Consider the following 70,660-nt stretch of genomic DNA (forward strand, 5'->3'; position numbering starts at 1 on the left):
GAATAGGCGAACTTAGGATTTTTTAGCCTTTCTCTTCAAAAGGCTAGCAGACTGGCAAACAAGTGAATTCATGCGAACTCACTGCCAGACTAGCAGTCTCTCCCTTCATCCCTAATAAGCCTTCTTACCTCCACTGCGCCTTTCGAGTTTCTAGTTTCCCCTTTCTTTCCTATCTGAGACTTAAGTTTTCTTTGTCACTCTCAGTCTTAGTTCTCTTCTTCCCCAACGGACCAATGGCCTCCAATGCTCCGCCCTCCGATCCAATCATCGACAACCTCCGATGATCGAGTCACCATCACCGACGTCCAACCAGGCGACCATCTGTCTCACTCTCTGTTCTCTCTCTCAGATTCTTCTTCTTCCCCAACGTCCTCCTCTTCTCTCTTAGTCTCAGTTACTCATCTCTCTCAATCTCTCATCCAATCTCAATCTTAGTTTTGTTCACTTTTCTTTACTCTCAATTTGCTAAAGGAAGGTTTATTCTTCTTCTTCTTTTTTTTTTTAATTTTTAGTGCATAAAAAACCAAAAAACTGAACTACGGTTAACCGATTGCATCGTTTCGATTTCAGTTCAGTTAGATTTAAAAACCAAACATGTCGGTTCAATCTAAAAAATTATCCCACAGTTCGGTTAACCGAACCGTAAGCACCTTTAGTTGAAACTAGTCGGCTCCATTCTCATTAAGCCTATTAAGCCTATCAATGATCTTTGGAAATTTGCAACCCAATCCGACATCTAATCTTATTATATCGAATTTGTATAATGCATTTATGTAATCATATTGAATTTGGATTTAACTCCACCTGATTTGATTAAAATCCAAATCCAATTATATTATAATATTTATTAATTTTAATATAATTATATTTAAAATTATAAAAATTAAAAAATTAAAATAAAATCGATAAAATCCAAATCCAATCCGATTACAATCCTAACCAGCGGAGCCCAGGCAAAGGCCAAGGGAGCCTTGGTCACGCAGCCCCATGCCCCCAAATTACCTACTTATATCACTACTATATGTCAAAGCTCTTAGCCCCATCCTCGCTCCTCCCCTAGTTGAGTATGGGGTCGAAGGTAATTTGGGCATGCTTCATTTTGACAAATGGGAGATAAAAGCATTTACACATTTTACTCAAAAAAAAAAAACATTCATTTTCAAAAGGACGAAAGTGCCCATTTTTATTATTATTAATTTTTGAAGACACCATTTTTTATTATTATAATGGGATATGCCCTACAATTTATCCAGATGGAGTGTACCCAAATAGGTTCATCACACGACTAAATGACGAAAATAACCCTCACACACGAATATTCGCTCTTGTTTTGGGTGTAAGCACGGGTTTAGCACCTCAACTCAGCGGCCCATTACCGTTACGTGAAAATTTGGAAATCCTCTCTCCATTCCATATTTTCATTCCATTCCTATTCGCCTCCCTATCTATCTATTCCCAGAAGTCCAGAACATGTAAAACGCTTATGCGCATAACTTCAAACGCAATCCAACGCTACTTCTTCCTTCTTCTTCTGCTTCACCTTTAGAATGCTCGCTCTCTTTTCTTCGACCAATCTAGAACAGAAGATCTGAATCACAGAGGAAAGGAAACGCCTTCTTTAAAATATTGTTTTATTCGTCAGTCGGCGTTCGAGGTAGAAAGCCTTTCCCTCTCCCTCATTGTGAGACAGAAGAGTAAAGATTCTAGTAGGTTGCCTGCCATTCTTTGCTCAAATTTCCTCCAAATTCTCTTTTGTTTCTTACGCTTTTCTAGAATCACTGGGTACCCATTAATTTTTGTAGCGAATCTCAAGTGGGTTTTATGCCCAAAGTGCATAATTTCTGAATAGCAGTTGTTTCTGTCAGAGAGAAAGAGAGAGAGAGAGAGAGATGAAGAGTCTTTATGCATGTGTGTACTACGTAGTGCTGGGTGTTAGGGTTCTGCAGTTAAACCTGTTAGGTTTATGTTTTGATCTCTTCTGGCTTATGCAAGAAGCCAGAAGGCGTCTATGAATTACAGATGTGGATCTCCGGATGTGGTTGCAGTTCTAGGTCGAATTTTGATGTGTAACGAGTTGTTTTCTTTTTTTTCTTTTTTGTTTTTTGGGTTTCATGTAGCTCTTCTTGTGATGACCCGTGCATCTCATTTGATTTTTTTGGGTTCCATATTTGGAAATCTTTGTTTGTTCACCATGAATTTGCTTTTACTAGGTTTTCAACATTTTCTTGGTAAGAACTAGGTCTTTCAACATGGATCAGGAAATTTATGGCACGGCTATGTATTATGCTGTTATTTGTGGTTGGAAATCCTGTTCCACAATAGAAATGTCTTGGTTATTCTGATTTTGATTTTAGCTACATCCACTTTCTTTATATTCTTTTTTCCTTTCCTTACCTTTGAAAATACCTGTTTATACAGTGGATTCTGTTAATGATGCGAGATTGAATATTCCCTATAATGGAATTGCTTTAAGAACACGTTATTTTTTGGTAGAGTGTTAATGAAGCTGATTGTTGATGTGCACGTGTCATTGGATGATTCTGCTTTTATAATGACTTGAGCATTCAATAATTTCAAATGAAAATGCAGGATTCGTGTTCCTTTATATGCTCTTTTCTGCATAAATTCATTGTTTGATGTGATGGATTTTAGGAAATATGTTTTAAATATCTCAATCCATAATTTCAATAAAAGTGCATTTCGCAGATTGATTGGCTTTGTAAAGAATATTTTGTAGAAAGAGGGGCACTTTCAAAATCAATAAGGTTGGTTTTACGAAGTCTGATTAATTTCTTTCTTGCCTTGCTAATCTGATATGATAGGTTAAAAATCCAGATAGTTAGTCCTGCTAAGTTTATGTTCAATATCACTCCCACTAATCTCTAGTAGTTTTCTTTTGTATTTTTTCCACCATTTATAATTTTGTATACTCTACTAGTGTGAGATTTGTGTTCGAGATTACATGCTTTAGACAGTAGTTTATTTTGCAAATATGAACTCTTCCTTCAAAACTGTCCATGTTGTACAAATTCTCTTCCTATAAATTTCTGTAGTAACATGCAATTGGCACTAATTCTTTGTCCATACTACAGCTTCTATCTGACCCCCATTTTTTCTGTATTGTATCTGGCTTCTTAGAAATCCATACAAAATTGGCCCTTTATTTAGTTGCTTTCTTTTGTCTAAACAGCATGCACTGGACATGCCACTGTTTATTGAACTCACATTTCTGGTAGCTATTTCTTTTAATCATACAAGGTTCTTTAAAAGAAACCTATTATTAAACAACATTATTCTTTTCCTTTCTTCATTACTTCATAGCTCCTTGGATTCCCATATAACATCAGATCAATTGGCAGTATTAGTGATGATTAAACTTATAGTGCAATTACTGCAGTGGTTTGTTTGGATTCTACCTGTGTCAACAATACTGGTCACTTCTCAAGGTTTAAACATATATTAACTTTGGTAGTAATCTATATTGGCCAGAAACAGCTAGGTATGGTGTTGGACACAGAATTTGCACTAAAATTTCAAGTATCTGACATAATATGGCATCTTTGTATAGGTATCTTGTATCATAGGTCGTAATTGGATGCTGGGGATTTTATTTCTTTTCCACTGGCCGATTGATTACTAATGTCACAAATAAGGATAGGTTAATAACAATGACAATACTCTTGTATTCCTTATTTATATTCCTAGTTTATTATATATTGATTTCCCCTTTCTCTCTTTCTTTTCTTAACTATAAGTTCTTGCTAAATTTTAGATTTAGCATACTCTTATTTTTTGCATGCCCTAAATTTATTTATTTCTTACGAATCTCTACAAGCATTTCATATGCATTGCCCTCATGTTTTTTTCCACAAGTGTGGCTGATATCTGTAACTAAGCGAAGCTTTCTGAACTTTTCTTTTTCCTGTACATTAATTGAAGTGTCAAACCTTAAATTTTCACCAATTCATATGGTATTTTTTCCCCTTTCTGCTGGTTAGAGTTTTACCTCTCCCCTATATTCTTGACTGAAGGTTTGGATTTCTTTTTTTTTTTTTTCATTTCTTTGAGTGATGTCAAGGCTTTTATTAGGTGAAAAGCAAACAGTATTAGAAAAGGCCAGATTTTGGTTAAGATGGTATTTTGTATTTTAAGTTTTTGATTACCGTATACTATATTACTAATGCCATATTTTATCCTGCTATTTAAAATGTTGATTTTCTTTGCCAATTCCAGGGGCCATTGCTTGTTGCAATGGTAAAATCTTAGGCTGACAAGTGTGAAATTGAGTTCAAGTCTGAGAGCGGCCCCTTTGTGTAAAAATATGCCAAACTTTAGTCTGAGTCCACTTCTGGGATCAATATGAGTGATGGCCCTTCTTATTTCCTTTGCTAATCTCCTCCCACTCCCAGTTCTGATATCAGATATTTTTAGTTCTCTCAGACTTGCAGTATCTTTTTGTTTGATGCTACCATTGCATTTTTCTTTTTCCTACTGTCCACCAACACATAACATTAAATAGTACCCATTGTTTCCTTGCATTTTTTGTTATCTTTTACCTTCTTGATGTACTTTTTTTTTTTAATAAATAAGATGAGCTTTTATTAGACTTTAAGATAAGACTTTACAAGCATCCCTTAGAGAGGCACGAGATGCTACCTCTCTATAAAATGCAAGGAGCAAAGAAAATTACAATGGAGCCCAAAACAATACATCCCTATTCACCCCTTGCTTAGCCAAAGCATCAGCCATCTCATTTGCAGATCTCCTCACCCATTGTATCCTGAGATTCATATTCCTAGTAAGCCACTTAAACTTCTTCATTTCATTTCTGTAGCACCAGGTTATAGAGTCCAGGTCCTTTAGACAGCCCACCACCACTTTTGAATCCCCTTCTATCACCAAATTTGCTAACTGTAACTCATTGGCAATCTGCACCCCTTGTAATGCTTCCAGCAACTCTGCTTTGAGAGAGTCACCCAAGCCCACGGGGCTGGAAAACAAGGCTATAAGTTTACCTTCTAAATCTCTCAATACCCCTCCTATACCCGAGGGGCCTGGATTTCCTTGGCTGCTCCCGTCGAAATTCAGTTTAACGAAGCCTTCCATTGGAGGTGACCATTGCATCTCTACACGTTCCTTTCTTGAAGAGATTTTTGCAATTACTTCCCATTCCTCCAAACATCACCAATGGGGAGAATTGGGAGAACAACTCCAAGTCCTCACCCAATGGGCCACCCTGACCATTGCACAATCCCTAACAGCTTCTTTGTGTCTCTCTTTACCTGAGAAGATCCTAGCATTCCTTTCTTCCCATATAGTCCACACCACAGCTGCTCTAACACATCTACACATTATTCTTCCCCTTTCTTTGGGCCACAAAAACAAAGAAGGGTTGAATAGCATATTGACCTCTGATGGTGAAGTCCACCTGCACCCAAACAAAGAGAACAATGAAATCCAAATCTCTCCAATAAAAGGACAAGAGATCAGTAGGTGATAGCAACTCTCTTTATTGGATTTGTAGTATGCACCAATTAGGAGAGAGACAAGAATTAGGCATTTTATTTTGTAACATATCTAGAGTATTAATCTTCCCATGCACTACTTCCCAACAAAAAGCTCTTACTTTGTAAGGAATGGGTCTACACCAGAATTCTTTAAAGGGAAAGGATGGAGGGTCTGAAGAGATGCACAAAGTCTTAAACAGAGGCATAAGAGAACAAACCCTTAGGATGGGGCCCAAATATGCTTATCAGGTTTGTCAGGGTCTAAATTGACATTTTGATGTATTTGTAAAATTTCCGAACAAGCTGAAACTTCACTGTCTCTTAGGCCTCTCCGAAAGCCAAAGTCTCAATTGGGGCCCACAGGGAGTAAAGGAGGAACGATACATTTAGACATGTTCATTTTTATACAGGGATACCAAATATAAGGTAGAAAAGAGATCCTTCAGCAGACTACAGCCAACCCAAGTATCCTCTCAAAATTTAACAGAAGCCCCAAAGCAAACATCATACCTGACAAACCAAAGTAGAAAAGGCAAAGTGCGATGAATGGCTTTCCACTGAGAGACCAATGTGGCCCTGTTAGATACTCCTGCTTCTTGTTTCGGTCTAGGTAATAGAAATTAGTGCCTCATCACATAAAACTTTGGATATTTGAGATAATAGGGTTCAATTTCTTTGTAGAGAAAACATGGCATATGAATTTAATAAGGTGGTGTTTGAAAACCTAGATACTTGCCACCCATGTCTAAAAATAATTGCACAAGTGGTTATCCCCCTTTTAATGTGTTTGGTTATACCCTAAAAGGTTTAGTTATATCTGAATTTTTCTCTGATCAACAAGTGATTGAATCACCACTTATCATATTTTAGCTGTGCATATTAGTGCTTCCTTTACTCCTAGCCTTCTAAAGATTTCATAATGACAAGAATACCTTGTACATATGTTCAAAAAGAATAAATTGCAATTGTCACTCTGGTGAAAGTTCCAGCATGATAGTCTAATCAGACTTCAGAATTCAGATGTAAAAGCTCTTATCTAAATAAGATCTAACCTGACATTAGAGTTGTCATAGTTTATACTTTCAAATGCCTCCTAACTGGGTTATTATTTGCATACTTGTTCAGCTACTGATGATATTTATAGAGTATTAGGCTAAGGCTGCATTTGGCATTCCTTATTTTAAGGACTTAATCTCTTTTTTGCAATTAAAATGCCCTTATGAACACTGAATTTTTAACTGCAAAAAGGAGATAAATCCTTAAAATAAGGAATGCCAAATGCAGCCTAAATGAAGAAGTGGCTTTGAATACAAGATTAAAAGATGTTTAACTCTATTAATCTCTTAAAGCAGAAATCTGGTAGGGAAATATGGATGTAGGCCTTGTCATATATTTTTCCTTCTTAATAAGGAGAATTTAAAAGGGGATGTGCAAGCTGGATATCTTTCCTACAGAGAAAAAACTTTCCCACACCTGTATTTGATCATTGACTTGGCTTTTCTCCATCATTTAATATCAGGTGAACATCCTTATCAAAATGTACCTGGGGTTTTTGGAATTATTATTCCTTTTCAATAAAAAAGCTGGAATTCTGTGTTTGCATGAGGTTGCTTTGCCACTACTCTGGGGGCTTTTAAGTCTCTTTCCATCTTCTCATATGTTGTGTTTGGATCAGTGTTGCATAGACTCTTCTAAATGGATGATGCATCTGCGACTGACATGCATCAAATTCTGACACTATGGATTCTTGACATGTGTAACATTGAAAAGCTAATTTTCAGGATGAACACTATTTTTCATATTAAATGTTACTTAGTAACAAAGGCAAACATTTTAGACCCGTTTTTTTGTGGGTATACTATGTTAGATTAAAAAAAATGCGATTTGAATAGCCCTTAGTGCATGAGCAAAATAACCATTTTTGAGAGTGTTTGGAAAAACTAATAGTAGTGCACTACAACTAACAACGATTCAAAACTTAGGCTTTAACACTAGCATGCTCTAGCTTGAGAGTTCAGAAAGGATGCACTACTTCACGACTCTTTAGCCAGTTGTTTGGCTGCACTACTGTGCAAAGGCTTTAACACTAGACAATTAATATGTTCCTTGTTTGATCTATTTTCTTGCAAGGTGTCAATACGGCCATTTTGAAGCATGGCATGCTAGCACTCAACTTAGGTTAGGAGCTTTTTTCACATTGTTATTTTTTAGCCTTTTTTTGCAGTCTTATCCTGTGGAATTTGAATTTTGATAAAACAAGGAATTTTCATGGGCATTTTGTCCATGTTTCTCCAAGTTACGTGAAGCCTGTCTATGTATCATTAGCTCTTCTCTGATTTCATTAGTAAAAGTTATTGGTTCTGACTAAAGAAAGAAATGTTTTCCAAAAGTTTTTGTAAGAAAAGTTTTATTCATTGCTAAGATGTCGCTTTATGTCATGCAAGTTATACAAGGAGAAAATATAGGGAAATCTAGAATTAGTACATGAAAAAAATTTATGGGAAAGAGGTTGCTAGCTTTGGCCAGGTCAAAACAGATCTAAGTCTGTCTTGGATCCCTCCCCCCATTGGTTTTATAAAGTTGAACTTTGATGGCAGTAGTAGAGGAAAGCCTGGGCAATTTGGCATTGGGGGAGTTTTCAGGTATGAGAATGGGATTGTCTCAGCCATTTCTCAGGCCCAATTGGTGTAGGTGACTCCCTCAGGGCTCTGAGATCTTTGCGGTCCTCGGAAGGTGTTCAAAGGGCAAGAGAAATGAACATTAAGGAGGCTTATAGTTGAGGGGATTTGGAGGTGGTGGTAGGGTGAAAGAAGATTAGACTTGGTTATGAAGCTACAGTAATGAAGAGAAAAAATTCAAGTGGCTGGCTAAGGACATGTAAATAAAGTACAGTTGAGTGAAGATGTCTGCTAACTCGTTTGCTGATGGGTTAGCCAAGGAGAAGGGGTGATTAGGGAATCTCTATTCTGGGCTCAGTTGTAATCCTGGTTCTTTTCTTTTGGGGGGCTCTAGACTCTATTGGGGGAGCTAAGATAGTTTACCTCCCCTACTTTGTAATTAATTGTTCTATTTGCTTAGTGAGAGTTTTGTTATTTGATCAAAAGAAAAATATAGAACACATTTTCTTTTTAGCCTATCCATGTACATAGAATGGAACCAGTCAAAGAGGTTGGATTTGGTTGGGTTCTTTTGAGATACTAAAGCAACAAGAATAATGTGATATGAACTTACTGATAAAAAGTGAGATACCATGTTTGATCAGGAATGCTTACCATAGGTCAAGTAGCATTTTTTATTGTCTGTTGTATTGCTTAGGAGAACACTTCCAAGGTAAACATCTTATTGACATCTGATTGTGTTTGCTGATAAGAGGAGAAAGAGCATTAAATATAGTAGCAGTTCCAATGCTTAAATAAAATGTGATGCTCTGTATTCTTCATCTTGAATCGATTTTCTAGAACAACAACAAAAGAATTCATAGCACTACTGTTATTGTAAAAGTGGTGGCATTGGCATAACCTAATTTGCATAAGAGAAGTGGACATAGTAGAGTAGTGACAATGGTATGTTGTGCAAGGCATAAAAGCATCCAGGAATCACTAGTATAAATGAAGGCAGTCTCCAGAACAATAGAAAAAGGTTCCATAGAATATGCTCTAACGGCTCAAGGTTCCCTTTATTACATAGATGGCTTTGAGGAGCTTACCGACATGAATGTTCATGTTCATGATCTTCTATGGTTCCATGTATTTATATCAGAGGCAGAGTGTTGTTATGCATATGGAAGTTTTATAGACATGGGTTTTGGATGGAAAGAAGTTGGTAAAATAAAGTGAAAAAAAGCACGAAATTGTTTGTGGATCTGGACCTTAGATTCTAAATATTAATTTGAGTGGAAGATCTTCGTTAAGATTTTAAGTTGCTCCATTTCTTCCTTTCCATCTTTGCTTTTTCTTTGATAGGCCCCTTTGCCCTTTAATTGAAATTCAAACAACCACAATTTGATTTTCTACAAAAAATGGAAATGTTTATATCTTCCACTCCAATCAAAGCATCTGTTTATCCACATGAGCTAAATAGATTATATTATAGAAGGTAAAATGTTACTAAATTAATAATGAAGTTATTTATTAGTTCTTTTGAGTTGAGAGTTAGAATCCTCTTATTTCCTATCCAGAATAATTTCCTTAACAATAAGTTGTTTTTCAATATTTATTCTTTCCTATATTCTAAACTGAGCAATGGCATATTTGATGTTTCAGATTGTATACTCCATCATACAAGCCATCATTCTCCAATGAGAATCAATTGATTCTGTTATAGGAACCTTGTCATGTCCGGATTAATTGAAGGTCTCCCTGATGCAGTTGTTCTCCAGTGCCTTGCTCGGGTGCCTTATTACCTCCATCCTAAGTTGAAGCTTGTCTGCCGTTCATGGAGAGCCGCTCTTAGCAGACCTGAACTCTTGAAGGCCCGGCATGAGGTTGGGGCATTGGAGGAGCTTTTGTGTATTTCTGCATTTGAGCCAGAAAATTTGTGGCAGCTATATGATCCCCTCCGAGACCTCTGGATGACCATTCCTGTATTACCCTCAGAAATAAGGCATCTTGCACACTTCGGCGTTGTCTCTGTTGGGGGAAAACTGTTTGTGCTTGGTGGGGGAAGTGATGCTGTTGACCCATTGACAGGTGATCAGGATGGCATCTTTGCAACCGATGAGGTTTGGTCTTATGACCCCATTCTCCACCACTGGACCCGGAGAGCTTCTATGCTGGTCCCCCGTGCCATGTTTGCATGTTGTGTGCTGGAAGGAAAGATTGTAGTTGCGGGTGGTTTCACCAATTTCCGTAAGTCGATCTCCAAGGCTGAAATCTATGACCCAGAGAAGGACACTTGGGTCCCTATGCCTGATCTCCGTCTTACTCACAATTCAGCTTGCACCGGGATGGTGATCAGCGGTAAGGTGCACGTTTTACACAAGGGGCTATCAACAGTGCAGGTTTATGAGAATTCTGAGTGCAGGTGGGCAGTCGAGGATTATGGATGGCTCCAAGGTCCAATGGCTGTGGTCCGTGGGGAGCTGTATGTATTAAGTCACGGAGTTATTTTCAAGCAGTATAAGGAGCAAAGGTTGAGGAAGGTGGTGGCATCAGCAATAGACTTCCAAAGTAGATTTGGATTTGCAATGATTGGATTGAGGGATGAGCTCTACATCGTTGGTGGGGTGATTGGACCAGGCCGTTGGAATGTGGACATCAAGCCGCTATCTGATGTGGATGCTCTAATGGTTGGGACTGAGAGGGCAACTTGGCGCAGGGTGACGCCCATGACACAATGTCATGGTTCTATACTCGGCTGTACGGTGCTGAGGATTTAGGTCTAAACTTGTCATATTGACGTACTGCAACTAATGTTATGCTCTTCTGGTTCTGGGTTTTAGTCCTTACGGTTGGAAGATGGAGATGTAGTGGACTTTGAAGTTTGAACGTCAGCAACGGTTCTTTAGCTTTTCTTGGTGTTGAATGGTGTATAAGAATTGAGAGAAATTGATATTCAATGAAGCTACAGACCTTCATCCTACAAGTTCACTAGATTGGAGTCACTTAACTTGGTAGATTTTTCACGTTCTTTTTTTCCTGTTGCATATTCCAAATTTTCGATCTCCCTACGAACTATATCAGTTGTTATTTGTGGCTTTGTGCATTATTATATATACATAGTTCTCTAGCCTCTCTGTGGCGCTTAGTTGAAGAAAATAATGGTAGCCAGCAGGTAGGGTCTATGCTTGTGTTTAACGTTTTGGTAGGGAGGTCTATCACCTGAGAGAGCGAATATGGGATTGCCTTGAGAACACGGAACTAGTTTACAAGGCTCATTGAATAATGAATACGGGTCAAAAATTCGGATGAACCCCACTATGAGCTCCTGAGATCAAAACTCTACTGAAAGGTGAGAGTTACTGGTGATATATCAGCGCAGGAAGAATCCATCAAAACATTCAGATCACAGCATTTGGCAAATAGCCGTGCATCAACAGCCTTTTTCTGAGGCGTTTTATGAAAAAACGGTGCTGCATCAGCATGCTGTCTTCTCAGAAAACTTTTGTTCAGTACTATTGCTGTTGCTGTCACATAGGCATTTTTCAATGGTCTGAGAACGTTTTACAGAAAAAATGGCTGACCAAGCATCAGGTGTTTTCCCAAAAAACGTATTTCAGATGTGATGCCATTTTTTGAAGAAACAGCCTTGATGCCAAACAAATCAACTACATTTGCCATTTCAGAGATCGCACCGATCAATTGAAATCTAGTCCACAATGCTTCTTAGAAGCCAACTGCAAGGACTGATGACTCGTTTCTATGTTATCTAGATGCGCAAACAAGCTGATCACAGTTAAAACTGTTGCTCTCAATTTCCTCAAATGTGACAAGGAAAGAAGTTTTTGCCTTCCGATGTGCCCAATTCAAGACTCCATCCATAACTACGATGGACTAGCACATTGATCAACTTCACAGGAGTATCCTATTTGCAATGTTGTAAATGTTTAGTAAGGTTTTCTCTCATGGTCTCCCCCTGGGGGTCAACCTGTTGGCAGATTTCAGCTCCATAGCCTGGGTCGTGGTGATCAGATAAAAGAACATCTGGTAGTAGTGTATCTCGACTGTCTATAACAATATTGTGGAGTAGACAACAGACCAAGATGATACTGGGTAGTTTCTGCTTGTCAGGTCTCCACATAACCTTGTGAAGTATTCTCCAAGTACCCTTCAACTGTGAGAATGCCCTTTCTGCTAGCAACCTTGCAGCCTTGTGCTTTGCATTAAAATCAACCATGGAGCTTGACAGACCATTGCTTTCATATGGGGTGATGAGCCAAGGGAGAAGAGGATAGGCAGAACCTCCTACTATGAACTCTCTAATTTCAGCTCCATCAGATAACGTCCTTACATGTCCATTCAATCGGTACATACTCTCACAGAGCTTGAAGAACCCTGAGCACTTTAAGAGCCGTGAAAGGGGCATTCCACCAGGCCAACCAGTCATAATGTCAAGAAATCTCATCTCATCATCTACAATTCCCTGTATGAACATACTATAATTATTTGCTTGGTCGCACCAATCTTCTGAGGTTTCAACTGCTGGAAGTGTCATGACTATGTGGGTTGCATCAATAGCACCACAACAGTTTGGCAATCCAAATGCTGCTAAAAACTTGGACTTGATCTCCTCCATTCTGTTGGAATCTGGCCATTTGAGATGGTGCTTAGCTCGCTCCTCCATGGCCTCAATGAATCTCCAGGTCACTTGAGACACTGTGGACTGCCCAACCCCAAAGGCCCACCCTACTGAGACTTGAGAGTCTCCAGAGGCCAACCTCCTTAGGGCAATTGCAACTTGCTTTTCAACACTAAGAAGCCTTCCCTCAATGTTGATGAGACCTGATGGGGGCCTTGAGACAAGATCTTGTCGCACAAGGGAACAGATGTAACCAAATGTCTTCCTTGATACCCTGAAGAAATATTTGAATCCTTCTATTTCATCATTGGGTGCCGAACCTGCATTTATTGAGTGAAGGATCATAACAATTATGTACTTAGATATTTATCAAAAAAAAAAAACAATAATGTACTTTGACAACTCAATACTCACTTGTTTCTCAGGTTGGTTTAGTGTCAAGTGTTCCTTGGTAGAAACCAACAAATCAGTATGACTTACTAAACAAGAGTACAAAACATTCTTATTTAGAGAAGTGAAATAGCTAGGATGGAAAATTGAAGTTTCTTCCTGGAGGAATTCAAAGGATGACTGCATTTTCTTTTAACTCCAATTTCATCCTACTAGAGATATGGGATACTCCTGGTCCATGAACTAGAAAGTAAGAGAAAAACCAAAATAATTAGAATTCTGTTCTTCCAACTAGGATGTAGTGGTCCATTCACTGTACCTCTCATTTCATGTTCCTTTACACTAAACAAGCTCTCCTTCTCTGTAAGCTTCTACTGCTGTAGAACAAACCCCAAACCAAAGAAATAAATGAAAAAGATAGGTCCTACAACTAATTTCATTCTGCGCAATACACGCATGTATTATTGTGTAAATTTTTTGATAGGGTCAGGAAGTTTTACTGGATAAAGGATTAGCTAAACTTGATATCTGTTTTACAGGCTGTGAGACCAATCGTTTTGTTCCACATCACACATAAATGCAAGTGAGGGATTGGTATTGTGGGCCATATGCACCTTATGGTTGGTGTGGAGCAAAATGATTGATCCCACAGCCTGCAAAACAGCTATCAAGTTCAGCTAATATGCTCTCATTTTACTAAGTTCAGACAAAGATATACATTTTATGTGGATGAATCTCCTATACTCCACTTGGTGGGAAAATAAGAAGACAATTTTTTGCTTGCACTACAGTTTTGGTGCGGTTAAGCTACACAGAATGAGGGAGTGCTTAAATCACAGCTCCTTGGAGCCAATGGTGACTGATTCTCCTTTCTTAAAGTAAAAAGAATAATTCTATTACTACAATAAGTGTTGAGAAGGGAAAAAGCTCCTCATGCAAAGATAGAATTGCCTATTGAATATGCCCCATATACATCATTTACAATATAAGGGTCAAAAATAATGTTCTTCCGGTCATTAAATAATAACATTATTTGGGTTCAAAAATAATTGGAACTGGTGCTCTTTGTGCTCACTTCTTCTTAATCTCTTCAGTTTCTTTTCTAGTGGCTCCCACCTCCACATGCATGTTACAGCAACTGACTAAAACATTCATACAAAAAAAAATTTTAAATAGCAGGAATAGCTTGAAGATAGGGAAAATTGGTAATCATTGTAGGTGTAAAAGTTTATATATTCCCATCTAATGGATTGATGGAAATGATTGTACAACTTGCCATGCCACTTACCTCCTGACATTCTCTGTAACATCTTATTTATGCATTATCCTTAAGTTCAAGAGGAACTCTTCTGATGAGATCAAGTAAACTCTTTTTTTTTTTTCTATTCAAGATCAAGTAAACTCCTTAGACCTAATATAAACATATCTGTGTTGTTCATCAACCAATCTTTCTCTAAGGGGGTATTTGCCAATATACCAGATATTTCATCCATTATATTCTAGGGAAACATTTTTATACAGATTAATAGGACAAAACAGCCTTTAAACAAAATCAAATAAGTAGGACTAAAACAGAATATATATGCAATATAAATTTAATAATAATAGGAATGGAAATCAGGGTACAATTAGGATTAGAGACCAAGTGACTTCTTCCGTTACCCTGGTTTGATAATTCACAAGGGAAAGATTGAGGATGATCAGAGGATGTTGCTCATAGAATTATAACATGATGGGAAAAATGGAGTGCATCTGGAATCTTCTGTGATAGGAAAATACCACTTAAGCTAAAAGGAAAACTTTATAAAATGGTTAGAGGTCGGCAGTGTTCTATAAAGTTTTTTTCTTTTTTTTTTTTTGATAAATAGTGTTGTATAAAGCATTGGATAGTCAAAAAACAACATGTCTGAAAAATGAGTGTGGCAAAAATGAAAATATTGAGATAGATGAATGAGAAAACTAGAAAGGAAATAATTGGTAATGAACTTTATTGTAAAGAACCTAGGAGTAGCTCCAACCTCCAATAGGTGACAAAATGAGGGAAAGTAGAATAAGATGGTTTGGGCACGTGCAAACAAACAAGTTCATATATAGCACCAGTAAGAAGTGATCTATTATAAGTTGAATGGGGCTGGAAGAACTAGGGGAAGACCAAAAAGTCATGGTTTGAAGTAGTAAGAAATGATTTAAAAACCCATAATGAGGAATTAAGGAATAAGGGTTAAATATTCTCAAGTTTAAAGATTACATGACTCTGTTTATGAAGTCTGATCACATTAGCAGTTTGCAATCATGGATTTTGCAAAAATTCCATTTCTCAATAACAATGAAATTAAAATTTATCATTCAAGAGAACCCATACTGCATCCTGAAAAAATCCTGAATAAGAAGCAACGAGATTAAGGTAAAAACACAACTTTAATTTGAAAATAGAAAACCCGGTAACTGTTTTCCATGGCAAGGTCTACTTGCTTGATATTAACCAGAAAAAAAAAGAATGATAAAAATGGTGAAGGTTAAGTGAGAGATGAACCTGAAGTTGAATTCTTTTGCCAAAAACTATCCCACCAATCAAATTCGGTAGGCTTGGGTTCCAGAGGAACCAAACTTATGTTTATGCATTTCTTTGAATCCATTGATTTCTTTTTGTTCTTCTTTGACTTCCTTGGAGGAGCCATCTGTGGAACAAAAGAATTTAATCTGCTTGTCATCAATATTCTTTTGAAACACATCAACCAAGTCTTATAACGAATGATGATCAAAGGAGCAAAGTGAAAAATTAAAATAGTGGAAAACAACATTGTGGGGGGAGGAGAAAACTACTCTTACCCCAATTTTTGTGATAGATTAGTTTCCCTTTCTTACACTGCTAGGAGGGCAATGATGGAGCAAATTAGAATTATCAATTACCTGTAAGGGATGTCAATGGGTGGGTTAATTGCATAACCCACCCCAGCACTGCACCCTTATTGGAATGGATTTTTGTTTGTATGCCCCTAATCAGGTCAGTGTTGGGTTCAGGTTGTGAGATGCCAATTCATGAAAGCTTTGGGCCAGGTAATGATCTACACCATCCCCAGATCAACATTCCATGAAGATTTGAAATATTTTTATACGAATTGAAATATTAAGATGTCATCTGATAACAGCTGAAGTGGCTGAACTGAATGATTTATTGTTTTGCCTTTGAGCGGGAAAAATAGTTATACCATCAAATATTTTGGGGGTACAGTAATCAACCCAATATGCCAATATGCCATAATGAAACTAAAGACCACTTATTTCTTCTTCCTTAGCAATTTCTTCCCTTCCATGTCTGCATCACATTCAAACAAAGGTGATCATAACCTCCTTAGTGACTTTTTCATTAACGCAATAAGTCATTCAGTTCAGTCACGAGGCCACTTCAGCGGTTCTCAAACAGCTATTCATTCCAAAATAATAACACATAAAAAAGGAGCAATTCTATTTTAACTTACAAAGATTCATGTGGCCTGTTATGAATTTATTATTTATGCTGATAAGAAACAAACTGAGGGATTTTTGTTTCGACCCATACTTTTGAGATTAGAGGTTGTCATAGTTTGCAAATAATGGCAATATAGAGCCATAAGCATCAAAGCAACAAGCTAAAAGCCTAAAACTCAATGAAAATTTGCACTTACCAAGAACACAACTATCCCTTGCTAATTTTTGCGGATTTGTTGCCTAAGGATGGAGTTAAAAGCCTGAACTTGATAATCCCAATTTCAAAACAAATAATCAGCCAGAGATCTTTGCGCAGATGTTCAATCGATCTTACATTCTAAGTTTCTTAGTGGCGTTTTCTGAAATAAAAACATGGAAAGCCAACAGAGTGTGGGCATCAACGTCTGGATCCATGACATGGCATTGAACAGTCGGCTGACTTCATCAAGAACCACGGTAAGCTGATGACTAACTTCAATTGATCTTGAGCAGAAGAGAAACGAAAGAGTCTAAAAAAGATGGGATTGACTTGAGATTGAGGATGAAGGTGTTGATAGTGCCTTCTGGCTAAGGGAAGAACGAAAAGAGACAGAAGAGATGAGGATAGAGGTGTTCGGTACTGGCTGCCGGCTGGGCTGAGGATAGAGAAAAAGAGGAGAGATGGAAGAGATGAGAATGGAGTTGTTGGTAGTAATCAAAAGGGAGCATATCGCTTAACCAACAAGATGTGAAGTAGAATGGAAGATGAGAGATTGTGAAATCGGGCCATTGAAGTCTTGAAGAAGAGCAGTTGCCTCTTTCAAGTCTTACTACCCTGAGAGAAAGATAGAGAGGAAGACCTATACCGAGTTATTGTGAAATCAAACCATTACTGCTGATATGCAGAGACCGAGGTTAGAGAAGAAATGGCGAGAGAGCGCAGGCGGATCGACTGGAAACCAGAGAGGGTTTTCATTCATTTTTGGAATATATAGGCTCAGGTTTGAAGGAGTACAAATACAAATATACGGAGTGCAAAACTTGCATTCTGTATTAAACCTTACGCCCCATTCGTTTCGGTAAATAAGAGAGGGAAAAGTTTAGTTGAAGTGATTCTCATCTTATCTTATCCATATATATATATATATATTAATCTGGAATAGGTGGTTTCTCCGAAACGGAATCTACTCGTGCGAGTAGCGTGCAAATATTTCACGCGTGTATCGCATCAATTGCATGCTTCTCCCATTTCTTCGATATGCTTCTTCCCAAGTTCGAAGGGAGAGTTCCTCTTCCAGAGAGCTCCTTCGCCTTTCGATTTTCGCTGCCGTTCGAGATGCTTCTTCCTAAGTTCGAAGGGAGAGCTCCTTCGGGCCTGTCTCCTCTTCGCGTAGATCTGATCGATGGCTGTTCCGAAGGAGAGCCTGTCAATGAAAATGCAAAGTAACATCTCTCTCAATGATGGTGATCGGACATGCTAGCAGTTTCACCGGCAAGCTTCAACATTACCAGCGAGACCAAGTGTTGTAGTAGCATCACCGGCTCTGATCTCTCCATCATCTTTCCTTTTTTTTTTTTTTTGTCTTTTTGCTCTCCCCACATCACCTCTCTCGTACTTTCTCTCTCTCCCCCTCTCTCCCTATTTGGGGTTTTTAGGTTTTCCCTTCTCTTGCTTCCGGCAGTAGCAGTAACAGTGGCAGACCTTGCCTTCTCTCTCCCTCTCTCTCTCTCTCCCCCCTCTCTCTCAATGGCGGTGATCGGAAGAGCTTTCCGCCTGCAAATGTGGTATATTTTTTAACATGCAAGAACGGCGAGACACCGGCGAGACCAAGTGTTGTAGTAGCATCACCGGCTCCGATCTCTCAGTCATCTTCCAATGCTTCTGCTCGAAAGAAGATGGTTACTTTCTAATTTTTTACTCTTTATTTTGTTCATATCTTTTGCTTTTTTTTTTTAATCTCTCTGGAGATTGTTCACTAAATGTTTCAAATTTTGTGCCAGAAACCTATTGGAAATAAGGAAAGGGTTCTTCTTGATCTACAGCTTGATTTAGAGAAGGTTGATAGGGAAAGTCGCAGTATTGGTGGCACCGAACAGCAACAACCGCAACAAGTTCAACAGCAGCAGCCGCCTCCGCCGCCGCCAGCCCAACAAAAATCTGGAAGAAATGATTTGAAGGCGGAGAAACCCGGTAAACCTACTTGAAGTTCCAATTTTTGCAATGCAGGGTGTCTGTTTTATTGACCCCACGCTATCGCATTGAGTGGCTTCCTTTCTTCTCCTTATCTTTGCTTTTTCTCATAATTTTCTTCTCTGTTTCAGCTCAATTCACCTCTTCTCCGTTGCCGATGACTATAGCGGGCTTACTTCTCTGGGTGCGAATCCGATTACCTCGTTATATTTCCCTGGATGTTTTGGTTATTTATCATTGTAACCGTAACAATAAATATTTCATAGCTAAGAAATTACCCCAATTTTCATAAGCAGATACATGCCACCATTTCAAGCTGTTGTGTCCATGGATGGGAGTTCTGGATCTTCGACGCCTGGTCAGGTATGTGTCATTTTCTTTATGTAGTGTGTCCACTTGGGCGATGTACCAAAAGTTCTCTAATGATCTTGTGGTGATCTGGTGTTAAAAAAATTTAGGTACCACATTTGTTTCTCTCAACAGCGGCCAAAGAGGTGCGCAACTCATTACCACATTGCTCGGAGCATCTACTGTCATCAGTAGTTTACAAGGATGAATCCTTTCTGGCATGGTGTTGCTGGTTCTGCATCTTTTTATGGGGCCAAGCCATACAATCTCAATGTTGTGTCCCCGACAGAAACCACTATTCTTGGAAACCCATTGCAGCGAAGCTTACCAAGTAGGAATTTGAACTCGATTTCAGACAAGAGCCAAGTTGCTAGCACATTTTCTGGTCATACTACAAAGGATAAGAACTCTGCAGTGGCTGCACCCAACTTTGTGGATGCCCAGAGAAAGCAGCATGTGCTCCAACAAGCTCTGCAGTCTGCTTCTTCTGGAAATCTGCTGGTATGGCCCTCTCTTCTTCACTGAATAATTTACTGGTGATGGTTTAAGAAAATTACTCATTTTATTTGCTCTATATGTTAGCATGGTCCTACTTTCATAAATCGGGCTGTGCCACCTGCCGCCTGGCATGATGTACCGTGGGCCGTGCCGGCATGGCACGACTGAGTGGGTCGTGCTGCCCGCGGTCTGGCCTGATACGGTCCATATATTATTTATATTATAAATAATATATAATATATTATATAAATTATAATTACATAATTGTATAATAATATATAGTATAATATATTAATAAAATAAACAATTGTTTTCAATTTTATTATACTAATTTATTTAATTGTTGTATATATAAGCAATCGAATACATCAAAATTCATATAAAATTAAAATTTTAAGTTTTTTTTTCAATTTTTTAAATAAATTGCTTTGGCCAGGTCCACAGCCCGACCTGGCCCAAGGCTTGGCCCACGGACCAGCCTAGCCCGTGGTACGACACTCTCTTTCTTCTTTTACTGAATGTTATTCAGTTTTCTTTTGGAATCCTATGCACAAATGCAATTACTTGTATAGATTTTTAATTCTTTTGGTCATTATTCAGTTGAATGTAAAGTTTATTGCACATGAAGTATCTTGGTTAAGTTAATCACAGTTGCAACCAATTTACTTAAAATTTTCAATCTCTCTGGTGCAGCTTGTTTATTCTAAACTCAGTTGTCATCCCAACGCTACAATCGATTTCGCCTGATGAATGCCAAAACTTTGGTTCAAAAGATCTTTGCCCTCTTGTTGGGATTGTAAAACTAACGTAATGGTATCCAACTATTCTATGTAAGTATGCATTGTTTTTCAAAAAGCTACTTGAGTCATTTTATGATTTATCTCGTATTTCTTTTCACTATACATGGTATGTGCACATGGCAATGTGTGTTTGTAGGGCCTATTGGTTACAATCAGAACTTGTTTTAGAATTGCATTTCAACTAATCAGTCTACAGTTTAGTCAGATTTTTATAGCTCCCCAACTTTAACCAGCCAGTAGAAATTCTTGGCTGGTTCTGGATCATTAGATATCTGAATAGTCCATTTGTTGCCTCAATTTCTTATTATTTTAATATATGAATTTCTTGTGATTATACAATTCTATAATAGAAAGAATACCATGTAATTGGTCCTAATAGCTCAAAATTAGCATTGCAGCTAATCAATGAAAAAAAAAACAAAACAGATCAAAAGATTGCATCTACATTAAAAGAAAATGGATATCAAAGATTTACTAGCTTCATTACAGGGAGGCTAACCATCACAAGTCAAGGGTATATTGCTTCATAGTTGTTAGATAAGCTTAAGAAAGGGAAGAATTGTCACATACATTGTATTAATTTAGAAAAAGAATATAATAGAGTGCGCAGAGATTAATTTTATGGGTATTGGTTAAAAAGTTAACTCTTTAGCAGATACTTATCAATCTGCTAGGTATAAATTCCCATTAAAAGAAATGGTACATGTTGTTGCATTAGAGATAAACCACATATTAAGAGTGAGATGATAGTATTTTCAATGATAAGACTTAAGAGTAGGACCCAAGCAGAAATCCTCGAGTTAGTTAAGCTGGAAGCTGCACATTGGGTGAAAACTTTGGATGATTTCAAAGTCTTTTCACTAAATGATAATTTAAGAACATGGAAAGAGGTGGCACTATCGGCTATAGACAAGGCAAGGGAAGTGATGGAATGGCGGGGGGGTAGGGGGGGTGTCTTCAAAGATAAAGAAGGTAGGGTGGTGGTTCAATATTCAGGACCTTTGGAGCATAGCGATGAATTGACAGCTGAACTGGTTAGTCTACTGTAGGGGGTTAATACCCAGATTCCTTGGGTATTTAGGTATAAATTTAGGGAGATTGTAAGTCTAACAAGAGAATTAAATGTTTCCTTTAAGTGGGTAAGAAGAACAGCAAATGGAATGGTAGATTCTCTGGCCAAACAACGGGCTGTGAGACGGCATATGTTTTTGGAAAATCTATAATCCTTGCTGATTTGGAATGGAACTTACACCCCAGATCTTGTAATTCCTAATCTTTCATTAATAAAATTCCTTTTCTACTGATAAAAAAAAGGGATTGCATTTGCATCTACATCTCTCTATATATAGTATGGTGGGACTCATCATCATCATCTAAGCCCAACTATATGGGCTTGGCTACACGAGTCTTGTTTCACCATTCCATTCTGTTTAGTGCAATAAAGTATATTGGGGTCAGATAAGATTATTTGGTTTTTACCACTAACTAATTCTTTTCACTACATTTAAATTGTTGTGGTAATGAATTTTCCATGTAAGGTAGGTAATGATTTTTGTGCTATTTTTAAGGTGTTCTTTTTCTTTCTTTATTGTATTTGTTTAGTTATATTTTTGTATTTGCATTCTCTTCCAATCTATTCTGATATTTTAGCATTCTGATTCTGTATGATTGGCCTTTCCCTTGCAGATATTTTGGTTTTACCCACTATACGTTTTCAGCTATGTGTTGAGCAGCATCTGGTATTGATTGTTTCTTTTATCCACTGTTTCATGCCATGTAGCAAATTTTTTGCAATTAATGTTTCTGTAATATTATCATATCACTATTTTGGTATCAATCCTCACTTGTAAATATAATGCCTTTGTTCTTGATGTATTGTTTAATTGGAATATTGCTATGTTGTTGCAAGTTGTAACTCAGCTGATACATGAACCTCTTTCCAACTTGTAACCAAACTTTTAGCTACCACAGAACTGGTTATGCGCATTGGCTTATTTCTTAGCCAATTTTTTTAGGCAATTAAAATCTCATAAAAAAGAAAAATATATGCCCATCCAGTCCAAGGTAAGTTGCATGTAATTATCAAAAACGAAGATGATATAGGCATGGAAGCAAGGAGAGAAACCATGGAAGAAGCAGGGTGACTAAAAGGGATTTAAGTAAGAACGCCTTGTCTGTTTTAGCCTGTGGGAACGCCTTCAAGGGTATATTAACTAGTAATTAATCCTATGTATCTTTTTGGTATTACATTTTTTTCTTTTGTACATTTCTCTATTCTTTCTCTTTCTGTCTTGTTTCTATTTTTTTAAATGTATAATTAATTTTGGTTGCTTTTATTCAAATATCTTATTGGTAAATAAAAGTTAATAAAATGAAATTTATTTAAAATAATTTTAAGTACAAAAATAGTGATAAAAATGAGATTAGCTTCTAGTTAGTGCAAGAATCGTTAGAACAACCTTGCATCAGAATATCTCCACACTATTATGCTTTATTTCATGGAGAGATTTCCAAAGCAAAGTTATTAAAGCTGTTCAAACGGGGTTTACACCGACTAAATCCGATTTTGATAAAAATTGGATACTTTTATCATTTTATTGAAATTACTAAAATTTTCCCTCACCTTAAGCACATAGTTTTTGTTTTAATAGGAAATGGTGATTCGTGGCCGCACATCGTTCAATAAATGGTATCCCCACGAGCGACAAAGTAAGCACGCGTGCGAAATCTATTAAATGATATTATACGTTTAATGCCATTCGAACGTGCCGCTCAAGTTTTTTCCTCCCCCGCCCTCCCTTGAAATTTCTCTATTGCCTCCGTTTCCTTCTTATCGTCTTCTCATCTCCTCGCTGGAAACGCCATCAGAAAAGCTAGTAGACATTTGTCTCTCTTGGTCAACACTCCTCAGTAGCCTGTCCATCCAACATGGTTCATTCGATAAGCCTAATTGGAGTAAATAATAGTGATGGTGTGCAATCTAGAAGTTCTTGGAAGATTATTTAGTCACTAATCATGTAGCGAGTTGGACCAAGTTGTAAAACAAACGATTAGAGAACCTGGAATGGTTAACCTGGCAAGATTGCTCTGATACTTAAGTCAGTATTGTACTCTGGTTGCGAGCTGAAATATTGAATATAAATAGATTATTGAGCAAGTAATCGCACGTACTTCTTAAGAAATAAGACGAATAGGATACCCAAGTAGTAGAGAAATTCCTAGGAACATGAGAACTTTCTTCAAAAATAGTGAGATTCTCTTCAACAATACCCGTATCTGGCCAATAGATCCTTCTCTCAAAATATGTAAAAATTTAATCCGCATACTAAAAATAAGGTTGATTATTTTTGCACATAATAGAAATGGATCGGTAGCCGTGGGAGTGAAGAAATACTCTCATGGTTTCAAGAATTGCTCAAGTTTGGAATTGGACACATTCAAAATATAACAATTTCTCAACCCAATCAGACCAAGTTGCATCCTTAAACAGAACCCTACTGGACTACATGGGGTTGGCTACATCTACATGAATCTTGTTCTGCCATGATAAAAGAAAAAATAGACTAAAAAAAGAAAACAAAGAAACTGAGCTATGTATTATAGGTCTTGAGTGACCACAACAGAGCACATAGGGCTTGCAAATTATTCTGAAATAGTAACAATATACAGCATTCATGAGGGGTGGTCGAACTGTTAAACAGTTTTACCGTTTTTTATTTTTTGTCAGAATGGATTATCTAGGTTCAAACGACCAAACCGTTTAACCCAGAAATTAGACCCTAACCGGTTTGTTGTCTGGTTCGATTCTAAAAATCTAACTAAAAGCAAGAGTCATTATTTTTGTAGGTAAATTAAAAAGTTATTTAAGATAGTGCTATGCAACTCGGGTTGGTCCGAATTAGCATTTTACACTATTTCAGGTTTTGGGATTGACAAAAGGCCAACCCGAGTTCACCCAAGTTCTAAGTTGCACCCCTAAGTGTTATATGATTTGACAGGATCAGATGATTGGGCCATCAAAATTGGGAGCCAGCAGTTTTATCTGATTCTTAGAAATGTTGATTCATTGTTTTATAATCAATAAACCATATTATTTATTGTTTTATAGGTTAATCATCTAACAAATTTGATTTTAAAAGATAATTTGAAATTGTTTATTTTTTTCTTTTTTATATTTTTAGGGGGGTTTCTACAATACAAATGTTTTTATTTTCATTTGCTTTTGAAATTGTAATATCAGCAAGAAAAAAAAAGGTTCTCAAAATGTATTTTTTGTTTTTAAAAGATGAAAAACAACTTGTCTTTGTTCCAACAAATAATGCATGTATATTTTGAAATCATCAAAATAATGGTTTTTTTAAACAAAAACAAATTTGTGGTACAAACATATGATTTATGAACATGATATAAATAACTAGATGAAAATATGTAATTCAACCAGAAATTCAAGAACATGTTTATAGTTTTTTTCTTTTTAAATACAACTAAGAATATATTTATGGTTTTAAGAATCAGTTTTTTTCAAACCAAATGGATTTGATTTGTTTTTACAACTCATAATAAAAACAATTCATGTTGAAGAACACCCCCTTATTTCATCGAATTGAACTATTCTAACCATTAGACATGTGGCATCATGGTTTTCAAAACCGGTCTGGACCGGTCAGATGACCGGTTCTATTTTACCCCAGAATCGTTATTTCACAAAAAATTGTTGATTTGGTCAGCAAACCACTGACTCGGGCAGTCAAACCATTTGAACAGTCCAACAGTTTGGCCATTTTTTATTTTTTTGTCAAAACAGGTTGTCCATTCGGTTTGGGCGATCAGACTGTTCTACACGGGAACCAAACCCCTGACCAATTCGTTGTCCAATTCGGTCTTAAAAACCTTGTGTGGCATAATGTATCCTTTAAAGCAGTTATACTGGGTTGATCCATGATTAGTTCTCGCATTCTTGAATTGAAGCTTTTTGACCCCTTGAATTCTGATCTGGTTAGTTGCAGTTATTGTTGTTGTCGATGCCCTCCTATTGGTTTATTCTTCTTCGTGTTCTTCATCTTCAAGTGGTGGATGATTTATGGTGATGGTATGTGTGTATCCCCCTTTTAATATCGAGATTTAAAGTAACAGTTTTTGATGAAGCGCGATCCGGCCGGTCTTAACTGTCAACGACCTTGCTTCTAAACTGAATAGCAGGGAACCTGAAACGGAGGAGATGAGGAAGCTCCGGGGGGAACCTGGTGTAACAGCTCCGAAGCTTAAGTTAGAATCCTTCAAAAGTAAGATAAAACCAGATAGTGCAAAGTTTGCATACCTCGTTTGTTGGGGGCAGGGGGCTCTTATAATCACTTCGTGCACTCGCTCCGAGGCCCTTGTCAGGTCGAGTATGATTACCCTTGCGCTTGTCAATTCGATCGTCGTCCTTTCTGTTGGGACAGAACCGTTACTGCCTAACCGTCTCTCTAACTGGAGATGGCGGTGCCAGTGGCAGTGGCAGGTGGCCGTTTAGAGTGTGGCCGCCAAGCGTCAAATCCCAAGTCAGTCAGGTGCGGCGCCCTCGGGCACGGACTTCCTCAGTGTCAGGCATGGTACGACTTGTTTGGTTTTGGTGCCCAGAAGGTGATGCGGTGGCGAGCGAGGCGAAGTCTTGAGCTCGGAGGTATCTATAGGGCAGGTCAGTTTGGCGAGGTGTATCCTGAACTGTTACAAGGTTGGCCAGTTCGGCGAGGTATATCCCGAGCTGTTGCGAGGTTGGCCAGTTCGGCGAGGTATACCCCGAGCTGTTACAAGGTTGGCCAGTTCGGATTACTTTCTGGTTTTGGGCCAAGGGTGAGTTCGGGCCCCCAGTAGGGAATTTGGTCCGCTGGTGTCCCCTTGGTGTTCACGCCTTAGGCTTGCTTTTTTGCCGAACTGTTGTTTTTGCCACGTGTCACATAACTGTGAGGTCGAGCCAAATCTTCCTTCATCAGTTTTCAATGGATATGTTGTACTCAGTTGTGTTTGAGCGGGCGAACCAGCGGTCATAACCTCCCTCCATTGAATCGCTCTTTTCTCTCTCTGGCTAAAGCTCAATCAAAGACTATCATAAACCCTCGTTGAATCTCCATTCGCCTTTTGCTTTCTGGCAAAAGTCACACTCAGACCACTGTCCTTATCGTTTGTAGACTAAGAGGTTTTAGGGATGGTATTTTAGGAACAGATGTGATATTTTTGGGAATGGAGGTGGGAAGGGGATTTTCAGAATTTTTGATAAATATATTAATCACATGATATCTCACATGTAACGGAAATTTAACAGATGATAATCGTAAAAGTAAAGTTAATCAATTGTCACAAACAGTAGGGATAGCGTTAATCAAATTTCAAATGTTAAGGATACATATAGTCAATTAGCTAAACCATAATGATAATTTAAGAATTTATCTTTATTTTTATTAAGATTTGAACGCCTATCCAGTCTTTTTGAATTAATCGATGCATTCCTCTCCACCCTCCACTTTCTTTCTCTCGTCCGCCCTCTCTCTTCCGCTCTGAGCTCTCCCCTGTTCTACACTGACCATCGGCGAGGTTGCGCCATCGGAACACACACCCCATACCGGAAATCTCTTTCTCTCCCATTTTTCTTGTTTCCTCTTCTTCCCTCTTCCTCCGAATCGGCAACCCAGCATTCCAATCGAGCCACTGCTTGCTCAAAAGAAGCCGCTGCAACCACCGACGCTACTGCAACCATCAGGCATTGGACACAACACCACAGAAGGCCGGAAATATTGCCGCAGAAGGTCGTAATTAAGTTTTGATGTGTTCTTTGGTCTTCAAGGAGTGGAAAAGCCGGGCCCTAAAATCTATGAGAATGTGCCACAGAAGACCGGAAATATTGCATTAGGAAAAGCTTTGCATATTAATTGGAGATGGCTTGCGAGAGGATTACATGCAAACAAAGAGCATATGAATGCATGCATTGCTGCTTCCTATACCTGATATGTGTTTTTTCTTTATTTCTTTGGATTACTTTTCATAAAGGTTAAACCAGTTTTTTGTTGATAGTCATTGTTCCTGCCAACTTTACATTTTGCGCTGAAATTGCTTATTGGATGATGCTACCCACTTGGACAACTGTGTTTGTTTTGATAATTCAAACTACAATGTTTTTGGTACAGCTAGCATGTCCAATGGATTTGAGGCACATATTTTTCTCTGACAATACTAAAAGAAATAAGACCGACCACATTCCTCTTTTCGGAATGAAAATCGATTCTAGTCTATTCAAGTTCCGGTTTGAACCAAATAGACAGGAGGAATAGACTTATTCCAATAGTGGTTCTGGTTCCAATGTAAACTTTAACTTTTCCCCAGCTAAAACTGATGAGAGAAATCTGAAGGGTCTTGCTGACGGCTGTTATAATTAATCTTCTTCCTAGCTTTCACCACTTATCTTGGACTATTCTTGCCAACAATATCATTAGAATGAGCAGAAAAAAAAAAAAAACAAATGGGACTGTAGATAAGTATCCTTTGCAATCCATAGGATTGCAAGGAGGATTTCTACATTCCAATGCATTAGCACCGAACACAAGGAATTCTCTACTCTCAAACATTGAATCACAAGGATTAAGGAGCTTTAAATATAAAATAGCTTATTCTCCCTAAGTTTATTCTACTAGAAAGCATTTCATTTTACCCTGAATAACGCCAGGACTGCCACTTTGGAGAAGATATAAGATTTAAGCACATATATAACATACTAAAATAGCTTGTCTACCAACCGTTGCCGATTTGGAGCAAGCGGTGTCCCGGTTGGAGTGCTGGGTTGCCCATTCGGAAGAAGAGGGAAGAAGAGGAAATAAGAAAAATAAGAGAGAGAGAGATAGAGTGTGTGTTCCGGTGGTGCAAACTTTGACAGTGGTTGGTGTGGAATAGGGGAGAGGAATGCATCCATTCCATTAATTGTAAAAAGACTGGGCGTGTGTTCAAATCTTAGGCACCGTTTGGCATGTCTTTTTAGATGTTTTTTTGGCTATTTACTAACCAAATAGATCGAAAATGGATCTATTCCCTTTTGGCATGTGAAAGAACTAGCCGCCATAACATCAAAAAGAAGTGTAAAACCCATTTTGAACTGATTTCAGAAAGCTCTAATTGAAGCTTCCCAGATCAACGATCTTCCGAATGCCCAGATCTTAATCATAATCAATCTGTTATGATTAAGTGACGCGGTGGATTTGTATTGGTTCCGTTTATATTTAGTCAATAAACGCCACCACCTCAGCGCCAGTTCAGTTTTTGGGTTATTAAACGTTTATTGGATTCGAAAAGGTTGTTTGGTGCAACCGTTTATTGAAAAAATATTAAAAAACGTTTATCTATTGATTTTCGTGAAAAGAGCCGTTGGGGGAAGCAAAAATTTATTGCTTCCCCGAATGGCTGGCCATTTCACGAAACGCGCGATGAGGTGGATATGACGTGTAACTTGACTTGGCACACGGTTTTTGATCCGGTAGATCGCGGATCAACCATCCCAGAAGAAAAACCACAGTTGAAGACCACGACAGGTGCAGAGCTACGCAGAAGCTCGGTGGAGCATGGGGAGTTCTTCTTTTCACACGATTGACGCTAGCCATTGGACGCCGGTAAGAGTTCGCCGTTGATACCCCCTTATTCCCCTGTCTTTCTTCCGGCAAGTGGTTTTCCTCTGACAAATCGCGACATTTTATTCTTTGTTTTTGCAGGCTTGTAACCCGTCGGCAAGCTTCTTCATACACCGTTAATCCATTTCCATCGCTGCTTCTTTTGCCCATTGATTGGTATGTTCGCCGTTAATCTCTTTCATTTGATAAACTACCATTTGTATGCTACAAACTTCAGATCTGATAGCACATTTCTTTTGCCGTTTGTTCTCTGTTCATCGCTGCTTCTGCCGTTTGTATGCTATCCTACATTTTCTTGGAAGCAGTTTTTACATGGGTTTGAAAATTCTTCTAAAGACAGCAAAAGGGTGTTTTTATTTCTCAAAGGTGAAGAATTTATAATTTCTGCATTTAAGGATTTAGAAGACAGAACTTAGTTATAGGGCACATATGTGGCAGAGTCAAAATGTGAGAAAACAAAAGCTAACTTAGGTACTTCTGCATGAGTATCCAAGGAAATACAGCAGCTTCTTGACTGGGAAATGATGGACCCTAGTCTCTCCCAGAGGGAAGGGTCCTAAAGAATGATAAGCAGGGGAATCTATGGTGCTGCTTGCTTCTAAGGCATTGTACGGTTGTTCTTTATTTATGTTGTAGCTCGGTGAATGTAGTATTAGGCAGTATAATGGTCTGCTAAACCTGGGTGCTTCCCGGATCGGCTTAACAGCTTAGTTTCTTTGCCTAGCTGATCTTTGTCTATGTTTGATCCTGAAAATCGGTCTTTAAATACAAGCACATGTAATATGGACGATTGGATTAATTATCGTATATGCCTAAGTGAAGTGTCACACTGAAAACATCCATATGGTTGTTTCTTGAAACACAGGAAAAGTGAGGAAATATTTATTGTGTTGAGTTGTAAAGGGGCGTTTCTTGAAACACCCAAACCAAACAAAGAAAAAACATTTAAAGTGGGCATTTATCAGATAAACATTTTTCTAATAAATGCCCATCTAATAAACATAAACAGAACCAAACACATATCGGTGATTTTTGGTACCGTTTACATTTATTCAGTAAATGTTTAATGGTGGTGCCACATAGGCACCACCTCAACATTTTCTCTCTCTTGCTCTTCTGCATATACTGGAAATGTAAAAAGTGAACTTTGGTTTATGTGCATGCCAACGGTTTGCACAAATGGCGTGAAGCTTCCACAAAAGACTAGGCATTTATTCATTGTTACAGTGAAGTGGCGTGAGCCTAATGGCACCCAGTTGTCATAAACGGTTGTAATTATTATATTTCTCGGTTTTACCAACATATAAAGTACATGCATTTATTCAATAAACACAAATGGTACCAAACACATACATCATGTGAACTCCTGTATTACCATATTTGATGGACGATCACAGTATTAAATCTTATTAGATGGTCAGATGAATTTCTAATCAGCTGGTTGATAACCTCCTGCTGGTCATAACAAAGACTTGGGATCGAATCACACCTGCACCTTGGGTGGGGGTGGTTATGGGGGAACGGGATCTGCTCCTCACACATGGGCGCCTCACAGGCACATCCACCGTGCATTAAGAATATCTCCCATGAAGAATAATTTATAAGTATGGGATATATTCCCAATGCATGGTAGAATGTGCGTATAAAGTCGGTGTGAGACACCATGTGTGAGGAACAGATCCAGTCTCGATTATGGGTTGGGGGATGGGCTACTCTGTTGTGTACCCCTTCAAAATATATATATATATATATATATATATATATATAAGTCATCAGTTGGGCCCGGCCCACAAAAGAGAGGTTTTGACTAGACAAGATTCTACCACACTCTACTCACAATACACTATTTTGTATGTCATAACTTATAAGTGAAGTGATAATGGGTGAGATGTGCCGATGCAGTTTATTGTGGGTAGAGTGTGGAATGTGGATAGAGTCCCATCGGCAAATAATCTGGACTGTCAATTGCAACCTAGACACATCTACTTCAGCCACGATCACAACACTCCCTTGGGGATAAGACTTTGCCTATTTGGGCTGTTTGGGATCTTTCTCGAGGAGTGCGATTTAGATGAGGCCAACCCAAGCCCAGATCAACTTATTCTGGATTGGGCTTGCATTTTCGGTCCTCAGGATGGGTCTGGGTTTAAAAGTTTGAACTTTTTTTTATTTTTTAGGATGGGTCCAAGCATTATCCTTTAAGTAGCCCAAGTCTGACTTTGATCTTATCTCAATCCGAGTTTAGCCCAACTATATACATGTATACTTAATTACTTATTTAATTATTAACATTAATTAATATTTTAATTTTTTATTATTTTATATTTTATTCTGAAAAATAATTAATTATTAAATTATTTATTTATTAATTGTTTTAGTTAAATTATTTTATTAATATGTTATTAAATAATTAGTAATTTATTTATGGGTTATGGATCCAATATTAAATCTTAAAAAATACTATAAGGAGGGTGTTTTTTTTTCTGTCAAATAAGTTTCCACTTGCATTTCCACTTGTTTCCCACAAAAATGGTGGGACTCTACATCTCAAGAATAGGGATCTATTATCCCACCTTTTTCCCATCCCTTCTCATGACATCCCACGAACCAAATGGAGCCTCAATTGAATCTTGGGAAGACTTGTATTTTACAAGTCACTATGCTTGTGATGTCTGACTGACTGCTCAAATTGGCATTAACCCAAAAAACATTAATAAATTATTAAATTCAAATAGTAGAAAAATGGGTTAAATCAAAATTGAACTGGCCCATTTTGTTTGCAGGAATAAGTGTCTGGAATTGGAATGGGCCATTCCAGTTTCAATTATTTGATTGGCAGAATCCTATTTCCATTCTTAGTAGAATGTCATTCCTGCATTTGAGAGAATGGTCTCATTTCAACTGATTTCAATTCTGTCTGAACCAAACAGACTATGAGAATAGACCATTCTAATTCAACTCGGAGAGATTCTGATTCTGATTCCGGCCATAAACCAAATTGACCCTAGTCCCTAAAACAGAGCAGGAAATTCTATTGGCAAAATTCCTCATTATATTCCATCTCATTTGGGATATCAGAAATGCCATAGCTTACAACCAGACAGCTCTAAATCCATAGCTGGTTGGCCAAGAAAGCATATACAAGTATTTATCTACACCTGAAAATAGTTCTACTGCAACTTATTGTCATTCTCACATCATTGCTTCCGCAAAATATCATCTTTTTGTTGATGGTTCCTTTCAGTCTACATCAAGACTAGAAGGAATTGGTTATACAAATAATTCGAATGATAATCGCCCAATATGTGCTGGCAGGCGGAGAGTGGATGCAGTAAGCAGCAATCAAGCTGAGTGGTGTGCCTTCTTTTTTGGTCTGAAGCGGGCGGCATCATTGCAAATTATATTTTTATTTATTTTCACCCACTCAAGTAATATTGTAAATAGTTGCTATAACCAGATGAAGAGGATGAAGCATACTGATGTTGAACTCTCTTAATTTAGTGTCTGTTAATTGTATTAGTAGATATATGAATATGGCTGCTCATAAACTTGCCTATTTACTGATTGTAATTCTCCTATATTGTAATGCAAGTTTCTCTTTTCTGTCAAAAATCATCCTAATGAAACAAAGCACCACTACATACCTACTTAATTTCTTACTTTCCTTCCTTTCCAATTTTCAAATCCATTACAGTTTCAGTGTTTATGTGGCCGAACATGGCCTCTGTGGATTTGCCCACTTTCTTTTTCTTCTGGCAAGAGATTTGATATCTCCCTGTAATTCATGGATTACAAACTGGTTATTAGGCTTTTATTTTCTCCCCCAGATTCTTTACCCATCTCCCCAATCTTTTTCTTTTTTTCTTCTTCTTCTGTTTTCTTTCTTTGCATTTATTCTACTTCCTCTTCCATGCCACTTCTTTCATCTATTATTCTCACTTTATTAATTAATCAAATCTTCAGCTTCACTTATTAGCTGCATCCTCCAGCGCCAAATCCTAACTTTCCTCCTGTTACATCATAAACCACCTCGAACGTCTGTTGCTGCTTATTCCCAAGGATGGCCACATCGCTGGCATCGCTATTTCCAGCAAAGGCCAAGCAAACCTGAGACAAGCTTGCCACAACAAGAATCCCGGACGAGTCCACGGCGAGGCCAGTGCCGCCTCCAAAATGCAACGTGATCGTAGGTATCGTCACCGTGTTGTATCCGCTCAAGTCATAGCATGTGTCCAAGATTGAAAGCGATGAAGTAGATGGGTACTTGGACATTGCTTGCCGGAACGCTGACCGGAGTGCCGCATAGGCCGCCGGAGGCAGGCGAGTGATGACGGTGCCGGAATCTATGATGGTTCCAGAGGAAGTGAAAGCCGTTGGTGGGATTGCCAATCTCTGTCCCTTAACGCTTATGCCCACCAGTGGGACGAAATAGAAGGAGTTGCCCCGAGAATCTGTCAATAGAGATGTATACTTCACGCTGGAAGAGGAGGTGCCCGCTTGGTTCCCAAATGCCAAGAACCCAGTTCCGCTGCTTGTCGACGGGAGACAGTAAGAGAACTTTTTCCCGAACTTTGTAGCAGTCTGAGACACCAGAGAGATCTGGTTCCGTCCAAGGCCGAGCAACCCGGCAGCACTGCCGAAGAGCCCACGATTGTTTTGGCCACACCCGAATTCAAAGTTGGGGAACACATCAGAAGCGCTCAAGGTTAGTGTTTCTCGACCGTAGAATCCAACGGAGTAGGAGTTGTCTCCGTATAGGACACCATAGATGCAAGTAGAGCTGCATCTCGGGGAGTTGCCGGTGGCCAACCCGACTTGGGTGCACTCCGCCGAGCCACATGAGATGTTGGAGTAGGTGGATGACTGGGAAGGGTCGAAGGTTGGCTCGTTTTGCTGGTAGCAGTTGACGGCACATGGCTTGCATTGAATCCAAGTGAGGTCGCTGCCGGTGTCGAAGATGAGCGTGAGATCTCGCTTTGGTGTGCCGAGCCCGACATTGACGACGAAGTTTCCGGTTCCAAGGGAGCGGCCAGACTTGGCTGGGATTTTAGCCTTAGAATCTGCTAAGGGGGACTGTTTGGAGTTGGAGATTCTGGAGTGGATGGAGCGGACTCGGAGTTCATCTTGGAGGAGGATTTGGCCAAGATTAAGATTTGTTTTCTTCCCCTGGCCTAATGGTGAACAAGGCCCATTTATGTGAACCACTTGTAACTTCCTCAGCTGATTGGAACCTGAAACTGAAATCATGGAATTGTTAACCTGAAATAATGGCCGTTCCAGGGGGTTCACTGGCAATTAGCCACATCAGCTCTTCACCTGGCTCAATAATTTATTCATTTAGAAACCTGTTTGATGTGTGTATGCATGTTGGTTTATCCAGAGCCCAGAGAGTTGGGGCTTCAGGTCATCATCATCTGATTTGGTCCAGGTAGGTCCTATGACTTCTCAGAACTAATTAAGGCTGTGTTTGGATTGTGGGGCAGAAGTGGTAGAGCTTCTGGAGTGCTGGGTTCTCCCCATTTTACTTGGCACATCCTGTCTTGGCTTCTGCTCCAAATTAAGCCCAATCCAAACACGTACAGCCTAATTGAATGAGCTGCCGCAGAGCCAGAGCAGCACAAAATAAAAACACTTGAAGAGGATGGCCAAGGTCTGTGGATACATTTCCACATAAAGAGCAAGAGAGAAAAACTACAAATCTTATACAAGATACTCACCTTTGGGGGATTGAGTGCAAGTTTTTGCGGGAATGAGAGAATTGGTCACAATTACATGATGATGGCTATCTGCTATCTCTCCTCCATGGGCCAAGAGAAGACAACATGACAAGAGGAAACAGAGGAAGGAAGAAGTGGCAATGGCCATGGATGCTGCTGCACTAGTTGTTGTTGATGAAGTATGTATATAGAGAGAAAGGAATCTTCATATGTTCTATCTTTAGACAATGACGATGGAAGCAGCCCTACTTCATTTTTGCCCTCCAGATTATTTTACTCCCCATTTGGCAATATATGGGCCCCCCCAAACGAGGTATTCCACTACAGAGCAAATAAACTATAGACTTAGTTCCCTTCTTCGGTTCCAGGAGTGAACAGAATTAAGCAAACAGCACATGAGTAATGAGTTTGGTCCCCTACCACTCTGCAATTCCCCACCTCAAGAAACTCCCCATATGAGTCGGGTCAATTTCCACCGCTGGAGTGGGCCACCCACGAGCACGAGTGGATACATCATGCATAGAAAGTCTCGTGAGTGAGGGAAACTATTTGTCCAATCCAATTGCCTACCCAAGCTTTTGGCGGATTGGCTCAATATTGCATGTATTTGTTTGTGTAGCGTTGCACCTAGCAACGCCACACACTGGTGCAGCGACATTATTTCATTTAGAGTGGCTGCATTCTGCAATCTACGTCATCTTGGGGCTGGCTTACATCAACACGGTTCAGGACATGGATGATTGTTGTTAGTTCACGGGTCAGTCTCTATGTTCACTGATTTCTTAGGTTAATAATTAATTCCTTAGCGAAACTTTAATTATTATTTAATATAGGTAGTTGGTGACTTGGTGTAGGTCGTTTTATCAATAATGCGTTATCTAGAATATAGATAAGATAACCAAATGGACGATTCTTTTTATCAGAAATATCAAGCTAAAGTGGGGAAATCTTATTGTTTCTCCATCATCCAAATTCACTGTATTTAATTATCACCTGCAATAATCATCCAGTGAAATTGAATTTGGCTAAAATAATCTAATCTATTAGGCAGAAGAACCCATGTATTGATTATGAATTGAAATCCCACATCCGTAAGGGTTTGAGCTAAACTTCTCCAATTTTAGCTCGAACCCATTTGTTAGGGTGAAAATTTGGGTGATTGTACCTTTCGTGTTTCAAGTTTTTATTTTTATTTTTATTTTTTATAAGACTAATAGTGTTGCTTATGTCTATTGCATTATTTATTTTCAAATTTAACCTACTCAATACATAGAAATTCTTTAAAATATTAACAGATGTAAGAGATTGTTGTTTAGAGATAAAAGAGTTGGATACTCAAAATATCAGGGTCTATTTTTTACTAAATATTAGGTATAGGGATCAACTACCATATAAAAGATCACAAATAGTGATTGAGACCGTATTGAGTTGATTCATGTTTTGCCAACGGTCTCTAAGTTAATGCTTACACTAAAAGCCAACATTTATGTATGTTTTATATATCTTAAATTTTCTTATGGGTTTTCATTTTCTTTTTAATTTTTCTAATAGGCAAATTTCCACTTCGACATTGATACTTGTATTAGTCAAAAGCTGCTAGGTGGCCTACGTTGGAGGGTAAAATAGTAATTTGTTTTCTTTTAACTCTTATCTCTTACAAGAATCTTTTAATTTTAAGAGAAAAATGATTGTTCATTTCCTCTTATCTCTTATCTCTTAAAGTGCAAATAATGCAATCATACAACTTTTTTGTTTTTCAGTGATACCCCCAAAAAGACTAACAAAAACTTACATATATGGGGTCAAAATAGATATTTTATCATTTTCAGAATTTAAAACAATATTCTCTATATTTAGAGTTCAAAAAAAAAAAAAGAAAGAAAAAGTTCACCAATACCAATATATCTCTTAATGTATGTAATTATTGCACTTTCAAATGTCAGACTTTAGATTATACAAATAGACCCTTAATGTGACAACTATGATCGAAGGACCTACCTCAATCAGAATAGCCATTATTTCTATAACCAAGGGCTCCTCATCTATAAATAGGCATGCATCCCAAATCAAGGTTGCAATTAAATTGAACTCTAATCGAATAGTTTGGGCTCAAGTTCAAATCAAATTCGAGTTTCAAGACAAGTTCAATTAATTATTCGAATTCTAGTTTGAATAATAAAATGTTTAGCTTGAAAGCTTATGAACCTGGCTTGATTAACATATACATACATATATACATAAATAATAGAATATAAAAATAAATTATATAATAAGTATAATAAAAATTTATTTTTATATTCTATATAATATAAGAATATATTGTATATTATAATATATAAATATACATACTATATGTAAAAATATATTCATTTTTTATCTTTCAAGCTGAACTCGAGCTCATCAAATATTTACATGGTGTTTGGTTATGGTTGTTTATTTGAAAAATGGTGTCAATTCATTGCCACATAGAGGTTTATTCAAAAATACTATTTGATAAGACTATTAAATAAACATTTTCTTGATTTGTATGAGAGCCAACCATTGGTGGAAACACACCATTTTTAATGGTGCGTAATTGCCAAATAAATGCTTATCAACCACTTTCTCATTTTCAAGATAAATCCAATACAAAGTATTTATTAAATAAGTGGCCACAGTACCAAACCAATACAAAGCATTAACACCATTTTAGTCAAACCGAGCGAAGACATACATAAGTTGGGTTTGGCTTGGCTTAATTTCACCCCATTCCCGAATGTACTTTCTCTACACTTTCTAAATATTTTATATTCTTTATTTCTCTCTACACACCTACACTCACTTGTGATTCTGAGTTCATGAGTTCCTTTCTACCTCCATCACCTCAACTGACTTTTAGGGCTAAAGATTCTGCTCCCAAGGAAGAATTCCAAGGCCTCTAACCAGTTCTATGATTGTAAGCTCTATGACCTCTAGGTCATCTTCTAATATTCTCTGGCTGTTGCTGAGATCAAGCAGCAATAGATGATTTAGGCTCAATTTGGAAAGAGTATAAATACAGATTTGTACAGTGCGAATACATATAAAACAATATAAAATACATGATTTTACATTCTACATATTTGTATTTGTACTCCTAAACTGCTTAATTTAAAAAAAAATATATAAATACAAATATATACAATACAAATACATACAAAACAATACAAAGTATAAGATTTTACACTATATATTGGCATATGTACTCCTTCCAAACTGAGCCTTAACAGCAATTAAGTAGATCTATTGGAGAAAAGATTTCCTGAAATGTGAACACTCTAGTGTAGAGTGTTTACTTTAAAATAAAACACCAGCTGATGTGATATTTTGTTTTCTCTTCTAAACACTGGCGTGTTCACATTTTATTGGTTGTTGTTGTTAGAAGAATTAGCACGTACAAAAAGCATTTGGACCATAAAGTCTCTACTATCGAATTCTTTTTTTTTTAAAAGGAAATTGTCCGAAACTCATGATGACTTTTTATCATTTCTCTTAAATTTATCATTACCTCTTGGAAACGTTTAAAACCATGCAAGTAATTTGGCATTAAACAAAGGGCTTAATTACAGTTAATGGGTTCCTGTCAATCAGTCATGCACGGTTTCTTCTAACTTCAGCGGTGCAGCTCAGACTCTTCTGAAATGCTGTTCTTGAATCGAAGTGGTGGGTCCGATCACTAAAACGTCGCTTCACACGATTACGGAGTTTGTTTTCACGCCATGGTGAGTCAAAGGTTCTTTACTTTTCCGTATTTTTTTTCTGCAACGGTTTTAGTGTTTTAATCCTTGGTCTTGTTTGGATATTTTTTAGGAGGACGTAGCAATCACAAACGGGATTCCTACATTCTTGAAGCAATCAATTATATTGCAAACTTCCGGTGCTAATTCCCGCTATCCGTACCAAGACGTCGAAAATGTGTTAATATCACCTTATATCTTGTCGAAAAGCGGGTTGACACTAGAAACGGCACCGATTAACGACGAGGGGGGGACATGGGGAAATTTTCAGAGGCAAAATGGAAGTTCATCCCAAGAACATTAGAGGACGACTTTACAGCAAGTAATTACTTAATTCATCTTTCTCTAATCCAAAAACATAAAACTGACAGTCAAACACACAGGGGAATTTCAGTCAACTTTCGATCTCAGATTGCTAGTTCTTCAAATAGCGATGGTTTCTGTGGATTGCGATTTGAAGATTAGTGGAAGCTGATGGATGATTGGAGAAGCCTGAAGCGGTAAAGGAGTGAAGGGGGAAAATGAGGGAAGAAAATGGTTGGATTAATTTATGTTGGAGATGAGTGAGAATGGGAGAGAAGTTTTACTGCTGCAACTTGTTCGAGTTCAAAATCGAAGACGAATAATAGTTCTTTCCATGGACATTTCAGCTCGATGGAGGTGAGGAAGAGAGGGAGAGAAACTGAGAAAAAATGAGGAATGATGATGGGGAGAGGAGAAGGGAAAGGGGAAGATGCTGATTACCGCCGCTGTTAGGGACGATGAACAGTTGGATAATTTCTATCAATGAATCCCAAAAAAAAAGGAGAAAAAATGCTAATAAACAATGTGTTCATGCAACTCCCGTATGTTTTTGCCCTAAAGACAAGATGAAAGTATGAAACCCGTGAAGATACATGCACATCTAACTTTCTCTTTCTAGAATGAAAAGTAAGTATTCCACCTTATTCAGGAAGCAAAGTTTCCAAGAATTGCAATAGCATTTCTCACGAAAAAAAAAAAAAAAAAAAAAAAGCTGTAGGAACCAACCCTAGATTATATCTTTATCTGTAGCAAAGCATTTTTAGCAAAATCTTTTTCCATCAATAGAGGATTGAGAACTACCAGTAAATAGCTTCTAAAAATTATACATCCTAGAAACAATGCTGCATGGGCACAGACACCAACTTTTGAAATCTAACACATGTCGAAGAGTCTGACTTGGGAAGATAGAACAAAGAATATGTTGCAGGAAAAATGGTATCATCGTATGTATTATCTGTTCATTCTTGTCTAGTGAGTAGAGAAAACAAAAATATTGAATACAGTTAGAATTCAAAGATTTGTAAAATGTCGGGAATCTCATGTGTGTATAACAGGTACAATTTGTCCAGTTTGGAGAGTACATCTGGCTAAAAACCAAAAGAAAAAAGGAAAGGAAAAAAAATCTCATGTATATTCTCTGTTTTTAGCTATGCTAGAAAATAAATGAAGTTAATGTAATCACATGATCTCAATTGGGTGCACCTACATTTCTTTTTCACTTAACAGTGAAATTTACCTATTTCCCATTTCAAGATTAAATTTTATATTATTTTTATTTATACTGTTGATTTTATATGATGCCATCATACTAGTGTTTAATGTGAATTCACACAAGTTCACATTTTCAAAGTGTTAAATGTGAAAATTTATCAAAAAAAAAGTGTTTAATGTGAATGAGTGGCCTTCTGATTCAAAACGGGAAATTTCATTTTCTTTTCTTGTTTTTTTTTTGAGGGAAGGGAGAATTTTCTAAATTATCGCCTTATGAAAATTCTTAAAAACAAAACCATAGAGATTGGCAGATTGCCAGACTCCAGAGGCATAATGGACTGCCGACGATTAAGTAGTTCAGTACTTCAGATTGTCACTACTCACTAGGCATCATTTCATTCATTTTAGGAGTTAAAATCAGCCCCCCACAACGTCCCACAGTACATCCCGGCCGTGTATTGAGAATATCTCGCGATGCTGTGGGATGTTGTGGGGGGCAGTCTAATGGGGGGCTGATTCGGTCTCTTATTTTAGAAGGTGTGGGTTCAAATCCGTGGTAGGGCAGGCTCTGTATAGTGAATGCTAGTGGGGGGCTGCATACCAATCTTATAATATGTTCCCAGCCATAAATCCTTAATATCTCTTGTACTTGCATGCTGTTATTCATGGAGAGATGTTCCCAATATATACACACTATGAGATTAGTGTGAGGACCACTTAATGAGGAACAAATGAACAAATCTCAATTCAGGCTCTGCATAATGCACATGCATCCCCTTTCTAATGAGAGTCTGATCTCCTGCCAACAAGATAATTAAGTTCCAACACCCTTCCACACATTGATCTCACACCATACATCTCACCATGAGACTGGGGCCCATATCCCTATTTGTGGGTCTCGTATTTTATTGGCCAGAGATCCTATAAAATTTCTTAAACTACCCTTGAGCTTTAGGAATTTGACTAACTCTACCCCTATTATTTCACTATTATCTTAAAGTACTCGTATTGTTTTTGACAATTGTCTAAAACCTCCCTTATCGTTAACTTTCCATCACACACTTGATCACATATGTCATCACGTGACCGATTTTTTTTCAAAAATTCCAAAAATACCCTTTAGAATCTTTCTCTCATCCTCACCTCCTCTACACACGGTGGACTGTCAATGAAGCCATTGGCGTCACTGCAACCTTAGGCAGTGGTTCTCTCTCATCTCTAACTTTGGTTCTCCCCCGACCTCTCTATGTCTCTAATTGGGGCTTGGCACAACTGTAGTTGAATATACAACCTCGGTTTTGGTAGGTAAAATGCAAAGTATTGACATAATAACTCACCTCACCCGGTCATTGCCAATAGAGTATTGACACAACACCCTTCCCTGTCGATCTGTTCATGAGATGGAACCGACAAGACACAACAGGAACCGATACGACACAACGCAATAGCAGCCCAACACCTTCACAAATCTGGATGGTGTTTGGAAGCGTGGGCATTTTTTGGGACCAATTTTCAAAAAAATGTCCATACGTACTAGACCCATTTTTCATAAAAAAAAAAAAACAAAAACCTTGATATGTTTGAGAGTGTTTCTGTCACGTAGGCAATGAACAATTTGGTCCGACCTCGTAACAGGGGGACACGTGGACATGCCCTGACTAACAGATGACAGCTCAGCATGACCAGCCCGCAACATAACAGTCTCGAGTACCCATCTACACTGGGCTAAAGTGACCTCGAGACAGGGTCACCCTGAAATGAGATCGCCTCGGTACCAAATCGCAACAAGAACACTTCAATGTCAAGGCACTTTGACACTCAATCTGGTTTGGGGCTTAAAGGCGTCAGCTCGGGGATACCGACGTGCCACTGCGAGGATCCCGAAAATCCCTCTAACGGTTCCCGGACTTCACGGGATCATGCCGCGTAACAACCAACGTTATCTCCCCCGACCGATTCGGACAGACTCGATAAGCCCTATCAGTTGGCAGCACTATCTCCCATTATCGCAGAAACGGATCTCATCGTGACGAGGATTCCATAGCTACTCCGCAAAACCTGCAAGGACTCCATTATATAAAGGCTCCACCCCCCGGGGGTGCAAGGTATGCGTGATTTCTTGCTCTCAAGTTCTCTACTTTCAAGCAATTTTAGCTCGCTACTAGCTTACTGACTTAGGCATCGGAGCAACCTCATCGGGTTAGCATCCCGGGGTTCTCTAACATCCTTGTAGGTTCAGTCCGCCGTCCATCTAGAAGCCAGATCACCTTTAGCTGGGAGCATCCAGATCGCGCTAAATCAAACAATACTATGCTATTTGGTAAGGTGATTTTCATCACCATTTTTCGTGTATGTGCTGATAGGTAAACGCTACATAGGATACACGTAATTGCCAATTAGTCAACCATTGGGGGAAACGGTTCACCAATACATAAAACGCCAAATTTGATGTTTCATCAGTCGATGGGTCCCAATTTACGGGACATGCCTGTTTTTCAACGCTTTTTCAAAAAACACCCGAACCAAACAATCATATATGTGGGCATTTGTTGAAACGCCTATATGGATCCGACGTAATACCAATTTTCAGAAAAACAGCTACGCTTACAAACATTCCCCTAATTTTTTTGGGTTTCATAGCGACCCAACAGATAAAAAAAAGGGGCTTCGACTCTTTTGAATCGTCCCAACCACTGTTATAAATAGGGTCTCGTCTCTCTATTTGCAACCGACAACAACGAGCTTTACAGCAGACAATAAGAAAAGATGAAGAGTCCTGGTGGCAAATAAGAAGATAAACAGGGGATCCTCTCTCTCTCTCTCTATGCTCCGATTTCTGGCATCTATCTCCCTCTACTAATCCGAGAAAGAATCAAAGAAAGAAAATGTCAAAGAAGTTTAAGAACCTGCTCACTTTGTTGATTTGGGCGCCAAATAGCGAGGGGAGATGAATCTCCCAGCCTGCTCTCTCTCTCTCCCTCCTATCTGAATCGGGGTGTGCCACTCCTAATTCCATGTCTTCTAATGATAATGGCAATTGTGATTGCAATCAAAAGCTTGAAGAGAAGGAGACAACCGTCTGCGTGCTCATTTTGCTTGGGATTGAGAAAAGAACAAATTTGAAGTGACGGGATCTGCTCCTTACAAATGGGCGTTTCACAAACATATCCACCATGAATTGAGATGTTTCTAATGCATGATAGGATGTGTATCAATAAAAGTAATATTTTTAAAAAGGTTTAAAAAATAGATGAACTTTTTAAAAATAATATCAATTAACCTTCTTGCAATCCGTTCACCAGTGCCGCCGCCTCCGACAGTGCCTCTGCCTCCGCCTCCGGCAACGTTTACCAGTGCCGCCGCCTCCGACAGCGCCTCAATCTATCTGAGGACAGTTTAGAAGGCCCGAAGTCATCGGGTTTCCGACCTCAAAGGTTTCCTCTAGAGACCGGGGAGGGGAGGCATCCTGCTGCGAGTTGACTTCCCCGGTAGGAACAACAACGCCCTCCACCTCGCTAACACTATCTATGCTAGAACTCGACATAATTGGAAAGCAGGAAAAATCTAAGGAAGGAAGACTCATCGAAAGAAGAGAACGAAGTAGAAAACAAAAAGAAGACCGAACTGGCAGACTCCGACGCGACCTCGGGAGAGCTCAATCACTGAATTTGTTGCAAGAAGAATCAGTCACGGGCCCCCTATTTATAGCCTTTATGTCCGAGAATCTACGGTCGAGATCATTGCAATCCAACGACTATTAAGAAAATCGGCTGCGCGACCCCCAAGGGTGAAATCAGTTTAGTGCATTTTTTGACGTTCGCGGAGTTTGTAAATCGTGTGACGTCTGCACGTAAACCAGACGCAATCTGGGTTCCCTTGGTCAAGCTGAATGGCTGAACAACTCCGACCCGTGATTCATCCGACTAGCTAACTAGGACCTCGGACCAAACCCACTTGGCTCGTCATGAACTCCCCGCACCGGGTCAGTAACCTTGGCTTGGGGAGTGGGGGGCAATTGATGTAGGGAGATTTGACCTGACCTAGTAATAGGGGGACACGTGGACATGACCCAACTGACTAGATGATAGGTCATCTACGAGGGACCGAGCTCGGACAATCGAACCACCTTGGGGCAGGTCCATCTCGGGGCCAGCCCACCTCGGAACAAGTTCATCTCGGAATACAATCGCACCAGGACCACCCTGGCTCTGAGGTAACCCGACATTTCTACCAGGTCGATCCAAGGGGCACCAGCTTGGGTAACATTAACCGACCTCTGCATGACAACCTCGAGGGTCACACCACCAGATTCCACGATTTTCGGGATCATGCCTCGTAACAGCTAACCTTATCTCCTCTGACCGATTCAGACGGAAGTGATGTGCCTTATCGGTTAGCGATGTTATCTTCCATTAATACGGTAACAAGCCTCACCATGACAAGAATCCCGTAACCACTCCGAAAAGCCCGCGAGGACTCCAGTATATAAAGACCCCAACCCTCCAGGGGCAAATGTACGCGCAATTACTACTCACTAGCTCTCTTGCTCTCTAAATTATTCTCAGCTCACACATTACTAAATTAAGCATCGGAGCGACCTCGCCGGGTAAGAACCACGGGTTCTGTGATTCTCTCTGTGCAGATTAGCCAACTCTGTCGTCTACTGGAAGCCACTTCATCTCCAGTTAGGAGTAGCTAGATTGCGTCGCATCAGTATGCATGTATGCATCTATGTATGTATGTATAACATAAGTATTTTTTTATATATGTAATAGTATCGAGTCGGGCTTATTTGAGAAAGCCCAAGCTCGAGCTTATGAGCTTAAAATTTTGTCCAAGCCTGAAAAATAACAAGTCAAGCTGGAAGAGGTCGTTGGGCTACTTGGTACATGAATAGGTCTAATTGTATATATAAACAATTGTATACATAAAAAATCATATGAAATAAAAATTTAAACATATTTTTCATATATTTTTTTAAATGGACATCTCATAGCTTGGCCCGATCAATGGCCTGGCCTGGCCTAAGGCTCGGCCCAGCACAACCCGATTTACACCTCTACTTGAACCCGCCCAATATTGGGGATGAGGTGGGGAAATTTGAGGATTCCCCATCCTTGATGAGGAGTGGGGTGCCTTGCCCCTGAACTCACCCGACATTGAGGAGTGATTGCCTTGCCTTGAACCTACTTGACACTGGGGACATGTCGGGGATGGGGTAGAGTGCCTTGACTATGGGGCAGGGATAAGGATGGGGTGCCCCGCCCTGAACCTACATCGTTGTCATTTTTATATAATTGTTAATTATTAGTGAAATAAATAAAAATGTTAGCTTTTGTAATTAATTTTTAAATGTCTTTGTGGGGGTCGCTTGCAGGTCGTGCCGTGTGAGCCTAGCACAACCCGATTTACACCTCTACTTGAACCTGTCCAATACTGGGGATGAGCCAAGGAAATTCGAGGATTCTTCATCCTTGATGAGGAGTGGGGTGCCTTGCCCCGAAACTCGCCCGACATTGAGGAGTGGTTGCCTTGCCCTCAACCAACTTGACACTAGGGACGGGGCGGGGATGGGGTAGAGTGTCTTGACTATGGGGCAAGGACAAGGATGGGGCGCCCCACCCTGAACCCACCCCATTGTCATTCCTATATAATTGTTAATTGTTAGTGAAATTAATAAAAATGTTGACTTTTGTAATTGTTTTTATTTATTTAAAGTTAATCAAAATTTCATTTAAAAATAATAAAAATAATAACAATTATTAAAATTACTATAAATTATTAATAAAACTAAATTTATTAAAAAAATTGTGTTCATATTAAATTAACAATAATTATTTTATGTAAATAAACATTAAATAAAAATACAATTATTAAAATTTTAGATATTAACTTGAATACTTTTAGTTAATTAACAACAATATTAATTAATAGTAAATAATATTAATAAATCTTTCAGATTTTCCCGTTCGGGTCCCCACTAGTACCATTATAAAGTGGATACTTAATTGGTTTCATGCGAGTCAAAAAAAAAGTTGAATTTGATTGTATAGGATTCCTTTGCGAAGACATTCAATAAAATTTAATTATATAATATCAATTTATATCTTTACCATTTATTTGCACACTTGCATAAACATGTGTCCTTACACTAATAGTTAAAAAAATGAAGAAACATAGTTGACAATGCAACATCAATGACTAATAACACTTTAGAGTCATATTAACATTGAAACATCTAGCCACCCTATTGCTTAGACAATTTCATATCCTCAAACTTTTCATTGGTAACCAAGCTTCAAAATATCAATACACCCGATATGATGGTAGCAGTGTTTTGAAGTGTATTAGTGGTTGTTTCTTTATTTTTGTAGTTTTTTTTTTTCAAATCTAGTTGAGAGGGATCAGTTTAAGGTCTGTCCACTCCCTGAATCGGTTGAAACCCCGAAACACCTCCTGTAGGAGCATATTGGGAAGCCCCTATACAAATATGTATCGATATTTAGAACTTTGTTTGTTACTACAACGAATACACACTATAATAGGGTTATATTGGATATTTACAAACTATAATTCAGTATTCATTTCTTGTAATAGAGATATTAGAAGCAAAAGTATAGGGTGGGAAGAAGAAAAGAAAATAAAAATGATTGCTCTCACTCATTCTCCTATTTGTCAACTTGAGATTTTACCATTACACCAAAGAAACAGAAAGGGTAGAGTAACTCAAGATTGCTACATGAGAAAGGGAAAATATGAACCCATTTTGAGTTGTCATAACAGTTACTATGGGCCTGTTTGGGAGGGCAGAAGCATTGATTGGGCTACTTTTAGTGAGCCACTTTGGGAAGTCACTTAAAGAAGCTTTGGTGGAAAGCCATTTTTTCCTTTTCGCATAGTCATTTTGAGCTATCTAAGGTTTCCACCAAACATGGCTTATGGGCTTAGCATTTAGAAATTAAAGCCCATAGCACAACTTTAATCTATTAAAGTTTAAACAAAAAAATATATATATTAAAGATCACTCTTGTCTAATAATTAAAAAAATACATTAATAGTTGTACACATTAAGAGTTTGTTTGGGTCACAATTAGAATTGGAATCGAAATCGAAATTGAAATTGAAATCCTTTCTAATCAGAATTAGAATGATCTATTTCTAATAGTTTGTTTGATTCAGACAGGAATGAGAATAGGAGTTCAACAGGAATGAGATTTAATTGCCAATGGAGGGGCATGGAATGACCATTCCCTCAAATGGGGGAATGCCATTCCCTCGAATCGGAATAGCTCATTCCGATTCCAATTCCAACCCCTATTCCTGCAAGCCAAATGGGGCATAAATATATGCTATAGCTATATGTCTTATAATAATTGTTAGATAGTCCCACCATCGCTTAAATAAGAAAGGAGAGAGAATACATGACAAAAATAAGAGAAAAAGGATTGAAGAAATACAACCTGAACCGGTCAATGGGTGATCAGAAAAGCCCATGGCCTAGGTTGAAGACCTACATTGCACTTGGGACTTGGGAGAGGTGCCTATCTAACATCTCCTCAAGTGGGAGAGTATAGGACTCATAGGTCATAATTTGTGATAATAGGGCACGGGTTCTAGTAATGGGCATTCATATTTCTCGGAGGGATTGGCTTGTTTCACTTACTTTCTCATACTTGATCTTAAGACGAATTCACATCTCTGCCGTATATTGGGAACATCTCCCGATGATAGATCGGGAGATGTTGCCACTACTGGGATGTGCTGTGGGGCAGCCCCTTGTGGTTAGACCTGTTCATGGGCCAGGTGGGCCGATGGGCTGACCTGGCCCGGCTTGGCCCCTGGACGAGCTTGAGCATGGTTATAGGTCCACGGGCTTAAACTTGGGCCAAAAAGCCTAGCCTGCAATAAATTCGAGCCGGGCTCGGGTTTTGTCAAAATAGCCCGGCCCGACCTAAACTTAGACCTAAAAAACCCTAATCGAATAGCCCCATCTTTTTATTATCTCTTTGCCTCTTTCCCTCTTTTTTTTCCAACCGAACCATTCTTCTCCAACCACCACATCCTCCACACTCCACAGTGAGGCGGCAAACGTTCACCGGCGCAATAATTCCAGCAGCGACGGTTAGTTTTCTCTCTCTCTCTCTCTCTCTCTCTCTCTCTCTCTCTCTCTCTCCCTCTCTCTCTCTCAGATGCGAAGTTGCGAACTAATGAGGGATCTCTGTCAAAGTGCGACGGTGAGTTCTCTCTCTCTCTCTGCGAAATTTATTAGGTCGGGCTTCGGGCTTTTTATCAGGCCCAGGCTCGGGCTCGGGTCTAGCATATTTTGATTAATGGGTACTAAAAGTCCGGCCCGAGCCTGGCCCGGCTTGGCCCATGAACAAGTCTACTTGTGGTGCAAAGATGCGAACTATCTTAAGATTTGGACTTGGTAGAAACAAGTAGGCAAAATCATCCAATTAGCAGAACTCTATAGCTGTGTTGTTGAGTTTAATTAATTTTTTTTGAAGGCTCAGTTGAGTTTTGTTGAATAAGGTGCTTTTAACAAAATTCAGTATTAATTTTTGATAATTTAATCATGGGACGTTTAACTATTTGATTAGGTATCATGTGTACAATTTTGCCTTAAGAGTTTGTAATTTTATGTACAATTTTTTTTTTGAAAATAAACGAAAATATATTATACACAATAGGGAGTAGTATGTCCCCAAAAGTCAACAAAACAAATAAGAAGAAGAAAAGGGGGAAGAGATGAGATGCTAAAATCTAGAGAAGAAAAAGAAGAAAAAAGAGTGTCCCGAGCTAGCCAATCAGCCATTTGATCGGCTTCTCTGTAGACATGTTGATACTGAAGATCTCCTTCGAAGAGCTCTCTCTTCCGTAAGCATATTGAGATAGTACCTCCCAGATTCCAAGGAATATCCACATTTTTTTTTGAGGTAGGAGATGACAAGAAACAAATCTCCTTCTGTGATGATAGGAAACTCCCTATAATTTGTAGCTTAGACATGAGCTTCCCATGTAGCCCAAGCATCAGCCTAGTTAATGGAACAAAATACCGAACTTATATGCTTTGAACACTAGCACCTTACCAAGATGATCCTGGGCTATACAGGCCACTAAACATTTTCCATCTCTGTTGCCAGAGGCATCAAAATATATTTTAATAAAATTACATTTTAGAACATTCCAACTAATTTATTTTAGATGTGGTAGAGGTATTCCATAAACATATTTAGAGCTCTATCTAATAGTATTGGAATGTGAGTAGTATGGAGTCGATTATCTAGATAGGAGAAGGACCCGTGATGGATTTCAAAGATCGAAATAGGGAACAGTGACGACAGGCTATTGCTTACTGATATATAACCCCACATCGGATGGTGAAAAGAATCAAGAGGTAGCGCGACTATAAAAGGTGATGGAAGACAGCAATCAAAGCATACCTTTCTCGGCCTTTTGGCTAAGATCAAGTGTAGTATCTGTTATTATCAGTTTAATATCTGATACGTGGGCCATAGGTCCACATGATATTGAATTAATATTTTCAGGGGGGAACCCACCACAGTAGCTTGCTACTGGGGTCCTCACGCGTCGCCCATGCGTTGCACTACTGCGCGGGCCTAGCGCAACCCACCAAATCAATGTTGAGGATTTGTTCCATTTCCTGTTCTTTATACGGTTTTTTTCCAATTCGATATGGTATTCCACTCAGTACGAATGGTAGTGTCAGAGTCTAAAGAAACTGTCTAGTGATAGTTGATTCGATAATCCGAGACAAATCTCTATAGTGTTCCTGACTTCCTGTGGAGAATGGTAAGGGAGTTTTCCTGGGATCATTGGCAATGCTTCTTGGCTTATAGTGGGCTGTTAAGCTTCAAGCTTTCCGATACATGAATCGACGAAACAGACTGTGTTAAACTTAAGTCGAGCTTGTTCTGAGGTTGTGGGGGAATGGTTTTCCTGTCTGTTGTCTGTGTCAAACTCTGTATGTTAGTTCTTAAATCTATAAATTTATCTTTACCCAAAAACAAAAGCTAGAAGAGAAACTTAGGTAAAAAGCATGACGCAAGGGGTTAAATAACCAGCTGAGAGGCTCTAAATAGAACTTTGCCATCTGCAGACTGCAAAAGCGACCTTCACATGCTTAAACAAATAAACAGTCTAATTGGAGCTAATATAATGTCCCACATCGGCTAAGGAAGTTAACAGCGGAGGAAGCAAAGCGTTATAAATAGAGTGGAAGATTGGGAATGAAACATACTTACCTGGACGGGGTGAATGGGTGATCAAAAAGGCCCATAGCCTAGGTTGGTGACTTCCATTGCACAAAGGAGGGGTGCCCGCCTAACATCTCCCCAAGTGGGAGAGTGTGCGTCATAATTTGTTGCAGCGGGGGAACGCGTTCGCGCGGCCCCTACCCAGTTTGTTAATTCAAAGTCTTCATTTAATAACCATTCTCTCTTTTTACTTGCAAATTAGGCGAGATTGTCGGATTTAAATAAATCCCCTGGTCTCTCAAAATGTTTCTCCATCCTGTTACACACTCATTCCTTGCAAACAATATATAGATTGAGATAGAAACAATATATATTTGTAAGCAAATATATTTTTCTATCCTTTTTTTTGTCGTTATATGAGGATGAAGTGTATACGGAAGATGGCTTGTTAGTTCAAATTCTATTTTTTACTTTACGTAAACAGGGTAATATTGTATTTACCTGTTAACATGTTAGTTCCCCTAATTGTAGTTGTTCACCCCTTTTCAATGGAGTCTGGATCTGCTGACCGCGACACAGTGATGGCCGCACACATCCAGCTTTTTAAAGTACAACCGATGTTCCTGATGTGCGACAAGATGCACATGGCTAGCAATGTATTGTGGTTAGAAGATCCAAACTCTTTTATATGCATTACTTCAATTATGTAAGAGTTTTACTTGGTTGAGTCGACGGTCAGCCCAGGCTCATGCATCCCTAATATTCAAACTGGCCCAATCCATGCAAAAGCTCAAATTAGGCTGGCCGAAGTTGCTGCCCTAGTAAAAGTTGTTATTTTTTAATTAAAAATAATACAAATTCATTATCATATTAGCAATTTTATAGTCTACTAGGTTAAATTATCAAATGAATGATTCTATTAAGCAGGTTCATTTTCAAATTACAATTTACCAAGCTAAATTTGAGATGGCAATTTTCGGCTTGATTAATAATTTTCATGCTTTTTGGGTCTAGGTTGGGATTGGATTGCATATTTTCTTATCAGTTATTCAGTTGTAGTTGGGTCTACCATGCTCTAGACATAATCTGACCCATTGGGATTAACATCCAAAGAGTTTATATCTTGTGAGTATAAGCTGATATTGAGCTCAATTTGATTATCTTAAATAGGACCGATGATCTATTTTAGGCTATGTTTGGTTTGAAGGAATAGGTAGGGAAACCTATACAAGGTTTGTAAAGGTTTCCCTTCCTTTCCCTACTTTTTTCCTTCAAACCAAACACAAGCTAAAGATCCAAACATGGAATAGAGATGGGTTATTGCCTTATTGGGATAGCCTCAACCCATACGTTAAAAGAGATGGACTTTGTTGTTGCCAAATGTGGAGTCGAGGACAATAACGTAATTTCTAACATCTGAGGCCAATGGATCCAACTTGCTGAGAGAAAGAAAGAAGATGTTAGAGACCTCAGGAGTTATCCTAGGGGCGAAGACTCCACTGTCAAATTAGCAAAGAATTGCAAGGGGTCGGTTTGAGCAAAGGAGAAGACTTAGAGCTTGAGTTCCAAAGTGTTTACCTTAATGTGGGAGAGTCCCTTCTTATAGTTAGAATTGCTTGAGAGGAGGAATAGTTGGGAGATGGTGGCGGTGGTTAGTAATGGATGGTCAGGATGCATCCCTTCGACACCACATGTCAAGATCTGCGGGATGGCCAAGATGTATCCGGCCGACGCTAAGTGTTAAGATCTACATGTTAGCCAGATGCCCTACATCAGATTTCAAACTCACGGAATTTTTTTTCGTACCATATTTATAACATCCGAGCTGTGCATTGAGAATATATCTATATTTGTATAGTTTTTCATTCATCGGAAAATGATCTCAATGTATCGCTTGAAGTATTGTTAGGTAGTTCACAACAAGTACCTTAGAAATTAGAAGTTAAATTCAAGAGTCTAAGATCTCTGGTTCCAATCCCATTAAGCGTGGAAGACGATATGAGTAATGTGTGAATTGGATGGCCGTCCCACATCGGATAGCGAAAAGAATCGAAGAGGTAGCACGGACTATAAATGGTGATGGAAGGCACTAACCCAAGCATACCTTTCTCGGCCTTTTGGCTAAGATCAAGTGTAGTATCTGTTCTTATCAGTTTAATATCTGATACGTGGGCCATCGGTCCACATGATATTAAATTAATATTTTTAGGGGGAGGACCCGCCGCAGTAGCTTGCTACTGGGGTTCTCGCGCGTCTCCCCTGCGTAGCACTACTGTATGGGCCTGGCGCACCCCACCAAAACAATGCTGAAGATTTGTTATCGTTTGTTGTTCCAAGTGTTGCGAGATTAAAAGGTGATTGATTTAATTATTTTTATGTCCGAAATAGCCAGACAGGTAAGAATTTCGTGCCAGAGGACAGTCGATCCCGACACCTCGCCTAATAGGGAAACTTCAGCTTGACACTTAAACAATTGAAGGAGACCTTGATTTGGCACCTCAGCAATTGAAGGAGACATCGGCTTAGCACCTCTGCTGCTTGAGAGACCTATAATCAAAGGTAGTCGAGCTCGAGCTCAAGTCTCTAATTCGAATCAAGCTCGAATCTAATAGTTTATGAGCGAGCCCCTGCAATGCAGGGTAGTAATTCAATTAACTTGAAATCAAATTGACAATACAATATGGGGCTAACTCTCCTTAATCTCCAACAACTTGAAATCTCATACTCCATGTCTCAAGCGCATAAGCGATCTTAGTTAAGGATCTACAAATAAACTTAAAAAAGATAAAACCATAAAGAGTCTTTCAAAATCCTAGCATCTGCCAACAGGTAGCTACATTTCCAAGGAAGGGAAGATTGCTTTTGTTGATGAGGTAACGGATAGTTGACTACCAATCCCCTTTGATGATAAACTATTGCCTATGAAATCAACAAGATAACTTGATTGCCATTAGCTACCTTTGATTTTAACACCTTCAGGATCAGCATTTAGGATTAGCATTGTTTTGGCTCTAAAAAAAGCTATGTATAGACTAAAAGCAATACACAAAGCAGCCCCCATCCCATTTCTACAAGTACCATCAAAGTAAATGGTAAAACAAGTACCATGAATATTGGCATCATCATCAACCCTTGTCACCTCGAACTGGCTCCATCCCCAAAACAAGAGTTTGTAGAGGCATTCAATTAACCTTCTAGCCTAAGGATTTGTTTGATAACCTTCTATGGATTGGGAGAAGTATCTGTAAATAATTTTTCATTACGAGCCCTCCAAATTGACCACAAACTGAGAACATGGCGAAGGAGGAGGTTTCAATTGTCCTTGTTAGAAATGTTGCTTGCTCTAATCATATTAATGAGCCACTCTACAACTGAGGTAACCTACACATCCTCAAATTTCCACCCAAGCAAACCAAACCACATAGCCTTCACAAATGGGTAAAACCATAAAAGATGTTCAACCGTTTATAGATGGTTTTCGCACAAATGGTAGCTACAATCCACATCATTACCCCACCAGTTTGTCTTTGTGAAGATCAATTTCTAAACCACCTTCCAAATTATGAGACGCACCATATGATAGATTTTTAAACTCCATAACTTCTTCCACCATCCAATGTCTGAGAACTCTCTCATGTCCTGGTTTGAGAGTAAATGGTAAGTTGATTTTGTTGTGAACTAACCGTTACGCTCAAGTGTCTAAATCCATTCATTAGAACAGGCACCGATTCTTGAGATACCAGTTTTTGTGATTTCTAATTGCTCATTTAAAGCAAATTGATTTGAAATTAACTGAGCATACCATTCTTTGTTCCCTGTGGCAAGGTCTGACAAAAAATCCGTCACCCCACTATGAGTCTGATATGTAGGTGTGGGAATGAAACCTGGTAGAGCTGGGATCCATGAGACTGCATGCTTTCCTCCACACCAATTTTTTTCCTATACCACATTTTTCATTCAAGATTTTTTTTTAACCTTCTCAATTTGGGTGCATGAAGAAAATGTCAAGGAGAGAACTGAATAGTGTATTGTGGGATGGAAGTCAATACATTGTTAATAAGAATGTTCGCCCCATTTGCAACACAGCATTCTTCTTCTACCCACTAAGTATAGCTTTAATGTGATCCACCATAACATCAAATACCTCTTGATTATTTTTTCCAATGTATAGGGGTTATCCGCAAGTATTTTTCTTTTATTCCTAAACATTTCACCTCGAGAGATATCAAGATTAATCTATGTTATCTAGGATGAAGATTACCGCCAAAATAGGTGTCTGACTTCTTGAAGTTGACAACTTGACCAAAATCCTCCCCAAAAGTTTATAGGATTTTCACAATTTTGTCCACTTCAAAATGATAAGCTTTCCCGAAGAGTATCATCAACAAAAAGTAAGTGGGTAACTATTGGGCAGCCACAACCAACTTTGACACCATGAATATCACCCAAGTCAACATATTTGTTAATCATGAGAGAAAGTGCATTAGTACCCATAACGAATAAATATGGGGATGGAGGATCTCTTTGCCGTAATCCCTACTTGTTGAGAAGTGCTCTATTTCTTCACCATTCACCATAATAGTCAGTTTTGGTGTCAAAATACACTGACATATTAACTCCAGTCAGTTATCACAAAACCCCATAAGTTTCATCACCTCCAGGATGAAGTTCTACCCTATGTTATCATACGCTTTATCCATGTCCACCTTGAGAGCAAAATCCCTTATTTGCCTTTTTTTCTCTTAATGGAGTGAATATTTCGTGACCAATGATCATGTCGTCAAGAATTTGTCTATCTTGCACAAAGGCTACTTGCCATGGAGATATGATTTATTTTCTAGGACCCCTCTAATCCTATTATCCAATAGCTTTGAGAAAATTTTATAAAGAACATTGTAGAGGCTAATAGGCCTAAAGTGGCCCACAGTTTATCCGAATTTCACCTTAGAGATTAAGACAGTATTAGCATGATTGACCTCCGGGTCTAATCCTTTCCCATAAAATAAAGAATGAATAAAATAGGCTACATCATTACCAATAATTGACCAAATTTTATGGAAGAAAAAAACAAACGTACAGTCCGAGCCTAGGGCTTTAAGGGCCCCAATCTGGAAGGCAACACTACATATTCTAGTTGGAAAAGGTTGTGTAACATTTCATTGTCCTAAGCCGTAATGAGGTTGGGAATCAAATTTTGGATATTGGGATTCATCTTAGGATCAGAAGAAGCAAAAGGACCTATATAGAAATTAACAAACATATTTTTGATTTCCAAATCATCCTCTATCCAACCTCCTCCATCTAATTTTAACCTATCGATCAACAACTTTTTCTCACTTAAAAGGATGATAAATGGAAGAACTTTGTGTTACGATCCCCATCCCGTAACCAAGATTCATGTGATCTTTGTTGCCAAAACAATTCCTCCCTTCTCAAGATTTCCTCGACCTGGTGCACTAACTTCTTTTCTCTCTAAATTGCATCCTTAGTTTGAGGGCCTCTCTACAATGCCCCAATCTCGCCCCTTAAGCACCTGAGCATTTGAAACAAGGTTTTAAAAAACCGACCCAAAAACAAAACCGCTCTAGCCACCGTCTGGGTCAGTGTCTAGGTCGAACGGTTGAAGCGGTCTAATTAGATTAGAAAATTAGGGCTTTATATCCTTTGTCTTTTATAAGAAAAAACTCAAAAAGAGATGTGGTTGTCGGCTGAGAAAGAAATACAGAAAAAAAGAAAGGAGAGAAAGGAAAAAAAAGAAGGAATGAAGGAGGTAAGAAGAAGGAGGAAGGGGAGGAGGAGCACCCGACGTTCACTAGTGACTACCGTGATGGTGATGGCGACAACGGCGATGGTGATGATGGCAGAAATGGTGGCAACAGGAAACGTAGTGACGCCAACAAGTTCATAACTTTATGAGATATCAAATGTGAAATCTGAGAATTGAGATCTCAAATCTCAGATCTCATATATGAGTCTCAAATCTACAATATTTATTTTCTCTTCTCTTCTCCTCTCTCTCACTCTCTCTCTGGGATCTAATCTCAAATATGAGTCTCAGTCTCTCACCGTCTCTCGATCTCTTTCATCCTATAAAAATGTGAACCGTACCTGGGTCAAATGGGTCAATGGTTTGATCGCCCGGGCAAGCGATTCTCTGACCAAATCAACATTTTTTGACCCAAGAACGGGTTAAGGGTGAAACAGAACCGATTGCATGGGCGGTTTTTGTGTTGAATGGCCAAACCGTCTGGATCAACAATGATTAAAAAACACTGGTTTGAAAAATATTGCCAAATTTTTGCTCATTCCACTTACTAAGAGCCTATCCAAGACATTTAATCTTAATGCAAAAAATGGGAGCTAGCAACATCCTGAGCACACCTACCTCTCCCCTCCAATTTTCTTTCACAACTCCTTCAAAATCTGCATGTCTTATCCACATAGATTCATATCTAAACCTTCTTGCCCAGGGGTAAGGCTCCCCCATTAAGTTCAACAATAGCAGGTTAAGATATGATGAGGCAGTGATCAAGTGAGAAACTTTAGCGCCAGCAAACATACTTTTCCAATCCTTATTCGCCATGGTCCTGCCCAAGTTGTTCTTGAACATTTGCGAGACCCGATCGTTTACTCAACCAAGTAAATTTATTACCCTTAAACCCGAGGTTGACAAGCCCACAAGTGTTAACAACTCTTCTAAAAGCTCTAACACTGCTAGACCCATTCCTCGTACCTCCACCCTTCTTTGATTCATCCATGATGGCCTTGAAAACTCCGTAGCACAACCAAGGACCCCCATGATTTTCAGTCACCCCTTCAAACAACTCCCATAGCTTGTGCTTCTTTTTGTGAGTTCAGCTACCATAAACTCCTGTCAGTAACCATTCTTGATTAGAATGATAATTTTTTACCATCACAACAATCATATGTTTATCCGCATGCATGTAGTATCTTCAATATCAATCTAGTCCCTCCAAGCAAGAAAAACTGAAAAAGACCTCCACTACGTTCCACCACATACACCAAAATAAATTTTTGAAAACCAAGCATTCTTGCCACTTTGCTACATCTTTTCTTTCCCACCTTCGTTTCTGTCAAAAATATGATATCAGCTTGACACTTCCTGGAGAGCTGTTGTAGCTCTCGAACTGTAAGGAAGCCCTCCAAACCCCTATAGTTCCAAATTAAGTGTTTCATGGCCCATTACGGGGTTGATTTAGGTCAATACCCACCAAACCCAATAATGAAGCATTCCTAAAGACTATCCCTCCTTCAAAACTTTGCACTGCTAATTTTCTTTTTATGAATTTTTCTATCTCTGTGAAGTTTTGAATATGGAGCCCAGGTTTAACCCAATCACCCTGCTTTACTTCACTAGTTTCTGCTTCATGCTTTGAATTTTTTTTAGTCATTGGATATTCTAACAGTCCCACCCTTTATACCCTACAACCCAAGGACAGCATTAAGCTTTGGGAACAACAACCCTTGGCCCGCTTCCATCTCTCCAATTCCAATGGCTACTTTAACTAAAGGTTCCCTACAAATTCTCTTCTTAGGCTTACCAATGTGCACCATATTTGTGTTGCCTTGGGAATCATGTAGTTTCCTTCTCTTTCCCTTCATTATCGGTGGGTCTTCAAGTTTCATATCAATCTCATTTATTGCCTCTAGGATTATTGGCTCTCGTAGAGCAATTCCGAATCCATATCCATTGTGAAATTCAACACTTTCATAATTGCCCCTTTAATCAAACCTACTATTTCCATCATCTCTTTCTCCAACTGGATTATGGCCACCTCCTTTCTCCCGTTTGCTTGTGAGCAATGAACATTGCTATTTTCTAGACCTGGCAATTGGGTTGGGTGGGTCAGTTTCGGGTTGGGTTAAATTTTAGTTCGGGTTGTCAAATGCTGGACCCTAATCTTAAATGCTCGGGTTAGGGTTGACCCATGGGTCAATTTGGGTCATCCCAAAAAATAATTGAAATTAAAAAAAATAAAGAAAAATCACATGAAAATTTATCAAAATTAAAAGAATTAACCTTAATATTCCAAATATAAAATAAAAATTTTGAACATTTAACAATTTAAAGAGAAAACAATAAAAAGTAAAGTCTAAATAGAAAAAATTAAAGAGTGGAAACTTCTAATAATGCATAAATAATCTCAATTAGACTTGATAATCGGGTCAATGGGTTGACCCATGATCCAACCTTTTTTTATTCGGGTCATTCTCACATTCGATTAACTAAATATGAGACCCTAACCCTATTTTTTTGGGTTGGGTTGGGTCGGGTTCACGGGTTAAGTCAACTTTTTGCTAGGTCTACTATTCTCTCATGTTTGTTTCCCAACACTTTCACTCGCTCTCTCATGGTCATGACCAAACTGATCCTTATCCTTTTGTGGCTTGCTTTCCTTCCCCTTCTTTATTCCTCCTGTTCAACCCTGTTGGAGCTCGAAGCCAAGCACCCCACTCAAAATCCAACTCCTACACCTATCCTCTGTGTTTTTTGGTCCACCAATTTTGCATAATGTTTATAATCGTAGCCAATACAACCACAGTAATAAGAGAAAATGGGTAACCTCTCATATCTTATCTCAGCCCACATCCTCGCACCATCCCTTCCAAATACCAATACCCTTCTTTTCAATGGCTTTTTTTAGGTCAATCTCCACTCTATAAGAGAGAAAGTTCACCCAAAATTTTGTGTTGTCAACAATATAGTCTTTGACTAGCAGTCCCACCTTCTTTGCTACCTTTTTGCCTATCGGATCAATTCAAACACCATTGGAAGTTTGTGGAATTGGATTGTGAATAAAGACTTTGGAAAGTTCATCGAATCCATAGGCGTATTTGCTTCCCAACCTTTGAGAACCAAAATGAAGCCGACCACAGTCTAGGGGCCCCTTGAGAGCACTGTTCTAATAGCAACTTCATGTTCAAAGAACATAAACACAAAAATTGAACATAAACAAGAATTGGATTGTCAACTTCATGTTCTTTGAAATGGTCAAAGAACTGCTAACCCGGATAATTTAATCGTTAAAATGTTCGATCAAATTAACGATTCTTTGGGTTGCTTTTAAACTAATTCCAAATTTTATATTTATTTTAAAAAAGAAATTAGAAAATAAAAAATTGAAAAAAAAATTCATATCTCATAATCTTGTTCGATTATTCCCAATGTCCAAAATTAGTTAGGGTTAGTTTTTCCATTTTGGTTTTGATTTTTCTCATTTATGTTATTCTTTATAAGCTGTAACACAAAAAATACAAATCCAATTAAAAAATCTAAAAATCAATGCAAGAGATGAGAGATTAAACACCGATCTTATATTAAAATTTGAGGTGCACCAATGAAGCAAACGATCTAGGATTTGAGAGAGATTTAGAGAGATGAGATATATGCAAGAAGAGGGCAAATGGTATTGTAGCAGCGGTCATGAAGAACATAGAGATAATCGTCACCGCTAGTTCCTTCTTCTTTTCAGGGCAAAACGATTTTGTAGTGATCGGTGAACATAGTGACAGCAACCTTCGGCGACGCTTCCTTCTCATCATCATCATCATCATCATCTTCTTCTTCTTCTTCTTCTTCTTCTTTTTTTTCCCCTCACTTCTCAACTTTAACCATCCACCTCCTTCTCAAAGTCTTCACACTTCATTCTCATAATAATGTATATATACGGTGGATTTTAACCTGATCATAATCTAATGATAAAAACAAAAAAGTTATATTATATTTTACATCTTATTGGTTTAACTCGCTCAAACTAGACAGTTGAACCGCTAACTCAAAAACCAAAAGTCAAAGTGGTTCTATTTTTGGATAAATTTTTAAAACCTTGATTTTAGTCAAAAGAAAGTTTCACAATCGTATTCATATTTTTAATAATAGTATAAATATAGAATTATAGATGTGTTCAGTTTTCCTATAATTTTTGTGTTTTTGTGTGTAAAAATAATTTTAATATGTCACTTACTTTTTGTTTAATATGATAAATACATGATATTATACATGTGCCTAAATGTTTTTTTTTGCAAAATTTATGTTTTATTTTTATTTTTATTATTTATATATAACATTAAAGATTAACACATTTAACCCAAAAGTTGATTTTATTATTAATTTTTATATTTCATTTTTTATCATTTCTAAGTTATGTATTTCATTTTCATTATCAATAAAAATAATTATTGTTTATTACATTTATGTTTTTTATTTGATTAATAAAAATATCATAAATGTGTATATTTTTTCTACTTTTATTGTAAATTTTTATATTTATTTATATTTTAAAAATTTTATTACCTAACTATGACTTCATAGGTTGATCAATTTGATTCAAATGGTTGATTTGCTTAGCCACCACTTGAATAAAGAATAGTTTTGTTTTTGAAATAGTTTTAAAATATATGGGGTTATATTGCTAAAAATATTGATATGGATCTAATTAATAGCACTTATTAGTGACAAATAACTTAAAAATATATGATTTAATAAGAGAAAATGAGATTTAATACCTTATGCATAAAACTTAATGAGAAGGGGATTAACTGAGGTGGAAAGTAGTAAGTGATGTTAAATTTTCAATCCTTTCAATTAGAGATGGATTAAATAAACAAATATGACCATTATAGTAGCCATTAAAGATAACACTAAAACTATAATAAAATGATTTTTATACCCTTTCTGAAACAAAGAAATAGAAGGTAATTTTAGTCCAAAAAACGTTTCACACTGCATTCACACTTTTATATATAGTATAGATTATCATACACATTAACCTTTTATTAGAGAGTATAGAAGCTGTGTCTTAACTTTGGATTGGACCTAAAAGAGGCGAAAAAAGGGAAAAGCAAATCCACCACTAAACTCAAACACAACCTAAGTACCTAACTATTATAATAGTCCATGACTGTTTTACCAATTATCTGAGTATGTACACATGGCCTTCCAATTACAAATTGAGTTCTTCATTCACTTTGCATTAAACAATATTCTAAGGTTGGAGTTGACTGGTCTAACAAAACTGAACCCAATCCTTGGTCAAATCATCAAGATGTATATTGGGCTATGGGCACTTCATCCACTCTCGCCATGAACAATTAGACTCTGTTTTTATCAGAAAATGAAAAAAAAAAAATCCCTTACTAGTAAACTTAAAGCAGTCTGATTGAATGATAGACACACGGGTCTGAGTGAAGTTGGGGTGAAATAACATAAACCAAAATGTTTTTATTCATAGCAATTTCACCTTAAAGAAAAAGGCATATAAATGGCTTAATATTTTGTTGAATAAGAATCTTATCTCAATACAATACCCCATTTAGTGATTTTAATTCCTTGGTACAGACAGAAATAGAACCTATCTGAGATGATGTGAAGCAACGGGGCAATTTTGGAGCCAATCCCTTCAAGGATTATCCTCTAAGAAGAGATAGAAGGCGCTTTACAAACTCCCACCCGAACACTAAACTGTCATATACTTGACAACAGCTGAGCGGACCTTCTCCATGAATGCTGCTGCTTCTTTCTGGATAAACAAAGGGGAAGGAGAGATCTAAATTAAACAACTAGTAGTAGCCCAAGGACCTAACAAAAACAATTCAATGGACAGAACGAAGGCATCAGCAACTTCTATCACCTGGTTGCTTTTTTGTGCGCCTGCTATATTTTCATCAAGAAGTGTCAATAAGGATCTATTCAGTTTATTACGCTCAACCATCTCCAACAACTGTTTAACGCAACAGATGATTTTGGCTTGATTCATGAAAATCATATTTTAAGAATTGAAGACCATAATCTGCTATCCTACCGTTGCTTTTATATTCTTTGATGTCAATATTTTGGCAAGGCTTTCCCTTGCTGTGATGAGGTCAACTTGCATCTTATCATAAGCTTCTGCAGCAAAGATCAAGAAGAGATTGGATTGAATCTTAAAAGTGATGGGAGAGTAGAAATTCTTCAGCACCAACACTTTGGGCAATAACAACCTGTTGCTTCAAGCAGAACCTTTTGCATCGTTTCCAGCTCAACTAATCTGTCTTCCATAGCCTGCCAAGATATTGTGATAATTAAAAAGAACTTTCTTCTGTTTATTCCGAGTTTAATTTTCAATTTTTCAGGTGGGAAAGAACCTCTGTTCTCGTAACAGCAAATCTTAGTTGTCCCACTTCTGATTGCAGATGTGAGAAAAATTCCTCATTTAATCTGCAAAATTCTGCATATTATTCCATCTTTTTAACCAGCAATAACATTTTATTATATTCAAGATAAAACCTATTTCATTGTCATCATCAATTAGAAACTAAAATCAAACTATCAAAACTAAAAATGATAAATTCTCATTTAGCCCAAAGAAGAATAGTTTAATACACAGGTCAACACATCTTTAAAACCATTTCATGCAATAGAATTAATTGAAGTTTGGACCACAGGAACAGTTCAGTCATCAGAGACATCTAAACTAATCACTAAATGGAACTAATACATTGAATGAAAGGTATTAAGTTATCAGAAAAATGATCAGTTCAGTCACTTGAGACATTGTTGCAGAGCCAGACAATGGAAGTGAGTATCTTTAAATGGTGAGTTTTACAAACACTAATGCAGGATTTCAGCAAGCAATGCTGTGTTTGATCGAACTCAACTCACCCTCTCAACCAACCATACCTTCTAACTTGAAGCAGGGTGGGTGACTTTCAAAAATTGGTTGCATTAATTTCATGGAAACCCACTTAAGAGAAAAGCGAAAAAAAAAAAAAAAAGACAAATATATCTTACAACACACACCAAAAAATGTAAGACAAGCATGTCCTAAGAAACAATATCTAATAGGAAAGTCGGATACCCCTTGTGATATTTGATTCAGGGCTGCAAACGGATTGAACCAGATCAGAAATGGGTAGGTCCAAATTGATTCGTTTATATTCAATTTTAAATTGGACCTCATCCATCAGATTATGCCAGATTTGAATGGGATTTGAATTGTAATTAGATATTGAATAGTTTAAATAAATCAAACAAAAAAGAATCAAAATATTATACAGTATTAATAAAATGAACTAAGACGACATATATTATATTTTATCAACAAAATTAACTGAAAATTACTTATATGAAACTTGAACCTATGAAATTTTAGTAAAAACACATCATTCAAATCAACTTTACTAATAGATACAAACATACAATATAAATACTTATGTGTGTGTATATAATCAAATTCGAGTTTTGACAATTGGATGCCGTTTGCAACCCTAATTGTTATTGTTTGCAACACAGAAAGTTCAACCTACATGCATCACCATTAGCTAAATTCCCCATTGAACTATCACAAAAAAACTAATTTAATTTATGAGCTATCTAATAAAAGCTAGCAGTTGCAAGAACTAATACCAAACTTCATGACTACTGAGTACTGAATTGAATTATCGGCCTACTATCTTCTTAACTCACACACCGACACCAGCGGTAATAATCAGTGGAGGGACTTGAAAGTGAGAAGAATCAACAGAAAGTGTGATGAAGGCACAATTGAAAATAAGAAAACCCAATTTCCATTTATAATTCTAGGAAGCATGGATCACGTCTGTAAAACAAAATATGGTCACAAATTGATTTATTGCATTATCGATCTAATAGAGTGGAAGAAACCCATTGACTGATATATCTGGTTCAAGAGACAAATATAGAACGGAGTTGGTTTTTGATCGAGCAGAAAACAACACCAATGACAGGTCAAAATGGGTATTCCAGAGAAGTGGAACAAAGAACTCACTGATGCCTCAACCTTGCAACCTCGAACTCAAGCTCCTGAGCTTCAGTATCGAGAAAGTACTCGATCAGCTCCGCAGACGTCTCCGGCGGGACTCGAGACTAAGAAAAGAACAAAATCAAACAAGTACAGAAAACGAATTAGTACAAAGCCTATATATCCCAATTGACTAGGAACAAAAGCCAACAAAATTAGGGTGAAGTAAAATAACCTGCCGAAGAGCTCGGCGACGCTCTTGTTCTTCGCGGATTTGAAGTTGAAAGGCTTCCCGGGCTTCGGCATCCCGCTCGAGACGTCTCTGGAACTCTCTTCGAGCGATGTGGCCGGTCTGTGGAGGTCCAAGTAAACCTTCCGGATCCTTCCTTCGCAGAACAAAAAGGAAAACAAGAAAAGAAAGAGGGATGTTAATTGAACGTTCACTAAATTCGACTTTCGATTTGAGTAATCGAAGAAGAGTTAAGAAGAGATACCCATCCAATACAGAAAATTCTGGGTCGCGAAGTGCTTCTGCTGGTGCTGGATATAGTACGGCCAAATAAGTTCGCGGTTGAAATGCTGAGAGCGGCCATTAGTGGCCCTTACAAGCACAAGCTCTTTGCCTGTGTTTGCTCTCACTGATAAAATTATTATCCGTAAGGCAATGGTGCGGCACTGCGGCTATCCACTTCTTGAGTCTTGACCATATCACCATACCATGATTCTACTATGTTGTCGTGAAATTACCATTTGCTCCTCATACATCCAATTAGAGCTGTTCATGGCTCATGGGCCCCATTTTGCACAGTTTCGTGCTCGGGCTTCGGGTCGGATCCATCCAAATTTTGGCAGAAGTAAAAAAAAACATTTATCTTATATTGCCCCGATATTAGAAATTTAGAATATTAATTTCAACTAAGAGTTTAGATTTTATAATTAAAAAAAGTTTGAATTTTTTAGTTAAAAAATAAAGAAAGGTAAGGATATCTTTCCGTACATTTTCTCTTTCAAACCAATCACATCGTAAAGGATCAATTATCTTGGGCAGCGCCAACCTTATCCAATCCAACCCGAGTTTTTGCATGGGTTGGGATTGAATTTTCGGCCAGATTTTAATTTGGACATAAACTTGAATTGGGCTTGGGTTTAAGCCTCAGATACCCAAGCTTGACCCAAGTCTAGTCTAATCCAATTCTAGTCCATCCAAATAAATATATGTATATAAATATATATGTAGCACACTTAAAAGAAATTTATACTTATGGTGTATGTATTTATATATAACACATTTAAATAAAATTTATAATCAATTCTACTTTTAAATTGGGACATAGAGCCAAATAAAAGATAATCATATTAAAATATAGTAGGTCAATTGCTGAAGCCTTTTTTGGAGTTTCTTAATGTTGCCAAAACCTTCCCTAAAGTTTGCTAATTGCAATCACCTTCCTTGAACTTTCTCAAACAATTGCAAAAGACCCTCTCTATTATAATCTTCTAACAAGAGACACAAAAATGTCTAAAATACCCATGTAGTTACTTTTGACTAAAATGTTTATTTTCCAATTTTTCTCTTCATATCAATCGCTACCCCAAATACTTTCAATTCATTTTCCAAAAGTAATTTATTTTTCAAAATTTTCCTTCATATCAATCGCTTAAAGGTAAACTGCAACTTTAAACTCTCATTTTTATTGTTGTTCATAAAGTTTTTATTTTTTTTATAGAAACCAATAGTAACTACATGTGTATTTTAGACGTTTTTGTGCCTCTTGTTAGAGGATTCTAACAAAGGATGCCCAAACTTGAGTCTGACTAGAGTTATGTTGGGTTAAGCTTTGAACCCAACCCTTTACATTGTATCATTAAAATATTTGCATATATTTGGCATTGTTGAGTATGGATCTACTATATGGGACTAGTTTGATCCAGTTCGTACCCCCATATTCAATTGGTCGGGTTGGGGTTGGCATACCTATCGTTCTCAAGCCCTCTTCATATGAATCTGAAACCAAAAAACAATAAAAAAGAAAAAATGGAGAATTACAAATATCCTACCTAGGTTTCTAATAATAACAAATAGCTGCCCCAGATTTCTCAAATTATTCTGTACTTGTCTCATGATCATAGATAAGATACTTCACAGTTACCATATATATGTAATACATACATATATATATATATATGTATGTATTACATTGTTTTTGGACACTTGGATTGATAATCCAAGTAAGATAGACCAACTAGTTGCGGCCCAATTCAAGTAAAATAGGCCAACTAGGGCATCCAATTCAAGTAAAATAGGCCAACCAGTTGTGGCCCAATTGGTATGTTCACTGCTTTGTTGCAATAGAGACTTAGGATCTATTCCGGTTGCCATCCTCATATCCTCGTATTGCATGGAATAAGAAAAAGCTAAAGTAAAATGACATTAAGGACCCGCTTGGTTCATAGGCCATTTCAATTCTAATTGTTTGGTTGGGTGGAATTGAAATTCTATTTCCATTTCTGGTGGAATGGCATTCTCTTATATGAGGGAATGGCCTTTCCCTTCCCCCTCAAATTATAAATGAAATTCCATTCCACCTTATTCCAATCCCTATTCTGATTCCTTTCTGAACCAAACATATTATGGGAACGTATCATTCAGATTTAGATTTGGATCCAAAAATGAAAATTCTTTTACTGTTTGTTTTTTTTTTTTTTGGCGATCATATGCTAAACATGAGATGTATATGGTATTAAACAAAAACAAAATGGCAAAATAGAATTCATGTAATCGGCTCCATACAATTGGGATAAGGCTTGGATGATGATGCTGTGTCAAACATGAAAGAGCTCACCAACTAATGGTGAGCTGGTGGCTTAGTTGGTAGGGTCTCTAGCTTGTTGCAATAGAGACTTTAGATTTAATCCCATTGGCAATAGGGTTGGGGGATTATGGGCATTAAGAATGGCAACGGGGTGGGGCACACCATCCCCATCCCCATCCCCACTTTGTAATTAAAATCCCCTAATCTGAACTCACCCCAACATTGGTGGGGCATGCACCCTCAAACCAATGTGCACGGGGAATCCCTAAATTTTCCCTGCCCCAAGGCAACTACCTAAACAAGCATAAAATTTTAAGGCTATTTCAGAAAAAATATTATGAGAATATGGGCGTATTTTATAAATGGGATTATGAGATCATAAGTTTTAGAAATTTGAGAGAAAATTCAATGGTATTTTAAGAATTAGCATTAAAGGGTATTTTAATAATTTACATTGGGTTTGAGGAATTATATGCAAACCATGTTCCCGTCCCATCCTCTATTCAGAGTAAAATTATTTTTCCTGTCCTTGTTTAAAATTGGGGAAAACCTGCCACGAATGGGGGCGGGGCTTGATTTTGTAGGAAAAACTGCCATTCCTAATGAGTATGGTATGGGGGATGGGCTATCCCCATTCTATAGCCCATTGAAATTAAAGAAGAAGAAGGAAAAGAAGAAGAAGAAAAACATGTTTTGGTATTGGATAAAAAGGGCATGGTGTGTACATATATAAAATGTTAGATGTTAAAGGTACTTACAACATTGTACATTTATCAATGAGATTGCCTCCTCCTCTCATTTCTCATACATGTACATATTTAGTTTTAAGTTAAATCATTAAAAATTTTACAAGTCAAAATTAAAACCCACATGGTTGTTCATTGATTCTCATAAAATCCATATTTATTCTCCAATAGTACAAGACTATTCTTAAACCTCTCCAGTATTATTATTATTATTTTTGGCTTTGTAAGGCTACACAACAAAGGTAGCTCATCCCCCAACACAGGTGGTAGTAGGATCTAGGTCTCAGTTACAAATAGTCAAAGAACTTACCAATCGAGTTAAGCAGTCGATTTTTGTACAACTAACAATAGGATTTGGTTCTCATGCTAAGCAGCTGATTTTTGCACTTCTCATAATATATAAGCTAAATAAAAAGGAATAAATTTAAAGATGTATAACTAAAAAATAAAAGAAAATTATTTCTTCTACTATTTTATATGTAAAAAAGCTAGATAATATATATATATATATATATAAATTTTGGTAAATCATTGTTACTTCATTTTTTTTCTTGAACCTTGCAAACAATATATAGATTGAGATAGAAATACAAATACTTGGTTGAATTGATGTTATTTGTAAGCAAATATATTTTTCTATCCTTTTTTTTTGTGGTTATATGAGGATGAAGTGTATACGGAAGATGGCTTGTTAGTTCAAATTCTATTTTTTACTTTACGTAAACAGGGTAATATTGTATTTACCTGTTAACATGTTAGTTCCCCTAATTGTAGTTGTTCACCCCTTTTCTAGGGAGTCTGGATCTACTGACCGCGACACAGTGATGGCCGCACACATCCAGCTTTTTAAAGTACAACTGATGTTCCTGATGTGCGACAAGATGCACATGGCTAGCAATGTATTGTGGTTAGAAGATCCAAACTCTTTTATATGCATTACTTCAATTATGTAAGAGTTTTACTTGGTTGAGTCGACGGTCAGCCCAGGCTCATGCATCCCTAATATTCAAACTGGCCCAATCCATGCAAAAGCTCAAATTAGGCTGGCCGAAGTTGCTGCCCTAGTAAAAGTTGTTATTTTTTAATTAAAAATAATACAAATTCATTATCATATTAGCAATTTTATAGTCTACTAGGTTAAATTATCAAATGAATGATTCTATTAAGCAGGTTCATTTTCAAATTACAATTTACCAAGCTAAATTTGAGATGGCAATTTTCGGCTTGATTAATAATTTTCATGCTTTTTGGGTCTAGGTTGGGATTGGATTGCATATTTTCTTATCAGTTATTCAGTTGTAGTTGGGTCTACCATGCTCTAGACATAATCTGACCCATTGGGATTAACTTCCAAAGAGTTTATATCTTGTGAGTATAAGCTGATATTGAGCTCAATTTGATTATCTTAAATAGGACCGATGATCTATTTTAGGCTATGTTTGGTTTGAAGGAATAGGTAGGGAAACCTATACAAGGTTTGTAAAGGTTTCCCTTCCTTTCCCTACTTTTTTCCTTCAAACCAAACACAAGCTAAAGATCCAAACATGGAATAGAGATGGGTTATTGCCTTATTGGGATAGCCTCAACCCATAGGTTAAAAGAGATGGACTTTGTTGTTGCCAAATGTGGAGTCGAGGACAATAACGTAATTTCTAACATCTGAGGCCAATGGATCCAACTTGCTGAGAGAAAGAAAGAAGATGTTAGAGACCTCAGGAGTTATCCTAGGGGCGAAGACTCCACTGTCAAATTAGCAAAGAATTGCAAGGGGTCGGTTTGAGCAAAGGAGAAGACTTAGAGCTTGAGTTCCAAAGTGTTTACCTTAATGTGGGAGAGTCCCTTCTTATAGTTAGAATTGCTTGAGAGGAGGAATAGTTGGGAGATGGTGGCGGTGGTTAGTAATGGATGGTCAGGATGCATCCCTTCGACACCACATGTCAAGATCTGCGGGATGGCCAAGATGTATTCGGCCGACGCTAAGTGTTAAGATCTACATGTTAGCCAGATGCCCTACATCAGATTTCAAACTCACGGAATTTTTTTTCGTACCATATTTATAACATCCGAGCTGTGCATTGAGAATATATCTATATTTGTATAGTTTTTCATTCATCGGAAAATGATCTCAATGTATCGCTTGAAGTATTGTTAGGTAGTTCACAACAAGTACCTTAGAAATTAGAAGTTAAATTCAAGAGTCTAAGATCTCTGGTTCCAATCCCATTAAGCGTGGAAGACGATATGAGTAATGTGTGAATTGGATGGCCGTCCCACATCGGATAGCGAAAAGAATCGAAGAGGTAGCACGGACTATAAATGGTGATGGAAGGCACTAACCCAATCATACCTTTCTCGGCCTTTTGGCTAAGATCAAGTGTAGTATCTGTTCTTATCAGTTTAATATCTGATACGTGGGCCATCGGTCCACATGATATTAAATTAATATTTTTAGGGGGAGGACCCGCCGCAGTAGCTTGCTACTGGGGTCCTCGCGCGTCTCCCCTGCGTCGCACTACTGCATGGGCCTGGCGCACCCCACCAAAACGTTGTTGAAGATTTATTTGGTGATTGATTTAATTATTTTTTTGTTTCCTGGGAGCCTTGTCAATGATGTTCCTGGATCTCCCTTGTTTAAGGCGTTCGCCTTCTTTGCTTATAGCTGGCCTTCTTTGCTTATAGTTCGCCTGTTTAAGGCGTTCGCCTTCTTTGCTTATACATGAATCGAAACAGACTGTTAAACTCACTTTCTTGTGAGAGTCGAGCTTGTTTTGAGGTTGGGGGGAATTCTTTTTGTTGTTTGTGTTAAACTTTGTATGTTAGTTCTTGATCTATAAATTCATCTTTAACCAAAACCAAAAGCCAAAAAGAAAAGCTAGGAAAAAGCATGACGCAAGGGATTAAATACCCAGCTGATAGGCTCTAATAGAACTTCGCCATATGCAGACTGCAAAGCGGCCTTTGCATGGTTAAACAGTCTATTTGAGTTAATATAGTGTCCTACATCGGCTAAAGAAGTTAACAGCGGAGGAAACAAAGCAGTATAAATAAAGTGAAAGAGGGAAGATAAAACAT

The 70,660-nt window shown here is 38.0% G+C and overlaps 4 protein-coding genes, 1 long non-coding RNA gene, 4 other non-coding genes and 1 pseudogene across 20 annotated transcripts; 7 read left to right on the plus strand and 3 right to left on the minus strand.

The window, feature by feature from the left end:
- The first annotated feature begins 1,344 nt into the window (after positions 1 to 1,344).
- Positions 1,345 to 11,263, plus strand: LOC148848093 (F-box/kelch-repeat protein SKIP30 pseudogene; annotated as a pseudogene). 8 transcript variants are annotated; one of them, XR_016100786.1, is made up of 4 exons: positions 1,448 to 1,654; positions 2,707 to 2,765; positions 7,638 to 7,685; positions 9,770 to 11,263. The product of XR_016100786.1 is annotated as an F-box/kelch-repeat protein SKIP30 pseudogene, transcript variant X8 (transcript). The 8 variants fall into 8 exon arrangements; XR_016100785.1 differs by lacking the exon at positions 7,638 to 7,685 and having other exon boundaries at positions 1,345 to 1,654; XR_016100782.1 differs by lacking the exon at positions 7,638 to 7,685 and having other exon boundaries at positions 1,385 to 1,706.
- Positions 11,264 to 11,753: 490 nt separating this feature from the next.
- On the minus strand, positions 11,754 to 17,637 carry LOC148848094 (nuclease). Of its 2 annotated transcripts, none has more exons than XM_088949889.1 (3): positions 16,799 to 17,637; positions 15,667 to 15,811; positions 11,754 to 13,063 (listed from the first exon to the last, which is right to left on the minus strand). In XM_088949889.1, exons 2-3 carry the CDS (start codon positions 15,809 to 15,811, stop codon positions 12,030 to 12,032), a joined length of 1,179 nt encoding a protein of 392 aa, XP_088806015.1. In that variant the 5' UTR covers positions 16,799 to 17,637; the 3' UTR covers positions 11,754 to 12,029. The 2 variants fall into 2 exon arrangements, with proteins under 2 accessions (XP_088806015.1, XP_088806016.1); XM_088949890.1 differs by having other exon boundaries at positions 15,667 to 15,833; positions 16,799 to 17,541.
- A 179-nt stretch (positions 17,638 to 17,816) lies between these two features.
- LOC148848095 (uncharacterized) lies at positions 17,817 to 22,343 on the plus strand. Of its 2 annotated transcripts, none has more exons than XM_088949893.1 (7): positions 17,817 to 18,479; positions 18,624 to 18,771; positions 18,903 to 18,955; positions 19,068 to 19,134; positions 19,230 to 19,620; positions 20,311 to 20,447; positions 22,104 to 22,343. In XM_088949893.1, exons 1-5 carry the CDS (start codon positions 18,477 to 18,479, stop codon positions 19,325 to 19,327), a joined length of 369 nt encoding a protein of 122 aa, XP_088806019.1. In that variant the 5' UTR covers positions 17,817 to 18,476; the 3' UTR covers positions 19,328 to 19,620; positions 20,311 to 20,447; positions 22,104 to 22,343. The 2 variants fall into 2 exon arrangements, with proteins under 2 accessions (XP_088806019.1, XP_088806018.1); XM_088949892.1 differs by having other exon boundaries at positions 17,826 to 18,479; positions 18,582 to 18,771.
- A 6,397-nt stretch (positions 22,344 to 28,740) lies between these two features.
- LOC148848096 (uncharacterized) lies at positions 28,741 to 32,677 on the plus strand. Its single transcript, XR_016100646.1, has 3 exons — positions 28,741 to 29,047; positions 29,147 to 29,221; positions 32,381 to 32,677. It is a non-coding gene; the product is annotated as an uncharacterized LOC148848096 (long non-coding RNA).
- A 29-nt stretch (positions 32,678 to 32,706) lies between these two features.
- LOC148848097 (aspartyl protease family protein At5g10770-like) lies at positions 32,707 to 35,213 on the minus strand. 2 transcript variants are annotated; one of them, XM_088949233.1, is made up of 2 exons: positions 34,783 to 35,213; positions 32,707 to 34,302 (listed from the first exon to the last, which is right to left on the minus strand). In XM_088949233.1, exons 1-2 carry the CDS (start codon positions 34,928 to 34,930, stop codon positions 33,038 to 33,040), a joined length of 1,413 nt encoding a protein of 470 aa, XP_088805359.1. In that variant the 5' UTR covers positions 34,931 to 35,213; the 3' UTR covers positions 32,707 to 33,037. The 2 variants fall into 2 exon arrangements, with proteins under 2 accessions (XP_088805359.1, XP_088805360.1); XM_088949234.1 differs by having other exon boundaries at positions 32,707 to 34,296; positions 34,783 to 35,129.
- Positions 35,214 to 49,491: 14,278 nt separating this feature from the next.
- LOC148848098 (U2 spliceosomal RNA) lies at positions 49,492 to 49,686 on the plus strand. The gene has a single exon (XR_016101652.1). It is a non-coding gene; the product is annotated as a U2 spliceosomal RNA (small nuclear RNA).
- A 623-nt stretch (positions 49,687 to 50,309) lies between these two features.
- Positions 50,310 to 50,469, plus strand: LOC148848099 (U1 spliceosomal RNA). The gene has a single exon (XR_016101532.1). It is a non-coding gene; the product is annotated as a U1 spliceosomal RNA (small nuclear RNA).
- Positions 50,470 to 52,369: 1,900 nt separating this feature from the next.
- LOC148848100 (U2 spliceosomal RNA) lies at positions 52,370 to 52,565 on the plus strand. Its single transcript, XR_016101651.1, has one exon. It is a non-coding gene; the product is annotated as a U2 spliceosomal RNA (small nuclear RNA).
- Positions 52,566 to 61,491: 8,926 nt separating this feature from the next.
- Positions 61,492 to 64,721, minus strand: LOC148848101 (uncharacterized). The gene is made up of 8 exons (XM_088948624.1): positions 64,524 to 64,721; positions 64,265 to 64,411; positions 64,057 to 64,154; positions 62,414 to 62,486; positions 62,270 to 62,330; positions 62,092 to 62,177; positions 61,921 to 62,010; positions 61,492 to 61,809 (listed from the first exon to the last, which is right to left on the minus strand). The coding sequence occupies exons 1-8, from the start codon at positions 64,620 to 64,622 to the stop codon at positions 61,747 to 61,749; spliced, it is 717 nt and encodes a 238-aa protein (XP_088804750.1). The 5' UTR covers positions 64,623 to 64,721; the 3' UTR covers positions 61,492 to 61,746.
- A 5,210-nt stretch (positions 64,722 to 69,931) lies between these two features.
- On the plus strand, positions 69,932 to 70,127 carry LOC148848102 (U2 spliceosomal RNA). The gene has a single exon (XR_016101648.1). It is a non-coding gene; the product is annotated as a U2 spliceosomal RNA (small nuclear RNA).
- Positions 70,128 to 70,660: the final 533 nt, after the last annotated feature.

This window comes from Nelumbo lutea, chromosome 6 (genome assembly GCF_056320005.1).
Source record: "Nelumbo lutea isolate HS-2025 chromosome 6, American lotus-T2T, whole genome shotgun sequence".
NCBI classification, from domain to species: domain Eukaryota; kingdom Viridiplantae; phylum Streptophyta; class Magnoliopsida; order Proteales; family Nelumbonaceae; genus Nelumbo; species Nelumbo lutea.

Coding starts and splice junctions, on each gene's coding strand:
- LOC148848094 (XM_088949889.1), bottom strand. CDS start 15,811: ATGGCTCCTCCAAGGAAGTCAAAGAAGAACAAAAAGAAATCAATGGAT. Junction 13,064..15,666: donor GCAAAAGAATTCAACTTCAG/GTTCATCTCTCA, acceptor CAATAAATGCAG/GTTCGGCACCCAATGATGAA.
- LOC148848101 (XM_088948624.1), bottom strand. CDS start 64,622: ATGGCCGCTCTCAGCATTTCAACCGCGAACTTATTTGGCCGTACTATA. Junction 62,487..64,056: donor GTTGCAAGGTTGAGGCATCA/GTGAGTTCTTTG, acceptor AGAATTTTGCAG/ATTAAATGAGGAATTTTTCT. Junction 62,011..62,091: donor CAAAGAATATAAAAGCAACG/GTAGGATAGCAG, acceptor TGCGTTAAACAG/TTGTTGGAGATGGTTGAGCG.
- LOC148848095 (XM_088949892.1), top strand. Junction 18,772..18,902: donor TTTGAAGGCGGAGAAACCCG/GTAAACCTACTT, acceptor TCTCTGTTTCAG/CTCAATTCACCTCTTCTCCG. Junction 18,956..19,067: donor TAGCGGGCTTACTTCTCTGG/GTGCGAATCCGA, acceptor TTTCATAAGCAG/ATACATGCCACCATTTCAAG.
- LOC148848097 (XM_088949233.1), bottom strand. CDS start 34,930: ATGGCCATTGCCACTTCTTCCTTCCTCTGTTTCCTCTTGTCATGTTGT. Junction 34,303..34,782: donor TTGCACTCAATCCCCCAAAG/GTGAGTATCTTG, acceptor CCATGATTTCAG/TTTCAGGTTCCAATCAGCTG.